This window comes from Rhamphochromis longiceps, linkage group LG6, assembly GCF_057381845.1.
Source record: "Rhamphochromis longiceps isolate RC_006_pf linkage group LG6, R_longiceps_female_GT1.1, whole genome shotgun sequence".
Classification (NCBI taxonomy): Eukaryota; Metazoa; Chordata; class Actinopteri; order Cichliformes; family Cichlidae; genus Rhamphochromis; species Rhamphochromis longiceps.
The window spans coordinates 7,547,038-7,602,952 of NC_140562.1; the positions used below are offsets into that span (position 1 = coordinate 7,547,038).

The 55,915-nt window shown below is 40.7% G+C and overlaps 1 protein-coding gene and 1 long non-coding RNA gene across 2 annotated transcripts in view; one reads left to right on the forward strand and one right to left on the reverse strand.

Moving 5' to 3' along the window:
- Nucleotides 1-732: 732 nt before the first annotated feature.
- On the reverse strand, nucleotides 733-28,875 carry gtpbp2b (GTP binding protein 2b). The gene is made up of 12 exons (XM_085409125.1): nucleotides 28,481-28,875; nucleotides 26,671-26,697; nucleotides 22,197-22,381; nucleotides 20,368-20,479; nucleotides 19,952-20,149; nucleotides 18,635-18,809; nucleotides 14,494-14,713; nucleotides 11,374-11,509; nucleotides 5,278-5,336; nucleotides 4,852-5,023; nucleotides 2,486-2,650; nucleotides 733-2,407 (listed from the first exon to the last, which is right to left on the reverse strand). The coding sequence occupies exons 1-12, from the start codon at nucleotides 28,667-28,669 to the stop codon at nucleotides 2,219-2,221; spliced, it is 1,827 nt and encodes a 608-aa protein (XP_085265251.1). The 5' UTR covers nucleotides 28,670-28,875; the 3' UTR covers nucleotides 733-2,218.
- Nucleotides 28,876-45,566: 16,691 nt separating this feature from the next.
- The window catches only part of LOC146667431 (uncharacterized), an 11,637-nt gene continuing 1,288 nt past the window's right edge, over nucleotides 45,567-55,915 (forward strand). Inside the window, exons 1-3 of the long non-coding RNA XR_014912066.1 lie at nucleotides 45,567-45,899; nucleotides 46,611-46,681; nucleotides 54,722-55,915. The exon at nucleotides 54,722-55,915 is cut by the window's right edge and continues 1,288 nt beyond it. This is a non-coding gene — a long non-coding RNA (uncharacterized LOC146667431). The remainder of the gene's footprint in view (nucleotides 45,900-46,610; nucleotides 46,682-54,721) is intronic.

Consider the following 55,915-nt stretch of genomic DNA (forward strand, 5'->3'; position numbering starts at 1 on the left):
TGAAATGCTACACAGGATCAAGGAAAGTACATTCAATATTTAGCTTTACAATTGCACAGAACCCCAGAAAAATGAAGTTTACCTGCATAAACACTCCACCACATGTGTGTTATACTTGAAATGTGCGATTGTTTTTTAATCACTCAAAGGGCATGCAGGTTAGGTGTAGCTGCAAAAGCTGCCTGGCTTCTAAAATGTACAAACTTCTAATACAGCCAACAAATATGAATGGAGAGTTGGAACAAACTGGAAACCTAGTAGCAAATATTTCTGCCATTCGTAAATGCAGATACTGAATGTACAGGATTTGATGGTTAAGAATTTAATACCAGTTTCTTCTACAAATTTTTTTCACCTTCTTGAGGGAAAAGGAACCTGTCACACTCCTGGAACACAGTGACTTATGATGCATTTAACTAACAGCTTAACTCCGGACGAAAATATATATTTCATCCAACATTCAGAAAGTAAATCATCCTCAAAAAATAACTGTAATGAAATCACCTGGTCGTCCTGCAGAAATAAGTATTAGCATGAAGTATGTTTTTACAGTTCTGAACACAAACTAGTACAATGTGATCTCAAATCAAAAGACCAAACATTTTTTTGAATCATCAAAACATCTTAGGCTACGTTCACACTGCAGGCGAAAATGCATCAAATCCGACTTTTCTGACCCTATGCGACCCATATCCGATCACAGAAACTGAGGTTTTGGACTTGATTAGCATATGGGGAGACAATTCAAACAAGCTAAACGACTCCGTGGCCATATATACCTCTGCATGGAGCCACTGGTCCAAACGAGGCCATTGTTAAAGCACGGGCTCTCTTTTTTTCTCAGTGTCGTTCTTTTCCTAATAATTTTTCAAAATTATGTCGGTTATGACTGTGCAGAAATTGATAGACTGCTGAAACAACACCTACTAGCTCTGTAGCAGCCATTTTTACTTCTATAAGCAGAGCGTGTTGTGTGTGACGTCTTCTTTTGCGTCTTCTTTTGTGCATGCCGTGAACACTAGAGCGCATTTGCTGTTGCATTTTATTTGTAGTGTGAACAACCAGACAAAAAAAAGAGTCGAATTTGATCAAAAAATTGGAATTTAGCATTAAGACCTGCAGTGTGAATGTAGCCTTAGTCAACCATTCAGTACATATAGATCAGTCATTGCAATAATTAGTCCAGCAGTCCGCAACCCCCAATCTGTGGCAAAACTTCAAATTAATCTTCAGGCTTAAGTCCACTATGGTCATCCAGCTTAAGTTAAGACACAAATGTTTGTTGGAAAACAGCCTGAGTCATTTCGTACCGCGAGAGTTGAGGCTCGGGTGTGAAATTGATGGTTTTCAGGGTTTTCTATCATTAACTCAGTTAACTGGGTCTTTTCCCTTGTTGTAGTTGTGTGTCTTATTTGGAAATATTTACGCATTATCATAGCGACCAGTGAGCATTAAGGGTCAGAAAGGAGGATGTTACTCTCAATGTTGTTGGCGCATTTCGGGAGGATGTTGCTAATGAAGTTACACACTTCTGGTGATAATTTGAAATCACAAATTAATAGTTTGCCCACCAATGTTGTCAGATAATGGCGCCTGACTCATCCAATGCTTTGTGAAAAATACCCCAGTCAATGGCTAGACCGCGAAAAAACCACGGCAAGGGTCTAAAATGTTTGGCATCATAAGCAGACTCCTTAGAAAGGAATCCACCTAAGACTAATGAAAATAAAGTATGTGCTAAATATAATCTTCCCTCACCAAATTTCTTGATGAGTTTAAGCGTGCAAACATGTCTCTGAGACAGTACGAAGAGCGAGGTCAATCCGTCGTGCACATCAAGAGAAACAGAATTACACCTTCACTCCACATCAGCAATGAGTAAGCACTATTCATGCTTTTAAAATACTCCTGCTATCTTCCAATGACAGCGGCAATGATAAAAAGGAACCTTTTAATCAATCTGTGGCAAAACTTCAAATTAATCTTCAGGCTTAAGTCCACTTAATGGTCATCCAGCTTTAACTCAAGATATGAATGTTTGCTGGAAAACAGCCTTTCTGACATCACCGCAGGAACGGATGAGGACAGAAACATAGATCCAAAACAGGTGGGACTCCAACATGATGTGCATGGCTAAATTTGATCAGAGACCTATGTTCCCCAAGCAGTCATCATTCTCACTGCCTCAACATCTGTCTGTTTGATGAAGGAGCAATTTTTAATAATCCTGCAGGTTCTGGTCGTGGTTCTGGTTGTGATTCTGAGAAGGGGGCAGCAGGCAGGTGACATGGCCGATGCCTTTGGTGACGCCCTCCCTGAAGAGAAGCTTAGCGCCCAGGCGCAAGTACTCGGGGTGTTTGATAAAGCGGAAACGAACAACAGCTCTCTCGCCAGTACGCAGCTCATCCTGCAGCAGAAATCCAAGGTTACATGATGTGGTTACATAGAAGCTTGAAAAATAATCATGTATTATGTAATTTCAAACCTTTCCATGAAGGCACTCCACAGTGGCAGTCTGCCTGACATTACCAACGTGTATGGTGACCTGTGACCCCCGACGGAAAGTCTTGGCATGGAAGAGCAGGACAATGGCAGCTTCAAACTGACAGCAGATGGTTGGGTTCATCTTGGGACTGACCATCACCATGCCCTGTAACACCAATAACACACTGATGTAACCACAGGTTGTTATCAGCAGTTGTAGAATATTTGCAGGTCTTACAGGTATCAAAAAGCAGTCCTTTATCCATTAGTGCGCAACTTGTTACGAATAAATTGAAATTTTCCTACAACTTGGTTGTGCACACTCTCAGACATTTCCAGGTGGTAGAATCCAAAACTAGCTTCTATCATCCATAAGTTCAAGCTCACAAGAGAAATGTTTCATTTTTGGATAAATAATATGCCCACCTTCTAATACACAGGTTGGTATTTGAAGAGCAACGCTGGGTTCACATCCATCAACATATACAAGTTGTCAAAAACAAATGTATCAGCAATTTAGCATAAAAACATTCGATGGAAAGACAATACACTTTCCTCACATCAAACTATGCAAGTTAAGTGCAATATTGTCTCCTGTTGTATTCAGTTTGAATATTGATGATCTTTCTGTCAAGTTAAATGAATGTAAGACTGGGTGTATGGTGGGTAACCTCCATGATGATTTGGTCATTTTGTCTCCCTACAGTCCTGGTTTGCAGTAGTTACTTAGTTTGTGCTAGTTATAGTGCCCAGTATGATATTGCTTTTAACCCTTAAAAGCATGTTATTGTGATTGTTACAACTAAGGAGGATGACAAGGTAAATTTTCCATCTTTTCATTTAGCAACCAAGTACTGGATGTGGGGAACAACGTATAAAACTTGGGTCATATCTTAACAAGTGATCTTTGTAATGATGATGATGATGTGAAAAGACAGTGCTGTGAAGGTGTACGAGCAAGCTAATATCTTGGCACATACATCTGGCACTTTTTAAGCCTATTGTACTTTAAAAAAAAAATACGGGTCATTTATGGTGTAATTATAGTAAAGCCATAACCAAAGCCAAACTGCAAGTGGCTTTTCAGGATGCATTTAGAATTTTCCTTAGACCAATTTGGACACCTGCAAGTCAAATGTTTTTCATGAGCAACATCCCACCTTTTCATGCCTTACTCAGGAACTATATGTGCCAATTTATGTGTCATTTGAACGAGTCAAGAAATTCAATAGTCTTGTGAGTTTTGTCTTTGTTGTTTTTCTTTTAATTATATGGACAAATTTTCTCTGAAAAAAAAAAATACAATACAAAGCTACATCATCTCTCTGAACTTGTGTTCTCACCACTTGTGGTGTCTGCAGTTTCACCAATGACCTTAAAAATGTGCAGAGACCAAAAATTTCTGTTTGGATTACCAGGAAGTAATCTGAGGGCTCAAATTACGGTCAGAAAGATTTTTTTGTTTTGTAACGTTGTAACCCAAAAAATCTGAACATGTTATGTTTGTGCATCCATAGATAAGAATTTCAGTGTGCGTAAAAAAGATTTGTGTTTGTAAAAAATAATTACAAGTTAAAGCTGAAAGGAAGAAATTTCTGGTCAAAATTTGCACTTTTAAGTTGAAACTCACACACAAGCGAGGGAACTTGAGCACAGAGTTACAACTACGCAGTCTGATTTACAAGTACAAAATATTTATGGCCACAGTTAGAGCCCATAGTAATCTGATAACAGCAGCTGTACTGACAGCAGTCCAGAGGTGCATGAGGAGATGACCTACAAAGGTACACTGTGCAAATTTAAACTGAGTGAAGTTGTTGAGTTTTAGAGTCACAGAAGAAGTCACTATATCAAGGAAAGATAAATTGATTGAGACACTTTGTATGTAGGGTTTGCAGAGTTTTTACTTCCTAGACAATTCTTGCATGTACGTTAGAACATTTTGGGTTGTCGTCTGTCCTTGCCAATTATAGAGATCCTTTCCTCAACACATTGGGGGACAATTCAAAACAACCGTTGCTTCAAGTTACCTCTTTATATTGTAAGGTAAAGATCCTGAACTAATAACAGAATACTCTGTATTTTTAGCATGAGTCTGGTCTGTGTTTCGCAGAGAAATTAAACACCATTAATAAATTTGAAAAACTGCGACCATGAAGGTCGACTGCGATCCTTCCCTCTGTGTTTTCCAAATTCTCAAAGGAACTGCAAAGTAACTTCCAGTATAAATAAAAGAGAGCAAACAAAATATGCAATATACACACACAGAGATGTATGAATTTGTGCAAGTTACATTTAAAAAAAAAAACCTGAATCCCCCTTTAAATCATCTCCTACATCCTTTCATGTCTTTAGGTGGCCTCTAACCTTGCGCAATAGTGAACGGTCAAAGTTTCCCAAAGCCAGCGTTGCAGCCTGTCCAGCCCTCAGCACTCTGCAGGCAGAGCGGTTCCTCTGGATACTGCCCACCTTCAGACGCAGAAAACGGCCCTCATCAGTTGGACCCACCACCAGCCTCTCACCCTCCCTACACATTCCACTGAAACACAGACCGTCACACAAACACAAACTGTTCTTAGTGTAATGCACGGCACTTTCCATGATTACAAAGACCTGCTCTGTGTCCAACCAAGGACCCGTAAAATGAAAAGCTGCGATATATTATCAAAGATTCTATTCTTATAAAAGTCATGTGTTATATATATCTCTATGAATATTTGGGGTTCCCACTGTTTCAAGAATAAAATGTAAAATAATATTGACAACATATTAAAGCAGACAGTGCTATCTCACCTGTACAGAGTTCCTCCAACCACAGTCCCAACGTCAGGAACTGAGTAGATCTCATCAACCTTCAAACACAGAAACGATTAAATGTCAGTCTGCGCTTTCCACACTCCAGCATGCAAGTCACACACACGTCTCTACCACATTCTATTAGGGGCTGGTGTGTGTGTGTGGTGTGTTTTTGTTTTCTTTTTCCTTTTTCGGCGCAGGGTAGGCAGGGCGGTGATTCGCAGGATCACCAGCACACCTGTGGCAAATCAGGCCGGAGCTTTTATAGGGAGCTGACATCTGGTGTAAGAGTATTGCCTCTTCCACAAGTAGTAACGTGCGAGTTCGCTCTCTAGATTGGCATCTACGACCTGCCGAGTGTTTTAAGATCTTATTTTCCTTCCACCAGCCTGCCTCGCTCCCCGACTGCCTGTCTGTGCCTCTGAAGACTGTTTAATCGGTCTGAACTGGGAATCACCTTGCCTACCAATTCAATTACATTCAAATTCTTAATTACTTATTCCCCAAAGGGGAAATTTGTTTAGCAGCAAGACAACAATAAGAGTAAACAAAACAATAATGTTAATAATAATAATAACAATAATAATAATGATAAAAAGCCATTAAGTTATTTGACATTAAGGAGATGGGTTGCACCGCGAGCAGCCCACACACTCCACCTGCCTCAGCCTTTGTTCCAGTTAAACTTCTTTCCGAGTCTGTAACTCAGTTTGTGCCAAGTAAGCTCACCAACTCTCCTCCTAACTTATTTTCATCCTTGCCTTTTGTGTTCAGTCTCTAATTCTGTTCTCCTCCCATAGACCGGTCGAGTGCCCTGCCAGTTTTCCTGCACACCCCCGAACTGTGTTTGTGTTTTCTCTCTCTGTCACTGTGAATAAAACACAGTCACTGTAAACACAACACTGTCACTGTGAAACCCCTGGTGTCTGTGTGTTCTGGGCCCACCACAGTTACTACCTAACACATTCTTTACCCTGTGCCAGGGGTCAGCAACCTTTAAGACCCAAAGAGCCATTTGGACCTGGTTTCCACGCAAAAGAAAACACTGGGAGCCGCAAATACTTTTTGACATCTGAAATGAAGATAACACTGTATATATTGTTTTTTACCTTTATGCTTTGTGTGAACAACTAAGGTGTGTTGCTTATGAAATCCATGAAGTGCTACAGAGAAAATTACATTTTATTTATGTAATTAACACATTTTGAACTCTTAAAGAAATATAACAAAAGGAAAGACACCCAGCTGAACGAAAATGATCCAAGTAGTGAACAAAAACTGCTGTGAGCCGCCACCCTTATATCGCCTTTGGGCTTTTGGAGCCTTGACCTGATTTTTAAAAAAGCACTATGCTGCTAAAAGAGGAAAAATAGATATTTGCAAAATTCTGCCTAAATATGTATTTTTCCTGGTTAATGTGTGTGGCGGGGCGTGGTCTGCAGCGCCGCTGCAGGAGAGGCCGACGCACCTGAGCGGCACCCACGATCACGCCTCACCGCCTTAACGTCTGCGCTATCTATGCTGTTGTGTTGTTGTTGGTATATGTCGGGCTGTGAGCTGAAAAGCTACAGCCGGCTGTATGCGTCAGCAACCGTGTGTGAAAAGTGGTCAATAAAGAGATGCTGAAAAGCATGTTCATGCAAACATCGCCGGGTCTGCTGTGATATGTTTACAATGGGACTTCTGCTCCTGAACCTCTGCGCACAGCGTCTGCAAATCGGGGCTGTACGAAGTCACTTTCATCTTTACGCAGGACTGTAAGCTGTCCTCTGTGAGGCGTGAGCGGTGTTTGTTTTTAACATAGTTCACGGTGGAGCTGCTGACATAATGTGGATCTATAATTGGCCTACCTGGGGTTGAAAGTCTCGATAAATGCGCGGCGTTTCGGCGGGTACACCGGCTTCCGTGAGTGTGACGCTTATTTTGAGCGATGAAAAAATAATAGAATATAATTGTATTTTTATATTTCAATATCACAATAATCTTCCAATTAAAAAAGAACTAACATAAATAAATTACACTTCAGCTAAATACTTCTAATTTGTTTGCCCAAACCACACGGAGCCGCACTACAAGGACTAAAGAGGTTGCCGACCCCTGGCCTCTACTTACACTGTGGTAAACAGATGCTGCACAATGAAGAGTAGTAGTAAGACTGCGAGTGCAGCTGCAGTAATGTAATAATTCATCTGCTTGCTTTCCTGAGTGTTTGGCTGCTAGCCTGTTCGTTACTCCACTGCCACTTTCCCATGCTGTGAAACTCAGTACTGTCATCATTACACTAATCCAATCATCTTCTTGCCCGCCTTCTTTAAAGCCAATCAGCCACTCTGTGTGGTTTAAATCTCAGTGCTCTGTCATTCCCTCTTTCAGGTTCTCATTCGTGTAACCCGATCAGAGCTCCATCTTCCTCACCACAACCATCTAGACTGGGAGAGGTCTTATCCTAACTCTTGTCACGCCTGAGAATCTTTTCTGCCATGATGGTCCATCAGAGTCTAATCGCCAAATACATTAGTTTATCTGTCACAGTAAATCATGTTCATATCATCCAAATGATCTCTAGTTATTGAACTGATGTTGTGGGGAGACATATCTGTTTTGGTACTGTGGGAACTCAACTTCTTTATATACACACGTATATAAGGAAATAAATATTTCAAATGTCAAAATATCTGTAAGGGAAATAATTACATTTAAGTTCAAACTTGGTTTGGTGTACGGTTATAGGAGGTTAAGTTGTGAGAGGTATCTCAATTCCCCTCATATGGTCCCCAGGCAGCTAAACTGTGGCGTGAAGGCAATAAAGTAAAATTAAAGTTAAAGAAAAGTTAGAGTTAGGTTAAGGTTAGGTTAAAATTAATAAAGTTTCGGGTACTAGGGCTGTTTGATATAACAATATAAAAATGTCTATCGTTTCCTATTATGCTATCGTTTGTTTCGTGGTGTCGCAAAATAAACTGTTTATGGCAATATTTTCATGATTTTGATGGTCATTGTAGTGGCTATATCAATTTCATAAAGTTCTCTCTTTCTCTTATGTTTAATATAACCACACCACAGATGGACAAGCAACTGTTTTTACGCGTTGTCGTTAGCAACAACGAGGTTAAAACCATGGCGTAGCTCCACCATCCGCTTGTTTGTTTTGCACATAAACCTTTCACAATAAAGTTCAAGATCCTGTTGAGACTTTTCAAAATAAACTGAATCCCGTTAAAGAGTGTGCAGAGTGTTTACAGATGAGAAGCAAAAAAGAGCCGCCAGGTGCTAAAAAATAAACCTTAGACTCAAACGTTAGAACAGGCTTTTCCCCGCAGCACGCCGTGTAATAAATAAACTTAAACCTAAAAATACCAGAATAGGGAGGATGGTGTCATCCTCCCTATTCTGGTATTTTAAAGAGTACTTAGCGGAAATATTAAGCAACCTAACCTTTTTCAAGAATAATTAAATAGATTCAACATCTTTCTTCAACAAATTTGCAGACTGCACAGATGGAACCTTCCTAGGGTATATTAGACTTAATAGTTACTATATACAGTAATGGACTTCTATACATTTTACATCACATTAAAACTTTGGGTGTATGATTCAGATAGTTATTTATTAAAAGCTAGACATTTTAAATGAGAATAAGACAGAAAAGCATTTCATTGTGCCCTCCTTTTCCTGTTAATGCCCTACCTGCCCCCCTGGGAAAACTTTGCTAGACCCACCCCTGCACAGTTACCAGCCATCAGCTACGCAGAAAAGGATCCTGGTGTAATATTAAATAAATTCTAAGAACAGCTTATCAAGCTTAAACCTGCTGCTGTTGTTTAGCCTCTTTCTTGCGCAAAGTGGGCGATAAAGAAACAAGAGAGACGGAGTCGTGACAGAAAAGCCGATCAGCCGATTATTGATCAGTTTCATGATTGAAGTAGTGACAGGAGAGGGAGGGGGAGAGAGAGGCAGTCGCTCCATATATCGGTTGTTAAGCTTAACGTGGGAATGCTTTACAAACATTCAGAGATGAACTTATGAACTTGCTTTACTTCTCTCTGGGATCACTTTCTCGGAGATGAAATGCCGGTTTGGTAGTGAGGCTCCAAATACTCAACCAGACCACTGAGAGGTCTCGCACGCCACAGCCGCTCTATCACGTGATGCATACTGCTCGACGTGCTAAGGCTATGAGCCGAGTTACGCCATGTCACAAGTTTTGTGAGGTGCTTTTGTGATATTTAATGGATCGGATTAAATTTTTTATTTCTCTCCGATATCCGATCCAGTAATTTAGGCCAGTATTGGACCGATACCGATACGTAATATCGGATCGGTCCATCTCTAGTGTCATGCATCGGTTAAAACCAATGACTATTGGGTTTAACCGATGCATGTTCAATAATGAAGTACTGGGTAGAGTTATACTGAGGATAAAGTAAATCTCAAGGAAATTAATTTAAGTCAGGGCTATGTCACCAGAAGTGATGGAAAAATGTTGCTATATATCACTGACCCTACTAAATCATTGCCAAAAATTATGACAGTTCTAACTGAATTTGGGAAAATTTCTGGATACAAAATCAACTTAACAAAAAGCATATTGTTTCCGATTAGTTCTTTAGAAAAATTTGATAGCGCTACATTGATCTCGTTTCCTTTTACAATCTCAAATATCTTCAAATATCTTGGAATAACTGTAACCCGTGAATTCTCTGGCCTTTTCAAACATAATTTTATTAATTTATACCATCAAACTGAACAGAACTTGGAAAGACTGTCTAAACTGCCCATCTCGCTTGCTGGCCGAGTAAATATCATTAGGACGAGCACTTTACCCAAATTTTTATTTTTGTTTCGATGTATCCCAATATTGATCACAAAAACTTTTTTTAAGAAAATAGACCAGTTAATCTCTCAGTTTATCTGGAACAAGAAGACACCCAGAATAAAAAAGATATTTCTCCAAAGATCCAAGATTACAGGAGGGATGGGGTTGCCTTGTTTTCAGTTTTATTATTGGGCCTGTAATATACGTTGTATGTCATTCTGGGGCGGGGAACATAGACCTGATTGGGAACGGATGGAAAGTATGACTTTTTTCTCTAATACTCTTAAATCTTTGGTTCATTCAAACTCAGATCTGGGTAAGCATAAATGTAAAAATCCAGTAGTGTCTGACTCACTAAAAATTTGGTCTCAAATTAGAAAGCATTTTCATTGGCGTCAATGTTCAATCTTTACACCATTAATTCATAATCAAGCATACACATTGCTCTCAGGATTAACATTCCAGCTATGGACTTCCAAAGGGATACACACAATCAAGGATCTGTTTATTGATAATCTTTTTCCTTCGTTTCAACAACTTCAGCAAAAACTTTCCATAGAAAACAGAGATTTTTTCAAGTATTTACAAATACGTCATTTTATTAAAGAAACGTTTCCATCCTTTCCCAATGAACCACAAAAGCTAGTTTCAGATGATCTGTTCCTAATGAACCGGCTAAAGAAAGGAGCCATTTTTAGGATCTACAACCAACTTTTGCAAATAGACAGTACAACTACATTGGACCACTTGAGAAATGCTTGGAGTGAAGAACTGGCTACTAACATCACTAAAGATCAATGGACTAAGGCACAAGAACTGGTTCACTCCACTTCTGTCTGCTGCAGGCACGGACTACTACAATTTAAGGTCCTGCATAGGCTCCATCTGTCTAAATTGAAGGTTTCAAGGATGTTTCCAGGGGCTGACTCAAGATGTGATCGATGTGGCCAGAATTCTGCCTCATTGTCACATATGTTTTGGACATGTCCTAATATCGCTACCTATTGGTCTAAAATATTTAAAACTTTGTCTGATATTTTTAAAAAACAGCTCCCCCCAGACCCAGTAATGGCACTATTTGGTGTAGCTACAGTTAAATACTTGTTTGCTTTGGGGTTTTTTTTTTTCCCCTCTCCCCCTCCTCTGAATATACTTATTTAGGTATATAAATGTGTATGTATAGACATAGATATATGATTGTTTATAAAAAAATAAAAAATGAAAAAAAAAAGAAGTGATGGAAAAAAAAGCACATGTGTGTACGTGGGTTTGGATACCTGAAACTCAGTGAGCTGCTGCATCAGCTCTTCCTGCTCCTTGCTGTTGCTCAGTGGAGGAAGGATGTTCAAAAAAACCTTCAGGAGGTCCAGATTCTCACCAGACACACTGGAAAGGGTGAAGATGGGTGTAATGCTGCAAATGTGCATCCAGCCAAACACACACACACACACACACACACACACACACACACACACACACACACACACACACACAGTGAAGTGAAAATTCAATTAAGTACATCATTAAGTGTAATATTTTTCCACTGTGGACATACAGATAAGTGAATTCACGATCATGAATAGATTGTGAATTCACCAACACAAAACCGTTCTTAATAGAAATACAAGTTGATAATGGGATAATACAGATACTACACACAATGTTACACCTCAGACACATAAAAGTTGTTGTGGAAATCTCTGACCAGTATCAATGGAGAACAAAGTAACTACAAGCTCCTGCTCCTGCAACAGAACACAAAGTGCTGTAATCAAATACTGAGCCACAACAAAAGACATAAAAGTATTTCATGTATGAATGACTTTTACTTTTAAGATTTACAATACAGTTTAGTGCAACTACTACATAGTCATTATTTTCCTGTGTAAATCGTTGGTTGTTATAATAAAAAACGTCAGTTGAACATATCATATAGCAGACACACACAGTGATATTTGAGAAATTACAGCCTCTAAACGCTTCCTGTAGGTTCCAATGAAAGTCTGGATTGTGGTTGAAGTTATTTTCGACCATTCCTCTTTATAAAACATCTCTAGTTCATTCAGGTTTAATAGCTTCCAAACATAGACAGCTCTCTTTAACTCACACCACAGATTTTCAATAATATTCAGGTCTGGGGACTGAGATGGCCGTTCCAGAACGTTGTACTGGTTCCTCTGCATGAATGCCTTAGTGGATTTTGAGCAGTGTTTCAGGTCGTTGAAAGATCCCGGCGCAGCTTCAGCTTTGTCACTGATTCCTGGACATTGGTCTCCAGAATCTGCTGATACTGACTGGAATCCATGTGTCCCTCAACTTTGACAAGATTCCCAGTCCCTGCACTGGCCACACAGCCCCACAGCATGATGGAACCACCACCATATTTTACTGTAGGTAGCAGGTGTTTTTCTTGGAATGCTGTGTTCGTTTTCCTCCATGCATAACGCCCCTTGTTATGCCCAAATAACTCAATTTTAGTTTCATCAGTCCACAGCACCTTATTCCAGAATGAAGCTGGCTTGTCCAAATGTGCTTTAGCAAACCTCAAGCGGCTCTGTTTGTGCTGTGGGCGGAGAAAAGGCTTCCTCTGCATCACTCTCGCATACAGCATCTCCTTGCGTAAAGTGCGTCGAATGGTTGAACGATGCACGGTGACTCCATCTGCTGCAAGATAATGTTGTAGGTCTTTGGTGCTGGTCTGTGGGTTGACTCTGACTGTTCACCATTCATCACTTCTGTCTATCCGAGATTTTTCTTGGTCACTTTCTTGCCACTTTGAGCCTTAACTTGAACAGAGCCTGTGGTCTTCCATTTTCTCAATATGTTCCTAACTGTGGAAACAGACAGCTTAAATCTCTGAGACAGCTTTCTTTATCCTTCCCCTAAACCAGTGGTTCCCAAACTTTTTTTGCTAGGCCCCCCTTTGTTTTACAAGAAAACTGTTCGCGCCTCCCCCTTCTCGCGCACGCACATGCACGAACACATCCTTCAACCACACACACCCATACTTTGCAGTTTCTTTCACACCTCAAACATTTAGTAAACAATTAAGCAAATACAAGTAATCTGCAATAAATGACAGGTAGTGATAAAATAAACTAAATAAATAAATTTATCGAGTGGAAAAAAGTTGGCGTTCATCCTCCAGCTTCACTGTGCTAATGTTATGCTAACATAGCTGTGTCGCTAGCAATCATGTAGCACAACATTATATACCAGGTAGTCCAACTTTAGTAACCCTGCAAACGCCACTGCTGTTTAGTTTCCTGTCTTCATTTATGTTGGAAGTGGTAGCAGAGCTGTACGTTTTAATTAGTTTCAAAAATCTCTCAGTCAGAACATGGTATGTCATGTTTAGGTGGAAACTAGCGAGCTAACTTCCTGTTAACTTCTAACTCCGTTAAATTTAATAAATTCTGTTTTCGTGGATGCCTGGATGTTAAACTTAATTGTTACACCTGCTAAAGCAGCAACGCTGATGATTTTCAGGGTTCGTACGGGTGCTGGAAATCCGTACGAACGGATAAGAGGAGAAATGATTCTCCTTTCTCTCAGTGTTCGTTTGACTTTGGGACCTGAAGCAGACGGAGTTTTGGACCCGGATTACTCCGCGAAGCTCCTTACTACGGCAGCCGTAATGCTCTGACAATCCATCAAAACATTTTTTAACAGATTTCTGCACGCCAAAATCGGTTCGAGGTCAGTAAGCACAACCAGAATTCATACATGAGACACACTCAATTTTTGAGAAAATTAAAGGATTTTCAGTGTGCCTTATAGTGTGGAAAATATGTTATACAGAAGAAAAGAATATATCGCGATATATATCGTTACCGCACGTGCTTCAAATTATATCGCGATATGGATTTTAGGCCATATCGCCCAGCCCTAACTGTGTGTGTCTCCTATATGATATATTTAACTGACATTTATTATTGTAACAACCAACGATTTATACAGGAAAATAATGACTATTAACAAGGTTGGCCAAACTTTTGCATCCCACTGTAGGTAGACCATGCAAGGTCACTATTACAGTGCAATATTAATATTAGTGTTCATTAGTTTATTTTCCTCCGTATTACCTGTTGGTGTCAGTCTTTGCTTTGGATGTGCATGAACAACAACATTGTGGTGATTACCCAAAATGCAATGCGATTTATGAATTCGACTTTAAACAAGTTTTCCGAAAATGTTATCATCCATTATAGAACAGCTATTTTGTGCTTTGTGTATCGTAGCAGTATTTCCATGACCTTCACTTATCATTTCTGCAGCACTATATACTGCTTTATCTATATATTAGTGAATTTTGTTTATACTGCTGTATACACTGTACAATTAAGCTATTCCCCGCCATACACAGTAGCTGATAAGTATTGAGTATTTTTACTCACCATGTGGACTGGGTGAACTGCTGTGCTGCACTCACAGCATCGTCAGGGTTCAACACCACCATGGGCACCTTGTTGCAGCCTGGCTGCTTCAGAACTCGCTCTAGTTGTCTGACTGTTCGCTCCACAGTGCCTCGGGAACACAGGTCCACTTTACTGACTACAATGAAGATAGGAACTTTCAGCGCCATGGCCAAGCCCAGGTGTTCCCTAGTTGTACCAGCTGGATGAAGGAAACAAATAAAATACTCAATTACCCAGAACACTTGTCTTGTGATGTTTCGCATCTTATGTGCATAGGAAATCTAAACGTTACAAGGCAGTTGGATCCAAGTGAGAACAATTCTATTTAATTTTTAAATATTCAAATTATTTGTGCCTAGAAAGTAGTCAGAGGCCTGGACTCTGTACTATGAAGTGAGTTAAACATACCTAGAGTATCTGTCAGTTATCTGGATTCACTTACCCAAACACTGGTAACCAGGATTAGAAGTGGAGAGGGAAAAAATTACTGTATAGTCGATTATAGGGCTGCTCGATTATGGCAAAAATGATAATCACGATTATTTTCACTGAAATTGAGATCACGATTATTTGACGATATTTATTTAACCCTTTAAGACCTACTATAGAACCAAGTCCACCAGAGCTTATATTATTTTTTTACATGCTGTAGTGCCATTTGTGGGAGCATTTCAAGTTGCTATACATCAATACAACTGTTATAGCCCATATTTTAATAATATGTATGTATTAAGTCCATAGTAATTACATAAATTGCAAAAAAGTGCAATAAACTACAAAAAAAATTGAAAATCGCTTTTGTTTTGTTTACATATATTTCTACTTGGAGAAATTTAAGAGGTTTATCCCTCAAAACTTTAAATACAATAAAGTTGCAAAAAATAGTTTACAACAACAGGAAATTTATTTTGAGTGTCTTCATAGTTTTATTTTGGAGATACAGCAATTTTTATATACTGCAGGAAAAACAAAAAACAATCCTATGATGCAAATTTGCAAAGAAAACAGCATGTGCATCATTTCACTGTGGGAAGTGTTACGAACAGCTGATAGGAACGGCAAAACGTGTTTCTGGAATATTATGTTTTTGTTCCTGCAAGCGCTTTTTATGCAATTTTTGCAAAGCTATATGTGGAACGAAACCGTGACCGAGGACAAGCTGATGGCATCAGATGTAAGTACAACTCCTCCGGTTTCATATGCAAAACAAATTATTGCGCTAGCTTACACGGTTCAGGTTCTACAGGGATTTAACAATAGTTACGCAAAACGGAGCATGCAGCTCTGACCGGCTTTAAAGGGTTAACAATGACTTTAAAAAAATAATATAAAATAGTGTGCAACACCACTGAAGTTTTTTTTTTTAAACTCTCTTTTCAACCAACGGCAGTCACTCTCCAAATAACTTCTGCTTAGCTTTCCGAGCTTCCCTCGGGTCCTCTTAATCAGCGGTCTCCAACCTTTTTTGCGCCACGGACCGGTTTATGCCCGACAATATTTTCACGGACCGGCCTTTAAGGTGTCGCGGATAAATGAGGGAGGGGCTAATAATCGGCTCAGTCATTTTTAATGATCGTTGAAAGCCCAGATCGTAATCGTGATTAAAATTCGATTAATTGAGCAGCCCTAGTCGATTATTGTTAAAATCACTCTGTGTCTTAAATGTTATAGGTTAGTAAGACCAGAAAAGAGGTGCTTTATCACTAAAGTGTAGCCTATTTGACACATGAAGGAAAGCTTGTAAAAATGCTGGGTGTGTTAACAGACTTGTCAATGCCTCTATCATTAAGTCACGGAAGAATCTGATGAGGTGTAGATGAGTATTCTGTTTGACTAATGTTTAAATTTGCATAAGACAGTTTTAGTTTTTATTCTTTCAGCTGCAGCTGCAGATGGTCGCATAATGGTCTGAAAGCAAGTAAAGAATAATTATAAAAACAAAATTCAAAGCCCTTTTTCCATTAGTACCTACTCAGAGCAAGTCGGCACGGTTTGCCAGTTTTTATAGGGTTTTCCATTAGTTCCTGTTACCAGGTACTTTTTAGTATCTGCTCGCCCGGGGTTCCAAGTGATCCCGACAGGTAGAATACAAGTGTGTTTGGACAGACAACACATCTCATTTGTTTCTTGTATCTTTTATACCACGTCATGACACCTCTTTTATCCAACTAACTCCTAGATAATGTCTTCATCAAATGAAACCCTACACAATCAAAGAGAAACCTGCTCTGTTCATAACGTACAGTGGGGCAAAAAAGTATTTAGTCAGCCACCGATTGTGCAAGTTCCCCCACTTAAAATGATGACAGAGGTCAGTAATTTGCACCAGAGGTACACTTCAACTGTGAGAGACAGAATGTGAAAAAAAAAATCCATGAATTCACATGGTAGGATTTGTAAAGAATTTATTTGTAAATCAGGGTGGAAAATAAGTATTTGGTCACCTCAAACAAGGAAAATCTCTGGCTCTCACAGACCTGTAACGTCTTCTGTAAGAAGCTTTTCTGTCCCCCACTCGTTACCTGTATGAATGGCACCTGTTTGAACTCATCATCTGTATAAAAGACAGCTGTCCACAGCCTCAAACAGTCAGACTCCAAACTCCGCCATGGCCAAGACCAAAGAGCTTTCGAAGGACACCAGGAAAAGTATTGTAGACCTGCACCAGACTGGGAAGAGTGAATCTACAACAGGCAAGCAGCTTGGTGTGAAAAAATCAACTGTGGGAGCAATCATCAGAAAATGGAAGCCATACAAGACCACTGATAATCTCCCTCGATCTGGGGCTCCACGCAAGATCTCATCCCGTGGGGTCAAAATGATCATGAGAACGGTGAGCAAAGATCCCAGAACCACACGGGGGGACCTGGTGAATGACCTGCAGAGAGCTGGGACCAAAGTAACAAAGGTCACCATCAGTAACACACTACAACGGCAGGGAATCAAATCCCGCAGTGCCAGACGTGTTCCGCTGCTGAAGCCAGTGCATGTCCAGGCCCGTCTGAAGTTTGCCAGAGAGCACATGGATGATACAGCAGAGGATTGGGAGAATGTCATGTGGTCAGATGAAACCAAAGTAGAACTTTTTGGTATAAACTCAACTCGTCGTGTTTGGAGGAAGAAGAATACTGAGTTGCATCCCAAGAACACCATACCTACTGTGAAGCATGGGGGTGGAAACATCATGCTATGGGGCTGTTTTTCTGCCAAGGGGACAGGACGACTGATCCGTGTTAAGGACAGAATGAATGGGGCCATGTATCGTGAGATTTTGAGCCAAAACCTCCTTCCATCAGTGAGAACTTTGAAGATGAAACGAGGCTGGGTCTTCCAACATGACAATGATCCAAAACACACCGCCCGGGCAACAAAGGAGTGGCTCCGTAAGAAGCATTTGAAAGTCCTGGAGTGGCCTAGCCAGTCTCCAGACCTCAACCCCATAGAAAATCTGTGGCGGGAGTTGAAAGTCCGTGTTGCTCGGCGACAGCCCCAAAACATCACTGCTCTCGAGAAGATCTGCATGGAGGAATGGGCCAAAATACCAGCTACTGTGTGTGCAAACCTGGTAAAGACCTATAGTAAACGTTTGACCTCTGTTATTGCCAACAAAGGTTATGTTACAAAGTATTGAGTTGTATTTTTGTTATTGACCAAATACTTATTTTCCACCCTGATTTACGAATAAATTCTTTACAAATCCTACCATGTGGATTCATGGATTTTTTTTTTTCACATTCTGTCTCTCACAGTTGAAGTGTACCTCTGGTGCAAATTACTGACCTCTGTCATCATTTTAGGTGGGGGAACTTGCACAATCGGTGGCTGACTAAATACTTTTTTGCCCCACTGTATCAGTTTGCGTTAAGGCACTGGAAGAGCAAAAGAACCCTGCTACAATCACGTCCAACTAGAAACAATATTCCTACAAAATTTACACATAGAATTTTTATCTTTTGGACATAGTGATGCAGTTGTTAAGTCTCTAAAAAGGTTCTTGGTATTCCTGGGCCATTTTTTCTGGAGTTTGCATGTTCTCAATTGACTGGATATGTAAATCTGTGGCTTACCCACAGGTTTTAGATATTAAAAAAACACAAAAAACAAAATACAGGCTACTTACCAATACCAGTGTTAGCGCTCACCACCAGCATGGCAAAGTCAGGGCAATAACTTGTGAGGCCGAAGATGGTGGTCTTTAAATACTTGTGGTGTCCTGCAAGGTCGATGAAGGTGATCATCTTGGAAGAACTTTCGCAGATCTCCTCAGCTGTCCTGGACTCACTGTAGTTCACAACCTTTTACAGGTAACATACAAGACAGGCTGCACCAAAGGACAGAATTGAAATAAAACACGTCTTTTGTTTTGTTTTTACAGTTTGATTGTTTATTGTCAGGGATTGTTTACAAATATAAATATGCTAATACCCTGAGTTGTGGTGTGCAGCAATGGCAACAACAACCACAAAGTGTTTTTTCTCTACCTGACTGATTTTTAAGAGTCAGGTAGAGAATCAATTAGGCAGCACATTAAAAATATACTTGCCAAATTTCAAATGCTGTAGTTCTTCACTGTGTCTGACACACTGCATTTAACACTATGGTGAGAGGCCAATCTACAAAGCAGAAATATGACCCATGAAATAAATTAGTCAATATCTGATATATAGTTGTAATGAAAAGTTTCCATACACTCGTCATGGGCATGATGGTAATTTTGGGCTTCTAAAGGTGAAATTGTTATACACCATAAATCTTTATTATTATTTTTTTTTCAGGATTTCATTAGAGATTGTGAAGGCAAAATATATTTTAGAACCTACTAATAAACAAAAGATAACAGAATACAGTCCTTAACATATCTAAATAATTTAGCAATGGTAAAAGAAGAGCATTATGCAAAATTTCAAACTGAACTTTAAATAAAGTTACAAAGCTGTTTCAAAAAACAGAGCAAACAAAAGTTAAATGTCCCACATTGACCAGATGCTTCTGGCAGCAATTAAAAAGATCCTGGCCTACTTCTGGCTGAATATTAGACCACTCTCTAGAATTTTAGAGTATTTGAAGTGATTTTCTTGAAATCAATTTGGCTTTTAAGCATAGTCCACAAATTTATATTTTTGTGTTGAGGGTGTGGCAAAGACCATTCCTTGAAGCTTAATGTTGGCCTGCTTTATCCATTCCAAAAGCATGCTCCAAAAATGTGACAAGAAATTTATATCAAGTTAAAAGACACTAGAACCCTCTACACCACTTGTTAAAAGATTTAAATTTGTTGTTTATAAAGTCATTAAAGATGTATACTGTACAATCATTCCACCCTGGAAAAAGCCCAGTTCAAAGAAATCACTAAAAGCCTCAAGGTAGCATGAATTCATGTCCATAGTGAATGTAAACTTCTGAATATTGCTAATATCCTAAGTGGCAAAGGGATTACCTCTCCTTTGCTGTTGAAGCCCAAGATCTCAAAGCTGATACTGGAGGTGCGTCCGGTCTGGATCTCATGCAAATGTCTGAAAAGGTTGAGCCGTGCACGGCCTCGTCCATTGTCCAACTCGCCTTGTGTCAGGACACCCAGCAAGGTTGACTTCCCAGAGTCCACATTGCCTAGCACTGCCACCCGCAGATCCAGGAACTGTTGCAGACCAAAACAGCAAGACAGAAAATGGGATCATATTTTCATAACCATTAAACAGCACTGTTTAAAAAAAGAACCCTTGGTGCTCTCTATAGTTAAAGCCTAAATGGGCAATGCTGTGATCCTTTTTAGAGTATTGCTGTGACACCACTGTTGTTTTGCCAGATTCAACTGGACTCTTTTTCCTCTACCATGTGTAACAGACAGACTCTTACCTGCTGATCATCAGGAACTTTTCGAACAAGGACTTCTGCAATTTTGCGCGTGTTTCTGTCTGAGTCGTAGTCAACCTCCCTCTCTCGGAGGAGAGTGATGTCAGCCCCGACTCTGAAATGAAAGAAAAAGACTTAAGTTTTATCATTCAATTTTCATTTAGTTCACACTGATCCCAATCAATTTACTGAGCAAAGCAGTAATAATTTTTCTTAGACGGCTTCTCCCAGTTTCAATTTATTTCAAACAGTGACTGGAAACCTGCCTAATGATTGTAGATTTATGTACCTAAGAAAATGTAATTAGGCATTCTGTGTCATGTGTGGAAAGTTAACTACAAAAATTAAAATTGCTTTACATTACTATCAAAAAACAATTAAATAAACAAACAAACATTAGAACATTCAAGATTAGCAAGACTGCTAATGGTGAGTACAGCATAGAGTTGGGTATTTAGTACTTTAAGTAAGATTGCGATGGGATATGTCGCATTACATATTTAATAATCAATACTGATATACTGAACCTTCTCTAATTCCAGAGCTTAGTGTGTGTTAGAAAGTGCTGAGTTTTGGACAATGCCTGCCCAGGGGGTTGCTGGACATTCTGAACAGGGCCCGACTGCAGTAATCCAGCCAGGTGGTGACAAAGCCTTAATGGATGAAGTTATCTGAGTCAGTGAGTGATGGCCAAAGTTGAGAGAGATTGTGGCAGATTGGATATAAGCCTGGACTTAAAGTGCAGAGTCCAAAACAACACCCTGGTTGTGAACTTCTGGGGAAAGTGAGAGGAGGCGTCTGTCTGTGACAATGAGTGGAACACCAGTTTTCCACAGTAGGGCTTTGGGGGCCAGAACCAAGAGATCAGTTTTATTACTATTGATGCTGAAGTAGGTTAGATGACATCCATGTTCTGAAGCAATGCAGACATTTGACAAGCAATTGCGGGGGGAACTGGGTGGAGGGTTTGGTGCTGAGATAACATTGTGTGTAACAACACAGGCAGAGACCATCTGACAAACTGTGTTGGGTTGGAGAGGTAGGACTGAAAGCAGGAGATTACAGTACCAGTGAGGACAAGATATCTGGATATATGTGAAAGCTGGATGGTGTGAGAACAAGTGCCAAAAGCTGCAGAAAGATCTGGGAACTTGAGGATACTGATGTGGCCAAAATCATCTGTCATGATGTCATTAGCTATTTTGATAAGAGTAGTCTCAGTCCTGTGGTGTGTTCTGAAGCCAGACTGTACGGATTCATGGAGCTCATGGTTTGACATATATTGATGGAGTTGGGTGGCTCCTTCCAAACTTTTATGTCATGTCAAGTCATGTCACCAGATGAAGCACTGTTGCTGATAAATAAATTTGTTAATCTAGTCCTGATGTTTTTGTTAACAGTTCAGTTATTCAGGAGGGGCTCAGATAGGCCGATACTACTTCACATTGAAAGGAGCCAGCTGAGACTGTCGCCTCCTGGATAGTTTTCAGGCTAGGCATGTCCAGCATAGACCCAGGACCTACTGGAGAGATTACATCCAACAGATGGCCTGGGAATGGTTCGATGTTTCCCCAGAAAATCAGGGTCAGTAATCTACATGTTACACTGATCCATATTATGAATGAAGCTTGCTAACCAAGCTTGCTAAGCTTAACAGATACTTAGCATGCCACCCTGTCCTCCAAACATAGTAATTTCTGGCTGCAAAAGAACCAGCATGACACTAACATTGTGGAGTCCAAAACTAATGAGTGACACCAGAGTGAAGACACTTATATATATTCTTTGGTGACGTCTTAATGTCAGCAAATAAATTGTACAAGATGACCTACTTCTCTGCCATCTTCTTTAAAGTGTTGAGTGAGGCCTTCATGTCAGCCTCAGTCAGGCCGACTAGCAGACCATTGTCTTCTACTCCTATCTGGTAGACAGCTTCGCCACGGCCCTCCTGCAGTCGCCACTTCAGCTGTGTGGCCAGATGCTCAAAGCGGTACTGTGTGGGGTTGACCAGCTTCAACTACAGTATAGAAAATACATAATGATACAGGTAGTAAATGGCCACAGTTTAACTAGAGCACTGCTTGCATAGGAGTTCTGAGGTAAAATAAAAAAAGTCAGCTACACTAAATCCAAGATTTTCAAAACTGAAGGATTTAATTCTTTAATTCTGATTCAGAAAGTCCTGATTATATTCAATTTAATTTTGACTCTGTCAGAAACATATACTTATGGTCATTTATCTTGGATACGTACCGTCGAAAGCACCCTCGAAACCTTGTAAATTACAAATATTTAATTCCAAACTATGTGACACTTTTTCTGCAATAGAGAAATAGTGTAAATCTAGGTATATAAATAAAGCTAACACTTCTGAGACCTCATCAGCATCACAGCAGATGCCATTGTGTCAAAGTAACTGATGATTAAACACAGAAAAATATGAAGGAGATTTTCCTGGCCATGTCTTTTTATAGCAGATACCCCCCCAAAGAAAACCATGAATCAACATATAGACATTACTTGTACAAACATTGATACTACTGAAAGTGAAAACCTACATAAGGGTTGTTGTTAATGTCTCTGACCAAACACTCAGAAACAGACTACAGGGTGGGCCATTTATATGGATACACCATAATAACATGGGAATGGTTGGTGATATTAAAGTCCTGTTCAAGTTACGTTGAAACCAAGCACACCATTGTTTTTCTTGTGACATTACCAATAAGTTTGATGTGTCACATGGCCCTCTTCCTATTGAAATAAACAAAAGTTGTATCCAAGATGGCCGACTTCTAAATGGCCACCATGGTCACCACCCATCTTGAGGAGTTTGCCCCCTCACATATACTAATAACAGGACTTTAATATCACCCTCCCTCTAGTGGTATGTGGGAAGTCTGCCCCACAAATTTTTAAGATTAAATAATATACCATGTTCTGACTGAGGGATTTCTGAAAAATTAAAACGTACAGCTGTGCTATCACTTCCGACATAAATGAAGTCAGAAAACTAAACAGCAATGACGTTTGTAAGGTACTAAAGCTGGGCTAGCGTGCATATAATGATGTGCTATGTGATGGTTAGCATAATATAAACACAGTGAAGTTGGAGGATGAACGCTAATCTTTTTCCATTCAATAAAAGTTAATGTGAGGGTTCCCCATGGTTAGGGACCAATACAACTGCATGGCAGGATGCTGTAAACAATCCATCCACAATATGAGGTTAGTTTTACTGCTGCATGGGCTGGGCTGTAGTTATGTCATAAGGTTTTAAAAACTGAGCTTTAAAATGAACAGTGGTAATAAAAACGGAGAAAGGCCGACAGTGATCACAGCCTTTTTTAGGGGCTTGTTCATATTAAAGAGAACAAGATCCAAAGCAATAAAACATGTTAAAAACACAACAGCCTTAATAAACGCAGACCAATTTGGACCTGGAAGTAGGGTTCATACTAGGGTTGGGCGATTGGACGAATATATCTACTATCGACAATAGGCTGAGCCCATCAGCGATCGTTTTTATAAGAGCGATTTATTTATTTGTTTGCCCATGAGTAAGTTTGCTAATAATGATGGAGCTAACACTGTTTTAACTCTTTCATCTGCGAGCAAATGCACCCTCCTCAGAGTGTGCCCAAATGCTTGTTGATGGAGCTGCAGAAGCTGGTGATAGCCTAGCATACTCAGCCAGATGGTGGACACGTACCTGCTCATGCAAGTTATGCGCGCATAACACGTCTGTACAAGCAGCACACTGCTTTGATTACATCCTTAGGTTTACCTCTTTCATCCAGTTAAAAGCCAAAGAAATCCCAAATTGGCGAGTTTATACTTAATTTTTTTTTAGTGCTGTCAGCTTTAATGTGCCGTCATCATGACTAACGCGATTAACAATTAACCCATCTGGAGCGCAAACTGAGTCAAAATCCCTGAAATGTCTCTGTCAACACACTTCAGGCAGTTCGTTCAAAGGTTTTTCATTCTGCTGTCCAGATTGGTTGAGCGTGTTAAAAATTTTAATCACGTTAATCGTGACAGCCCTAATTTTTTGGGGGGAAATTAGTTTGTCCATGTCAGTCCGTGCATGACTACATTGCTCTGCCCATCAAAAAGTCTGCGCATGCGCGGATATTTTGCCCATCGTCGATTATTGGACTGACGAGGTGGTACTCATTGTGAAAATTTTGAGAACCACTGCTCTAGTGGGCCCTGCCCAGCACAGTGGAATCCAACTGGCATTTGCCATAGAAAATGCCATAGAATACCAGAATTAGCAGATCCACCACTGGCAGACTGCAGTTTTCACAGATGAGAGCAGAGTTACCCTGAATACATGTGACGGTCTAATTCAGCACAGCTATCCAGCCCATAAACAGATGACAGAGATAAAAAATCTGATGTTTTTAAGTGGGCAGTAATCAATTTTAGGAACTGTAAGGAGCTTAGGAAGAAGGATGCCTTTATGCCATTAGGCTAAAATCAGACAAAATTCGGGTTCCTTCCTGCTGGTTCACCAAGTTTATTTCAAAACTTTGAAGATATTTTAGGAACCTAAAGAAAATACCTATAATAAGAATATACAGCATTTAACAACAACCTCACCACTGGGTGACAGTTTTGATGACCACATTTTTAGTGTAGTTATCAATACCTTCCTAGTATGTTAAGCATTTTATTAGCCCACTGCTGAATTAATTATTCATAAAATGGTTAAAAATATGGAATCACCCAATATTTGTCCATTTATGTGCACGAACTAACTAATCAATCTAAGATATGCAACATAATTTTCCTAGTCTTTTCCACAATTATTTAATCCTTTCTCAGATAGCTGTTTTTAGTAGCACCAATTGACTCTTATTTTTTTTATTTTTTTTTATTTGTAGCCAAACATGCTCTCTGTCACACAGTTGCTGCTGGTGGTAATAAGTTGGACTTTCTCTTGAGTTATCACATTCACAAGATTTTCTAAAAACTTGACATCTGACCTTGAGGTCAAGGCTACTGAGATTCAAACTCATTCGAGACTTTTAGCAGACATCAAACTGAAGCTAAATCCCTTCGTTCATGAGTTATTGCGTTCACAACCTTTTGTGTTCACGCCATCTGCTTGCTCATCGCCCAGCAAGTGATGGCAAGACCTTTTATGGCTGAGGGTTAAAAAACTTTAACAGCTTACAAATGAAAAGAAGTTCATCACATCATAATAGCTGACCCACATCCACCCATCCACATTAAGGGGACGGCCGTGGAGCGTGTGAGCAGCTTCAAGTTCCTGGCAGTCCACATCTCCGAGGATCTCATCTGGACGACCAACTACTCCAAGCTGGTCAAGAAGGCTCACCAGGGCCTCTTCTTCTTGAGGACTCTGAGGAAGAACCACCTGTCCTCAGACATCCTGGTGAACTTCTATCGCTGCACCATCGAGAGCATCCTGACCAACTGTATAACAGTCTGGTACAGGAATTGCTCTGCCTCGGACCGGAAGGCGTTGCAGAGGGTCGTGAAAACTGCCCAGCGCATCGCCGGAGCACCACTTCCTGCCATAAAAGACATCTACAGCAAGCGGTGTCTGAAGAGGGCTGGGAAAATCATCAAAGACCCCAGTCACCCATCACATGGACTCTTCACCCTCCTGCCCTCTGGGAGGCGCTACAGGAGCCTCCGGACTAAGACCACCAGGTACCGGAACAGCTTCTTCCCCACAGCTGTCAGACTCCTGAACTCTGCCTCCTGACATCTGACCCACGTTAACACACGGACTGGACATACACACACCCACAACCACCTACATACACACACAATGGACAACTGTACCCTCAAACACACAATAATAACATGGACTGAACCACCACTCACAACCACTAGCACTTTATATAGCGTCTTAACTGCACTACTGCATAGTTCTGTGTAAATAATCATACGATAATTTTTAATTCTACAAGTGTTTACAACTTGCATAGTTCCCATTTCTGTATAGCTGTATATCTCATATTTCTGTATAGTTTTTTTTTTCATATTTATATCCTGTTCATAGCCTGTACATACTTATAGTTATAGCATATTCATAACATACTTCATACCGTGTACATATTACATACCGTAATAGACCCATTTCTGTAATATACTCACATATCTATATCATTGCTAATATATATTGTAATATATCTATATCACTAAAACACTTCTGGATGGATGCAAACTGCATTTCGTTGCCCTGTACCTGTGACATGTGCAATGACAATAAAGTTTAATTCTATTCTATTCTATAATTTGGATAAGAAACAGAAGGTTAGTTACCTTATATTCAATGTTCCCTTCTTCAGCCTGGAAATGTAGAGAAATGTAGGGATAAGGTTAGTTAACACATTAATGATATGAACAAAACTGTTCTAACTATAACATAGATCATGTAGTCAAAGGTATGTTGCCACCCTGGCAACAGTTTTTCAATTTTCAAATCCAGAAGAAAGTGTTCAACTCCCCAGAATGTTGGTAACAGAGACACTCAGCCGTCATTCATCACTGCCAGGATGAACTAAAACACTAGAAGTCGCCACCCAGAGAGGTCACTGTGGGTGTGTTTCTCAACAGCAGGTATATAGCATATAGCAGCAGAATTGTGTCTCAACTACTTGTTTACCTACAACATGCTGTTGTCAGTTTCATAGTATAGGTCTTAGCATATGTATTGACTTAATGTGTTTTCATGTTTGAAAGGTTTTCTTTGTATTTGTTTGTCATCTTATACAGTCAGAAAAACACATACATATATCTCTGAATCTGCAATTTGTCATATTTATATGCTGTATTCTACTTATTGGAGGGCAGATTACTCTTTATATACTCCTTACATCTTGGATCTTTCTCTGTATTAGACATACAGACAAAAACTAAGAAACAAAATGATTTAACTACATCGATCTGCTTTTTTCAAGATTTAGTGGACAACCTCAAATTCTGCTTTTTCAACTTTTCAGGGCCTGACATTTTTTGGGCCATTTTCTTAGTTTCTCTTCGCACACTTTTCATTAATCTAGTAATGTATGTATTCTGGATGTATTCATATATGTGTGTGTGTATTCTCATTAAAATCTTGCTAATGTATTTATTTAAGTGAAGCATCAACTCTAAACAAACACTATTACTACAGTCAGGTTTCCAGATGTGCTGTTACATATCACTGTGTTAAGAAAACATACTTTTAGCTAAACATACTTATGTGGCCCCTCCTACTGCATGCCCTTTTCTGCCAACCGGATTTAATAATAATAATGGATTGCATTTATATAGCGCTTTTCGAGACCCCCAAAGCGCTTTACAACTCCACTAATCATTCACACACTGGTGGAGGCAAGCTACAGTGGAGCCACAGCTGCCCTGGGGCAGATTGACAGAAGGGAGGCTGCCATATTGCGCCATCGGCCCCTCTGGCCATCACCAGTGGTGAAGTGTCTTGCCCAAGGACACAACAACCAAGACTGTCCAAGCCGGGGCTTGAACCAACAACCTTCCAATTACAAGACGAACTGCCAACTCTTGAGCCACTGATTTAGTGAAATCCTCCTGCAATTTCAGTTTCCTGCGATAAATTACATTGTGATTAATCACAATCTAATGGATTGCTCAGGCCACTTCCTTTATTAAGTGGATTAGTATCTCAATTACTAGTCAATTGCCTTTGCACTGCGTACTTCATTTTAATATGTTTTCTCAACGGTTTGCTATTCCATATATCTCCCACCATTCTTAACTTTGCTCCAGTCGAGCTAAAACGTATTTGACTATTATAAAAATGTAGAAAAAAACACAGATTATTTTGCTGAATTAGTATTGCTGAATTCTTCACTTCACTTTATGAGAATGCGTCAAAATCTCTGGCCTGTGCGTGTGGAATGAGTTTCCTTCAAACCAGACAGCGGTAAAATATTGTTGTGTAAAATCAAGGTCATATAAGAGTATTTTCCGCCATGTTATAGGTAGCTGTATGGTGTAAACAAAGTGTAGCCGCAAATAACCTGCGCTCGACTATGGTTTGCTACAGTATCACTAGCTAGCTTAGCGGGCTGGAGGTCCCATAATCATGCCCAGGCTATAGAAGGGTAGCTACCTCCGGTGGTAAATACGGCGGTGGCGTTTTGTTCCTGTTGTTCTTTTTGTTCCTCCTTCTCTTTCCTCTTTTGCCTCTTCTCGTTCGCGACTTCTTCGACGTTATCCTATCATTATTACCCGAACCTGATCCCTGTCTGTCTCTGTTGTGTCCGACTGACACTGCACCACCTTCGGACAAATCCACCATCGCTAATCTTGGAGTGTCAGCTCCTAGCTTAGCTTGAAAGCGTAGTTTTCCGTGTAAGAGCAACTCACGGCAGTCAAGTAAAATGTAACACTGCTCGGCGTTGTAACATCACAGCGTATAAAACACACGGCCTGTGTGTGTGAAAACCTACAGTGAAGGATGCTCTCTCCTCAGCATCCCCACAACAGTTGGCTAATCTACTCACGTTTCCGGCTGCAACTTTCAAAATATTTCAGTGGGCGTAAACGGAAACGAACCTAAACTTCAAAATAAATTCATTGTTTGTTTAATGTTATAGTGTAACTTGTGTACTTTTTTTTAATTTATTGTATATTTTGAAAGCTTATCAGATAGTTGCTGGGGTAAAACAGTCCATAGCACTGGACAGAATTTTTTCCTTAAGTCCGTTACTCTAATAAAGGTAAAAGAGATGATATATGAGCAGAATTCCAAAAGAGAAGCATGAAGGAAAATAAATATCATGGTCCTGGGTCGGTGACCCAGTGTTTTTGGTTGTTGTACTTTTTCTTTTGATATTGTTATGTATTATGCTGTTGTGTTTTGGTTTCCCAGGGTTTCGTTTGTGCTCTCTCTGTTTGGTGTCATCCCTGCCTGTACCGCGCCGCATAAATTTCCTTGCGCTTTTACACCAGTCTTTACGGTAGCACCTTTTCGCTTTATGTGCCGATTGAAAGCCTATACCCGCGCACACGTGCTCGCGCGCGAACAGTCGCGCGCGCATGCGCGCGCACAAATTACAATGTAACGTCCCGATACAGTCAATACAATTATGGAAATGTCAGAAATTCATTAAAAATCATCCTGAGTAGTTGATGTACAACTTTCAACACATCCCCCCTCTGGGACACCTACTGTACCTGTGTGCCAAGTTTCATCCAGATTTACTGTAGAATTCCTCAGAAATTAAAGGAAACTTATATTCAATTCAATACAGTCAATACAATAGAATTATGTCAATTTTCAGAAATTCATTAAAAATCATCCTGAGTAGTTGATGTACAACTTTCAACACATCCCCCCTCTGGGACACCTACTGTACCTGTGTGCCAGGTTTCAGCCAGATTTACTGTAGAATTCCTCAGAAATTGCAGGGTACTTGTATCCAATGCAGTCGGCCAATACAGTAGAATTATGTCAATTTTCAAAAATTCATTAAAAATCATCCTGAGTAGTTGATGTACAACTTTCAACACATCCCCCCTCTGGGACACCTACTGTACCTGTGTGCCAAGTTTCATCCAAATTTACTGTAGAATTCCTCAGAAATTAATGGAAACATTTATTCAATCTAATACAGCCAATACACTACAATTGTGTCAATTTTCAAAAATTCATTAAAAATCATCCTGAGTAGTTGATGTCCAACTTTCAACACATCCCCCCTCTGGGACACCTACTGTACCTGTGTGCCAAGTTTCATCCAGATTTACTGTAGAATTCCTCAGAAATTAAAGGGTACTTGTATTCAATGCAGTCGGCCAATACACTACAATTATGTCAATTTTCAAAAATTCATTAAAAATCATCCTGAGTAGTTGATGTACAACTTTCAACACATCCCTCCTCTGGGACACCTACTGTACCTGTGTGCCAAGTTTCATCCAAATTTACTGTAGAATTCCTCAGAAATTAATGGAAACATTTATTCAATCTAATACAGCCAATACACTACAATTGTGTCAATTTTCAAAAATTCATTAAAAATCATCCTGAGTAGTTGATGTACAACTTTCAACACATCCCCCCTCTGGGACACCTACTGTACCTGTGTGCCAGGTTTCAGCCCGATTTACTGTAGAATTCCTCAGAAATTAAAGGGTACTTGTATTCAATGCAGTCGGCCAATAAACTACAATTATGTCAATTTTCAAAAATTCATGAAAAATCATCCTGAGTAGTTGATGTCCAACTTTCAACACATCCCCCCTCTGGGACACCTACTGTACCTGTGTGCCAGGTTTCAGCCCGATTTACTGTAGAATTCCTCAGAAATTAAAGGGTACTTGTATTCAATGCAGTCGGCCAATAAACTACAATTATGTCAATTTTCAAAAATTCATTAAAAATCATCCTGAGTAGTTGATGTACAACTTTCAACACATCCCCCCTCTAGGACACCTACTGTACCTGTGTGCCAGGTTTCAGCCAGATTTACTGTAGAATTCCTCAGAAATTAAAGGGTACTTGTATCCAATGCAGTCAGCCAATACAATTATGTCAATTTTCAAAAATTCATGAAAAATCATCCTGAGTAGTTGATGTACAACTTTCAACACATCCCTCCTCTAGGACACCTACTGTACCTGTGTGCCAGGTTTCACCAAGATTTACTGTAGAATTCCTCAGAAATTAATGGGTACTTGTATCCAATGCAGTCGGCCAATACAGTAGAATTATGTCAATTTTCAAAAATTCATTAAAAATCATCCTGAGTAGTTGAGGTCCAACTTTCAACACATCCCTCCTCCGGGAAACCTGCTGTACGTCTGGGCCAAGTTTCAGCCAGATTTACTGTAATATTCTTCAGAAATTGCAGGGAACTTATGTTCAGTGCAAGAAAGGCTGAAAGACGACCACCACTGAACAAGACACACAAGCTGAAACGTCAAGACTGGGCCAAGAAATATCTCAAGACTGATTTTTCTAAGGTTTTATGGACTGATGAAATGAGAGTGAGTCTTGATGGGCCAGATGGATGGGCCCGTGGCTGGATTGGTAAAGGGCAGATAGCTCCAGTCTGACTCAGACGCCAGCAAGGTGGAGGTGGAGTACTGGTTTGGGCTGGTATCATTAAAGATGAGCTTGTGGGGCCTTTTCGGGTTGAGGATGGAGTCAAGCTCAACTCCCAGTCCTACTGCCAGTTTCTCGAAGACACCTTCTTCAAGCAGTGGTACAGGAAGAAGTCTGCATCCTTCAAGAAAAACATGATTTTCATGCAGGACAATGCTCCATCACACGCGTCCAAGTACTCCACAGCGTGGCTGGCAAGAAAGGGTATAAAAGAAGAAAAACTAATGACATGGCCTCCTTGTTCACCTGATCTGAACCCCATTGAGAACCTGTGGTCCATCATCAAATGTGAGATTTACAAGGAGGGAAAACAGTACACCTCTCTAAACAGTGTCTGGGAGGCTGTGGTTGCTGCTGCACGCAATGTTGATGGTGAACAGATCAAAACACTGACAGAATCCATGGATGGCAGGCTTTTGAGTGTCCTTGCAAAGAAAGGTGGCTATATTGGTCGCTGATTTGTTGTTGTTTTGTTTTTGAATGTCGGCAAGGATTCCGCACGGCACTCCCCTCCATTCACCTCGCGAATCTCCGCTCTCTTCCAAACAAAGTCGACGAATTACTGCTCTTAAACCGGACTAACAAGGACTTTGCACGCTCTGCTGCCCTCTGCTTCACTGAAACCTGGCTCAGTGAGCGAGTCCCAGACGCTGTCTTAAATCTGCCGGGCTTCCAACTTCACCGGGCGGACCGCGAAACAGAGCTCTCAGGGAAAACAAAGGGTGGTGGAGTCTGCTTCTACATTAATGAAGGTTGGTGTACTGATGTCACAGTGTTACAGAAACACTGCAGCCCACACTTGGAAAGTTTTCTCATCAACTGTAAACCTTTTTATTCACCGCGGGAGTTTTCTTCCTTCATGCTGGTCGGAGTTTACATCCCTCCACAGGCCAACGCGAACAACGCACTGTGCGAGCTGGCTGACCAGATTACTACCCTGGAGAGGAAATTCCCGGATTCCTTTACAATTATTCTTGGGGATTTTAACAGAGCAAACCTAAACTACGAACTCCCTAAATACAGACAGCATATAGACTGCCCCACCAGGGACAACATCATACTGGATCACTGCTACACCACTCTAAAAGATGCCTATCGCTCTGTGCCCCGGGCAGCTTTGGGACATTCTGATCACTGCATGGTCCATCTTATTCCAGTTTATAGGCAAAAACTCAAACGTGCCAAGCCTGTAGTCAAAACTGTGAAGAAGTGGACTAACGCAGCAAAGCAGGAACTGCAGGACTGTTTTGACTCCACTGATTGGACTGTTTTTGAAGCTGCATCTGAGAACCTAGATGAGCTCACGGACACTGTGACATCATACATCAGTTTCTGTGAAGACGCGTGTAAGCGCCAGACGTCTGCTTTATATTTTATTTACGATTGAGTTCATGTTTGTTTTATTATTCATAGATTCATTATGTAAGTGCAATAGTAGCATGAAACCCTGTGTGAGAGGGAAGGGGAGGAGCATGGACAGAGAGGTTAGGAGTCTCACGGTTTTCTGACCGTGTGCACAGCTAGTTCTGGATAACTGCTATTTTTTGGAACTTTCATGTTTTTTAGGAAGGAGTTCATTGTTACATCTTCCGTTTGTAATAAATAAACAGTCTTCAAATCATAATGCAACTGGAAGCATTTCTTTTGGAAACCAGGAACACGCGTCAGCCATAGACTCTTCTTTTTTGAACTTGGTTTATTGGAAATTACCCTACATTTAGTCAGAAAACCTTCTTGCTCCTTTTTTGGGAAAAGGAATACTGAAAAGGATCATGTTTAGCAACGCCGTGCACTGTGGATTGAAGGCAATAGCCTACTTGGAGGAAGAATCACGGTAAGCAGTGAAAACAAGCTTTGCTACTGTGGAAATTTGTCATAATGCATGAGAGTGATGAAGAACCAGTGTGTGGAAAAAGAGAATCAAAAATGACAGAAAAGGCTGTCGAGGAAAAGCTGCACAGGTTGACCCAGTCTAGAAAGGCTAAGCTAGGCCACCTAACTAGCCAAGCTAATCAGCTCGAACGGCTAATGGAAGATGATGCTAACGTGAATGCTGTTAAGCAGAAATTGCGTTTAGACTACCAAGATTCATTTGGAGAACTGCGTAAGATAAATGATAGTTTGAGAGTATTAATGCATGAGGAAGAATTTGAAAAGGACCAAAGTTCTTGGTATGAACCTAATGCTAGTCGTATTCGTGGATTTATGCAACATGTGGAAACATGGGTTAAAGCAGCTGAGGAGCGCACAGAACAAGCTAGACAGTGTGATGCAGACATCCAGCCTTCCGACAGTGTTTCTGTGATGTCCGCTGCATTAAGCAGTAAAAGCAGGAGGCGCAGGTCAGCCGTTGGGAGCCAAGTGTCCACTGCTTCCTCAGTACGCCTCAAAGCTGAAATGGAGAGAGCCACATTGCTCGCACAAGCAACTGCTCTCAAACAAAAACAAGAGCTTGAACGACAGGAAACTGAGTTGAAAGCAAAAAGAGAGCAGCTAGATCTGCAAACTGCTATTGCCGCCTCTGATGCTAAAATAAAGGTATTAGAGAATTTTGAAAATGAGCGCTCGTCACATGTGAGTCCTGCATACCCAACGACTATTGATTCTGGATTCATACCATTACCTGTAAGTCAAACTCCAGTCACCAACACAGAAAATGGATATGGGGAATTCATGCCTTTACAAAATCACCCTATTGGTACGCAGCAGTCTAGAGTGGATTTTGCAGCAGATGAGCAAGCAGTTGAAACACTCTGTACTGTTATGACACGTCAGAATAATATAACGGAGCTGATGGTGAAACAACAAAAAATGATGACATTGCCACCTTTAGACATCCCTACCTTCAGTGGTGATCCTCTAGATTACAATACATTTGTAAGCGCCTTTGAGCACGGAGTAGAGTCTCGCACTGAAAGTCCTAAGGATCGCCTCTACTTCTTAGAGCAGTTCACTAATGGACAGCCGAAAGAGCTAATAAAGAGCTGCCTTCATATGAAGCCAGATGTAGGCTATCACAAGGCTAAACAGCTCCTCAAAGAGCATTTCGGAAATGACTACAAAGTTGCTGTAGCCTACATGAACAAGGTCTCAAACTGGTCACCTATCAAGCCAGAAGATGCAGAAGCTTTAAATGCGTTTTCACTCTTTCTGACAGCTTGCTGTAACACCATGGCTGAAGTGAGTTACATGGAGGAACTTGATAACGTCGCAAGCCTGAAAGCCATTGTAGCAAAACTTCCATACAAGTTACGTGAAAGGTGGAGATCTGTTGTGTGTGGTATGCAAGAGCGAGGCGACAGACGAGTCAAGTTCAATGATTTGGTGGAGTTTATTAATAAACAAGCCAAAATTGCACTTCACCCTGTTTTTGGTGACATAAAGGATAGCACCACTGCTAAACCATTCACCATTAAACAAAACAGTAACAAGGATCAGAAAAGGGTTGTAATGAAGAAGTCATTCACCACCAGTGCCATACCACTGGACATTCAGGAGAAAGACACAAAGCCAATGGAAAACACAAATTATGTGAAACCCACTCCACAGGCATGTCTGTTCTGTAACGGTGGGCACATCATAGACCTGTGTGGTAAGTTTAAGGGCAAGCCACACAACGAAAAGTTGGAATTTTTGAAAGGCAAAGGACTGTGTTTTAGCTGTTTGAAGCAAGGTCACATGAGCAAACTTTGTAAGAGAAAGGTGAGCTGTGAGGTATGTTCTCTTGCTCATCATACATTGTTGCATATCAAGAAAAGGGACACAGACGCTGACACAGAGAAGAAAACTAAGAACAGTGAAAGTCAAACAATCTTAAGTGCCTTTGTCTGTGCAGAGTCTGAGGATTGTGGGCCAGCTGGGGCCGGGGAAGATGACTGCACACTTGCAATAGTTCCTGTACAGGTCAAAGCCAAAAAGGGAAGTGTAGTAGTGCAGACTTACGCCTTCTTGGACCCAGGAAGCTCTGCCACATTCTGTACAGAGACATTAATGGACAAATTGAAGATCACTGGAAGGAAAACTGACATACTACTGAAAACTATGAATGAAGAGAAACCTGTCTGTACTCATGTAGTGTCAGGCTTGGAGGTCAGTAGTTTATCTGGTGACGACTTTATTGATCTGCCAGATGTCTTCACACAAAGGACAATACCTGTAGGAAAGGAAAACATACCCCTACAGAAAGATCTCGAAAAGTGGCCTTACCTTAAAGAAGTAAAACTGCCTCGAATTGAGACTGACATTGGATTGCTTATCGGAGCAAATGTACCTAAAGCAATGGAGCCATGGGAGGTTGTAAGCAGTGTAGGTAATGGACCGTATGCTGTAAGAACCAAGCTAGGTTGGACTGTGAATGGACCTTTGAGAGAAACTGGCTGTCATGCAGACAAGAGAAACCCAGCCAAGGCTAATGCAAACCGCATATCAGTGAGCCGTTTAGAGAAGCTGTGGCTTCAACAGTTCATGGTGGATTTTCCAGAGGGAGGAAAACATGATGAAGTGGAAATGTCAAGAGAGGACCATCAGTTTATGGACATGGCCATGGAATCTGCAAAACTGATGGATGGCCACTATACAATATGTCTACCTCTGAAGAACAGATTGGTCAACATGCCAAATAATCGCTCAGTCGCTGAACAACGAGCACGTAACTTGAGGCTTAAATTTCTCAGGAATGACTGCTTCCGACAAGAGTACACAGACTTCATGGAAGACCTTCTTAAAAAGGGCTATGCAGTACAACTGTCAAATGATGAACTGGCGCACAAAGAAGGAAAAGTGTGGTATATACCCCATCACGCCGTGTACCACCCTGTGAAGCAGAAATTAAGAGTTGTGTTCGACTGTGCAGCATCCTATCAGGGCACATCCCTGAATGATCAACTTCTTCAGGGTCCAGATTTGACCAGCAGTCTCATTGGTGTTGTCATACGATTTAGACAGGAACCTGTTGCAATTATGGCAGACGTTGAAGCAATGTTTCACCAGGTGAAGGTGCCTGACGGTGACTCTGACTTACTTAGGTTCCTCTGGTGGACAGGTGGCGACTGCAATCAAGCTTTGACTGAGCACAAGATGACTGTGCATTTGTTTGGGGCCACATCCTCACCCAGTTGTGCCAATTTCGCTTTGAGGAAGTGTGCTGAAGACCAGAGTAGGCAGTTCAGAGCTGAAGTTGTTCAAACAGTATTGCAGAACTTTTACGTTGATGACTGTCTCAAGTCTGTCGCTACGGAGGAGGCAGCTATATCAATGTGTCAAGATCTAATGAAAATCTGTGCCAACGGAGGCTTCCGTCTCAACAAATGGGTGAGCAACCGAAGGAAGGTGCTTGACTCCATCCCAAAGTCTGAACTGGCAGCAGAAATGAAAAGCCTGGACCTGGATCATGGCAAACTTCCACTTGAGAGGGCCCTTGGTCTCAATTGGTGTGTTGAGTCAGACACATTCAGATTTAAGATCAACATCAAAGATCGCCCATTCACAAGAAGAGGACTTCTTTCTGTCATTGGATCAGTGTATGACCCATTAGGCATTTTGGCGCCAGCAGTCTTGCCAGCAAAGATTATCCTGCAGGAATTGTGCAGATTGAAGATCGGGTGGGATGACGACTTACCTGAGCACATAAAGAGGCGGTGGACTGACTGGTTAACCAGCCTTCCTGCTTTGGAACACTTCTCAGTTGCAAGATGTTTCAAGCCCAAAGATTTTGGAAATGATGTATTTGCACAACTACATCACTTTGCAGATGCAAGTGAGGATGCATATGGCTCAGTCAGCTACCTACTCATGCGTAACACGAGCAATGAGACACAATGTGCATTTATGATGGGCAAGTCCAGAGTGGCGCCTCTCAGGCCTCCTACCATACCCCGTCTGGAATTGACTGCTGCTACAGTAGCCATTAGGATGGATAGTGTCCTGAGAAGAGAGCTACAACTGAACCTTGCAGAATCAGTTTTTTGGACAGACAGTACGGTGGTGCTCCAGTATCTCCGGAATGAGACCACGCGTTTTCGTACGTTTGTGGCAAACAGAGTTGCAGCTATTCTGAAAGGCTCTGATGTGGAACAGTGGAAACACATCAGCACAGACAAGAATCCTGCTGACTGCGCCTCAAGAGGGCAAAGAGTAGATGAATTTATGAAGAACAGAACGTGGGTGTCTGGGCCAGATTTTCTTCGCAGTCCAGTAGAGTTTTGGCCTAACACTGCACTGAATTGTTCGGAAATCACTTCTGGTGATCCTGAGATCAAGAGAGCCACAGTAAACAAAATAGAGGTGGAAGAAAATGTTGCTCCATTCAAGAGACTGATAAATTACTTCTCATCATGGACAAAGTTGAAAAGAGTGGTGGCGTGGTTCCTGAAACTTAAAGCCTTACTTTGGAGTCTCTGTCAAAAACGTAAAGAGCTATGCGTAACCAGTGTGGAGAATAGCCTTGACAATGATCGACAGCTGAGGCAAAGTCAGATTGACAGTTTCAGGACAAGCTTTAAGCCTACACAAATTTCAGTGGAAGACCTGAATCAAGCAGAGCTCGATATAATCAGATTTTGCCAAAAGGAGAAATTCTCGGAAGAGGTTTCAGCTCTTCACAAGGGACAAAGTGTGAAGCGCAACAGCCATTTATACAAACTGAACCCTGTACTACAGGAAGATCTGTTGAGAGTTGGTGGAAGATTGAGCTGGGCAGCTATGCCGGAAATCGCTAAGCAGCCTATTATCCTGTCTAGAGACTTTCACATTTCTGACTTAGTCCTCCAACAGATACATGAAGAAACTGGGCATGGAGGGCGCAATCACATGCTCTCTGAATTGCGACAGAAGTTTTGGATCCCAAGTGCCAACACAGCCATTAGAAAGATCATCGCAAAGTGTGTGACATGTCGTCGCTTGCATGGGAGAGTTGGGAAACAACTGATGGCTGATCTTCCACAAGAGCGAGTGTTGCCAGATGATCCACCCTTCACCCGGGTTGGTGTAGACTACTTCGGCCCATTCGAAGTAAGACGTGGAAGAACCATCTTAAAAAGATATGGTGTTATATTCACTTGTTTAGCGGTTCGTGCAGTACACATAGAGCTGGCCTCATCATTAGACACAGATTCATGCATAAATGCAATCCGGCGCTTCATAGCACGGAGAGGACAAGTGAGGGCGATTCGCTCAGATAATGGGACAAATTTTGTTGCTGCCAATCGTGAGCTGAAGGAAGCAATCGCTGACTGGAACACTTCACCGTTTCAGCATCTATTTCAACAGCATGGAATTAAGTGGACATTTAACCCTCCCACTGCTTCACATCATGGCGGAGCATGGGAGAGGTTGATAAGATCAATACGAAAAGTGCTGAATTCTACTGTGAGAGAACAAGTTCTGGAAGAAGAATGCCTTCATACAGTCTTATGTGAGGCAGAGTCGATCATCAACAGCCGACCAATCACCAGGGCATCAAGCGACCCAAATGATTTGGAGGCTCTGACACCTAATCATCTTTTGTTGTTGAAAACAAAATCTTCATTGCCTCCAGGATTGTTTGACCAGAATGACCTTTACTCACGACGTAGATGGAAACAGGTGCAATATATGTCCAATCTATTTTGGAAGAGATGGACTAAAGAATACCTACCTCAACTTCAGGAACGTCAGCGGTGGGCCACAGCATCAAGAAACTTTGCAGAAGGAGATGTTGTTCTTCTTGTGGACGACTGTGCACCACGAAATTCATGGATTATGGGAAAGATCATCAAAACAGTTCCAGACAAGAAGGGTCTCGTTCGCCGAGTACGGATAAAGACAAAGACTAATGTTTTGGACAGACCCATCACCAAGATTTGTCTGCTTGTGGAATCTGAATGGGCTAGTGGTAAAGACTAAGCCCCTACGATGAGCCATGTGCTAGCAACCTCTGGCTCTTTCCTTCTTTCTCTCTTTCCTTCTTTTCTTTCTTATTCTTTTTCACCTGTTCTTTTGGAAATGGACAGAAACCAGCCTTAATATACTTTGCAAAGCTGATTGGCAAAGTATTGGACAATTCATTTGTCTATAAATAATATTTTGTCATGTTGTAAGCGCCAGACGTCTGCTTTATATTTTATTTACGATTGAGTTCATGTTTGTTTTATTATTCATAGATTCATTATGTAAGTGCAATAGTAGCATGAAACCCTGTGTGAGAGGGAAGGGGAGGAGCATGGACAGAGAGGTTAGGAGTCTCACGGTTTTCTGACCGTGTGCACAGCTAGTTCTGGATAACTGCTATTTTTTGGAACTTTCATGTTTTTTAGGAAGGAGTTCATTGTTACATCTTCCGTTTGTAATAAATAAACAGTCTTCAAATCATAATGCAACTGGAAGCATTTCTTTTGGAAACCAGGAACACGCGTCAGCCATAGACTCTTCTTTTTTGAACTTGGTTTATTGGAAATTACCCTACAACGCGTGTGTGCCAACAAAGACCTTTTGCACATACAACAACAATAAACCATGGTTCACTCCTAAACTCCAACATCTTCGCAAGGCCAAGGAGGACGCCTACAGAAGTGGTGACAGGGTCCTGTACAAGCAAGCCAGGAACACACTGACCAAGGAGATCAAAGCAGCTAAAAGGATCTACTCCCAGAAGCTGGAAGAACGGCTCTCAGCCAACGACCCTGCGTCAATGTGGAGGGGCCTGCAGGAAATCACCAGCTACAGACGCCCCCCACCCACTATTGAAGCAAACAAAGACCTGGCCAACGAGTTAAACACTTTCTATTGCAGGCTTGAGACGGACAGACTCCCACGCCCCACCCTCCCCTCCCCAGGGACATTGCTTCAGACATTGACCCCCAACACACCTTCCACCTCTCCCCCCTTCACCCTGCCCCTCCCCAATCAAGACTCAACGACCACCCCCACCCTCCCCAATCCAGACTCAACGACCACCACCACCCTCTCCAACCCAGACTCAACGACCTCCACCACACCTCTCACCCCCCTTTCCTCCTCCCTGAAACTAAGAATACACACTCAGGATGTGAGCCGACTATTCCAGAAACAGAAGCCCAGGAAAGCCCCCGGACCAGATGGCGTCTCACCCTCCTGCCTCAAAACCTGTGCTGAACAGCTGGCTCCCATCTTTACTCGCATCTTCAACAGATCCCTGGAGCTGTGTGAAGTTCCCTCCTGCTTCAAACGCTCCACCATCATCCCTGTTCCCAAGAAACCCACCATCACAGGACTGAATGACTACAGACCTGTCGCCTTGACGTCTGTGGTCATGAAATCCTTCGAACGACTAGTGTTAGCCCATCTGAAAGACATTACAGGCCACCAGCTGGACCCTCTGCAGTTTGCCTACCGGGCAAACAGGTCAGTGGATGATGCAGTGAACATGGGGCTGCATTACATCCTGCAACACCTTGACCGCCCGGGAACTTATGCCAGGGTCCTGTTTGTGGACTTTAGTTCGGCTTTTAACACCATTGTGCCTGAACTTCTTTCCTCCAAACTCTCCCAGCTCAGCGTGTCACCAGCTACCTGTCAGTGGATCACCAGCTTCCTGACAGACAGAAAGCAACAAGTGAGGCTGGGGGAGATCACCTCTGAAACCCGGTCCCTCAGTATTGGTGCCCTCAAGGATGTGTCCTCTCACCACTACTGTTCTCCCTCTACACTAACGACTGCACCTCCAATAACTCTGCTGTCAAACTCCTAAAGTTTGCAGATGACACCACTGTCATTGGCCTCATTCAAGATGGTGATGAGTCTGCATACCGGCAGGAAGTTGAGCGGCTGGTACTCTGGTGCAGTCAGCACAATCTGGAGCTGAACACTCTTAAGACTGTAGAGATGACAGTGGACTTCAGGAGACATCCCTCAACTCTGCTCCCCCTCACCATATCAGACAGCCCTGTGTCGACTGTGAAGATCTTCAAGTTCCTGGGTACAACCATCTCCCAGGACCTGAAGTGGGAGACCAACATCAACTCCATCCTCAAAAAGACCCAGCAGAGGATGTACTTCCTGAGACAACTGGGGAAGTACAGTCTTCCACAGGAGCTGCTGATCCAGTTCTACACTGCGGTCATTGAGTCTGTCCTGTGCTCCTCCATCACAGTCTGGTATGGAGCAGCCACTAAACAGGACAGGAGCAGACTGCAGCAGACTGTACGGGCAGCAGAAAGGATCATCGGCACCCCCCTGCCCTCCATCCAGGATCTGTACCTCTCAAGAACCAGGAAACGGGCAGGGAAAATCATCGCAGACCCCTCACACCCTGCACACAGACTTTTTGATCTGCTGCCCTCTGGCAGACGGTACAGAAGCCTGCAGACCAGGACCACCCGACACAGGAACAGTTTCTTTCTCCTCGCCATCTCCCTTCTTAACAGTTGACCTGTCACACTGCTCCCACTGCCAGACTGCAACTGCACCTTATGTACATTTTGTAGTATTCATTCCACCTCATTCATTTCTGTATTTTATGTATATAAGGTTAGATTCGTTATTTATAGTTGGTTTACATAGCTTTGTGTATGTATGTGTAATGTGTATATATAGACACTTGTGTGTGTGTGTGTGAGATTTACATTGCTGTGCTTGAGAGCCACCATCTACCGGAACCAAATTCCCTGTATGTGTCTGCACATATACAGTACTTGGCCAATAAACACGATTCTGATTCTGATTCTGATTCTGATTCTGAGATGTATATTTGTGAATGTGGAGATGTTATATTGGTTTCACTGGTAAAAATAAATAATTGAAATGGGTATATATTTGTTTTTTGTGAAGTTGCCTAATAATTATGCACAGTAATAGTCACCTGCACACACAGATATCCCCCTAAAATAACTAAAACAAAAAAAATAAAAATAAAAACTACTTCCAAAAACATTCAGCTTTGATATTAATGAGTCTTTTGGGTTCATTGAGAACATGGTTGTTGTTCAATAATAAAATTATTCCTCAAAAATACAACTTGCCTAATAATTCTGCACTCCCTGTAGGTCTGTTGACAGAGCTCTGTACAGGTCTGCTCGAGCTGACCTGAAAAGGGGTCCCACCTGTCCAGCAACAACACATGGCATGGAATAATAGACATCATAAACCACAGAGGCAGAACTGTGAAAACAGAAAACCTGAGTGTGCAGCTAGCAGAGGACATAAACAGCTTCTTTGCCCGCTTTGAAACACCACAACAGCAGCATTCATCTGCCTCAGCCCTGCTCCCATCCTCATCCTCACCTGGTTCCTGCACCGCTCCATTCACTGTAACGGAGCACGATGTCAGATGAGTGTTCCTAGCAGTGAACCCCAGGAAGGCGTCCAGACGGAATACGTGGTAAAGTGCTAAGACCATGTGCCCACCAGCTCACCCTCATCTCCACCAGAATCTTCAACCTCTCACTGGATGAAGCAGCCATCCCATCCTGTCTAAAATCAGCCACAATCATCCCAGTGCCAAAGAAGTCTCCCATCACCAGCCTGAACTATTATTGCCCTGTGGCCCTCACACCGGTAATCATGAAATGCTTTGAGAGACTAGTCCTTCAGCACCACCAAGGATTACCTCCCCCCAGAATTCGACCCCCACCAGTTTGCATACCGTGCAAACAGATTCACAGAAGATGCCATCACCCTCCACTCGGTGCTGAGTCACCTAGAACAGTGGCAGAGCTACGCCAGAATGCTCTTTGTGGACTACAGCTCACCCTTCCACCACTCGCCCATTGAGAGCCTACTAACTTACTGCATCACAGTATGGTACAGCAGCTGCACTAAGGCGGATAGAGCCACCCTCCCAGCATGTTTGCAATGAGTAGGAGATGCTCTGTATCTCACTGTACAACTGTATAGTGACAAAGGTATTGGGTTCTTTTCTAAAAATTGCTATAAACAGAGGAACCCAAACTGATGAAAAGTGGCGAATATTTTTTTTCAAATGACTATTTTTAGTGGATTTTTGATATAGAAGCAGAATGACAGAATGTTAAAAGAAGTTACTTTTAGTCATTCTAAGCTGGGCATTGCGTTCTCTGGCTGTTCAAAGCCATGGAACTTTAGACTTTCCAAGCAAATAATGATGGCCATACTGATGTTCTTTTCAGTACATTTTACTTTATGTTCATTTTCATTTTTATGATGTTTCTATTTTTACATAATTCCTCCCACATAGCAAAATTGGTATGGCCTGGATCTGTCCCACACAATGTGCTTACACATGGCCTGCGTACCGCAAAGAATGACGGCCCTATGGTGGCCCAGATCTGGTTTACCAGAGGTGGCCCACACATGAGCCAGCACAAGGCCAGTTGCAGACACACTGCTGGCCCTGTGCTGGCCCAGAACAGTTTCAGCTCTGGCCCCAGATGTCAGCCTAATGTGTACCTTAGCCATGTAAGCCATGTAATAACAACATGTGCTGGAACATAATAGTGCAAAAGTGACATGACGAAACTCTGTTCAGACAGTGAATGGACTGATTCTCATACAGCACTTTTTTACTCACCCATATTACTCAAAGTGCTCTATACAACATGTCACATTCACCCAATCAGGCCAAATGTGGCATGCCATCACATAAACAGTGCCATCTTACCATGCCAGAAGTCAGCCAGCAGTGCCGGCTTGACACCAGATCCAGGCAAGACCCGTCTGCTATGTGGGATGACTTGTTCTTTTGGCATTTTAGTTGTGGATTATGTTTGGACTGTGTCTCTTGCCCTTTCAGTATTGTTTCCTTGTGCTTCTAAGTGTCCCTTTGTTTCTTTTTAGGTTATGTAGTATGGGTTAGAGATATTTTGTATGTTGTTTTTGTTTAATAAATCCGCCTTTTGGATTATTCCCTGATGTGCCTGAGTTCTGTTATTTAGTGTCACTTTGAAAGGACACACATCCAGCATTGACATATAATTGTTCTTTCAATTTTTGATAAAGATTACAGTGAATTGAGATGTAACTTGGCCCAGAGGTACGGTAGGACGCCCAGAGTAAGAAAGTGTTGAAAGTTGGACCTCAACTATTATGGATGATTTTTAATGAATTTTTGAAATTTCCATAATTGTAGTGTATTGACTGTATTGAATTGAATAAATGTTTCCATTAATTTCTGAGGAATTCTACAGTAAATCTGGATGAAACTTGGCACACAGGTACAGTAGGTGTCCCAGAGGGGGGATGTGTTGAAAGTTGTACATCAACTACTCAGGATGATTTTTAATGAATTTTTGAAAATTGACATAATTCTATTGTATTGACTGTATTGAATTGAATATAAATTTCCTTTAATTTCTGAGGAATTCTACAGTAAATCTGGATGAAAATTGGCACACAGGTACAGTAGGTGTCCCAGAGGAGGGATGTGTTGAAAGTTGGACCTCAACTATTCAGGATGACTTTTAATGAATTTTTGAAATAAACATAATTGTAGTGCATTGACTGTATTGCACTGAATATGAGTTTACTGTGATTTCTGAGTAATATTACAGTAAATCTGGGTAAAAACTGGCCCAGAGGTAAAGTAGGTGTCCGAGAAGAGGATTGTGTTGAAAGCTTGGCATCAACTTTTAAGAATGATTTTTAATGAATTTTTGAATATGCAACCAGACTGTCACGATGGCTGTATTGGGCTGTTCCATTGTAATTTGTGTGCGCGCGTGCGTGTGACTGTTCACGCGCGTGCATGTGTGCGCGAGTCTAGGCTTTCAATCAGGATATAAAGCGAAAAGGCGCTACCGTAAAGACTGGTGTAAAAATTTATGCGGCGGATAGGAGGCGGCTGGCTTGACCGCGGCTCACAAATGACGGCTCACTTTACCAGTCTGCCCAGGGGCGGAGCGTGGGGGTGGCTTACTGGGCTTAAGCCCGGGTTGTTTTGTCAGAAGCCCGGGGTCTTTTGGAGTGTAATTTTTTCATAGTTAGATGTCTGGCTGACAACTGTATAAAACAAAAAGTACACACAATATTCGAAGCACATAGTGCACACTGTGGGAATTTACGACTGTGCGTGAATCCCCCCCTGATATTGGTATGATCCGAGCTCAGGCACTAAGTGACTGAGCGAGGGGGCGGGGCAGCTGCTGCCTGTGTGCGCTGTTGGAGAAACGGAGCCAGCCATACTAAGGAGAGCTTAAGTTTGACCAGTTACCAATGAAAATCATTCATACCGTACAAATAATGTAAATATGACGGTGCATCACGAAAGATTGATATCAAACTGATCACTTGACCAATATTACGTTACTCGCTCTTCAAGTGAATCAACAAATGGCGAAATGAAAAGCCGAACAAATGCTATTTTTTTAGAGTCTTAGCTTACGTGTGTTTATTTCATATTTTCAGTTCTTACCCTCCCCGACTAAATCGGTTTCAGTTATGTACTGAAATATAAGAATGGACATTAGAGGCTTCTTTCAAAGAAAAAACTCAGGTAAATGTTATTTTATATATTATGCTTTGTATGTTGTTCAGTATATTTCTATGCAAAACAAGAGGGATTTCAGTACACAGCAGGATATTCACATTTGTAACCAGATATTTACATACACTTTAGGGAGAAAACATAAAACATTTTTACTGTACAACATCAATTTAGAGTAAACTTTTGTTTTAGATAAATATTGAAATATATTTTGAATTAGTTAAATGTCAGAATAAAGAGAGACAGAGCTGTCTATTTTTTATCACTTTGATCAAATTTAGGAGTACATATACATTAAGTTTATTGTTAATTAGTAAGAAACTCCAGACGATTCCATTCTGAGCTGAAGAAGCTTCTGATAGGTTAGTAGAGTCCATGTGAGTAAACTGGTGGCACAGCTGTGGATGCATATAAGGCAAAACACAGAGCCTGTTTTTTTGAAATGGGAAAATCAAGAGATGTCAACCAAAACACCAGGAAAAGAACTGTGGAGCTCCATAAGTGTGGCTCAATTTGAATACAATTTGGTGCCATTTGCAATTAAGAAATACAGATAGTTTCTCTCTTTACTCTTAAAGTTAACAAATATGTTTTTTATATTTATCAATCTAAAAAAATAAACATTTAGTCCGATTTGATGTTACAATTAAAAAGTGTTTGTGTTTTGATCTGAACAGTACATAAATATGTGGTTTCAACTGTATATTTGATGATTGTCAGCACAAAGAGAGAGAGAGAGGAACAGAGAGGGAGATGGAGAATGAGGACAGAACAGAGATGAACAAGAGCAGGTGAGACACACATGTTAGTCAAATGGTTGTTTACCAAAAGTATCACCGTATCATAGGTCCTCATGTATCTTGTACCTAGTGTTTCTTTTTAGGTTTGCTATTTTTCAAATTCTATATTTATTAAGTTATGCAGGCTTGTTCGCACAACAAGGATAAATAATTATATAAACTTTTCTCAATCTAAATATTGTACTTTGGTGGAATTAAAAAATAAGTGTAGTGCAGGTCTATGATGATTTTTAGTGCTACTATCATCTAGTTCTGATTCTGGTTCTGTCTTGGTTAAGTCCTCAGTAGTCCTGATTTTGAACTGTTGTAGTCCTGTTTTAATTCCGGATCAGTTCTGGGTCTGGTTGAATTGGGGTTTAGTCCCTGTGTCTTGATACAGCCCCGACTTTGTTCTGCCTTGCTGCTTAATTAAAAAACTAGTTTAAGATGTCCTGCACATGTGATATATATTTTTCCCTATATGAAGTCATTCTTTTTTGAACAAAACTCAAAACAGAGCCTATTAATCTTTCAGTCATTTCTAACCCCCCCCCCAAAATAAATAAATAAATAAATAAATAAAAATACCACATGCATACTACCCTTTAGGGCTAAGCCCCGGGTGTTTCAAATGTCTGGCTCCGCCTCTGAGTCTGCCTGTGTATCTTCCTCCGTCTCCCTGTGCATTCTCCCCGCGCTGTCCTCCCTGCAAGGTACCCTCACTGACGTTCAGGTTTTGTTGTTTAAGTTTTAGTTTCCCCAGTTTAGAGTGTTTTCAGTTCTGTTTCTCGCCACCCCTTCCTTTGTTTGGTACATCACTGTCGCAATAAAGCTCGCTCACTTCAGAAGCCACCATTGTTAATTCTCTGCGAGCAGTGAAGAACCAAAACTAGGACTTGCAAGTTTTGCCGTGCCCCAGTGGCCAGAGCGAAGTTGTGCTGCAGATCCCAGCATGAAAGCTGAGGGACCAGTCAGCCGGCAGAAAGGCCAGTTGATGCCTCGACAGGCTGGCGTTGCTTATGCATAAGAGAAAAGCAACAATACAGCATGCTTCACTGCTCCAAGACATCCGCGGTCCTTTCACACGGTAAGTATGTCTGTTATAGCCGTCGCTTCATAAATGGCTGTCAGCGCTAATTATTCAAACCCTGTCTAAAAGGCGACTCATTTGTTGTCCAAAAACATTTCCTCTAAATTTGCAAAGTTACTGATTTAAAAATATATATTTTCGATTTTTAGCTGGATGTCACACATATGCAACACACGATAGACTCTTGAGTATATTTAAATAGCAAAATTCACAATGGTATAACCATGTTAAACAAAAGATGCCCAAGTGTGCACCAATGCAGTTTAAATGCAAGCCTTTAAACTGTATGCTGATAAGTGCATGAAGTATACCTTTACCTCTATAGCTGAAAAGACTGTATTCATAATTTGTGGATCTGCTGATTTGTTTTTATGATTAATGAAAGACCAAGACAGACTTTTAATTCATTTGAAAGCCTGATGCTTAACATTGTCCACCCCAGTTGTAAAACTCAGAAACCAGTCTTACTTGTTATCATCTATCGTCCACCTGGGCCTTACACAGAGTTTCTGTCTGATTTCTCAGACTTTATATCTAATTTAGTTCTGAGCTCAGATAAAATAATTATTGTGGGTGATTTTAACATTCATGTAGATGCTAAAAATGACAGCCTCAACATGGCATTTAATCTGTTATTAGACTCAATTGGTTTCTCTCAAACTGTAAAAGAACCCACCCACCACTTTAATCACACTCTAGATCTTGTTTTAACATATGGCATAGAAACTGAACATTTAACAGTGTTTCCTGAAAACCCTCTCCTGTCTGATCATTTCCTGATAACATTTACATTTACAATAATTGATTACACAGCAGTGGAGAGTAGACTTTATCAAAGTAGATGTCTTTCTGAAAGCGCTGTAACTAAGTTTAAGAATATAATCCACCCACTGTTATCATCTTCAATGCCCTGTACCAACATAGAGCAGAGCAGCTATCTGAACGCTACCCCAACAGAGGTCGATTATCTTGTTAATAATTTCACCTCCTCACTACGTACGACTCTGGATACTGTAGCTCCTGTGAAAACTAAGGTCTCTAATCAGAAGTACCTGACTCTGTGGTATAATTCTCAAACACGTACCCTAAAGCAGATGACTCGTAATCTGGAGAGGAAATGGCATGTCACAAATTTAGAGGATCATCATTTAGCCTGGAGAAATAGTTTGCTGCTTTATAAGAAAGCCCTCTGCAAAGCCAGAACATCTTACTATTCATCACTGATTGAAGAAAATAAGAACAACCCCAGGTTTCTCTTCAGCACTGTAGCCAGGCTGACAAAAAGTCAGAGCTCTTTTGAGCCAACCATCCCTTTAACGTTAACTAGTAATGACTTCATGAACTTCTTCACAAATAAAATTTTTATCATTAGAGGAAAAATTACCAATAATCATCCCACAGATGTAATATTATCTACAGCTACTCTTAGTACCATTGATGTTAAGTTAGACTCTTTTTCTCTAATTGATCTTTCTGTGTTAACTTCAATAATTACTTCCTCCAAACCATCAACGTGTCTTTTAGACCCCATTCCTACAAAACTGCTCAAAGAAGTCCTGCCATTAATTAATTCTTCAATCTTAAATATGATCAACCTATCTCTAATAATTGGCTATGTACCACAGGCCTTCAAGCTGGCTGTAGTTAAACCTTTACTCAAAAAGCCATCTCTAGACCCAGCAGTCTTAGCTAATTATAGGCCAATCTCCAACCTTCCTTTCATATCAAAAATCCTTGAAAGAGTAGTTGTCAAACAGCTAACTGATCATCTGCAGAGGAATGGCTTATTTGAAGAGTTTCAGTCAGGTTTCAGAGCTCATCACAGCACAGAAACAGCTTTAGTGAAGGTTACAAATGATCTTCTTATGGCCTCTGACAGTGGACTCATCTCTGTGCTTGTCCTGCTAGACCTCAGTGCAGCGTTCGATACTGTCGACCATAATATCCTATTAGAATGATTAGAGCATGCTGTAGGTATTACAGGTACTGTGCTGCAGTGGTTTGTATCATATCTATCTAATAGACTCCAATTTGTTCATGTAAATGGAGAGTCCTCTTCACACACTGAGGTTAATTATGGAGTTCCACAGGGTTCAGTGCTAGGACCAATTCTGTTTACATTATACGTGCTTCCCTTAGGCAGCATCATTAGAAGACATAGCATACATTTACACTGCTATGCTGATGACACCCAGCTCTATCTGTCGATGAAGCCAGATAACACACACCAATTAGTTAAACTGCAGGAATGTCTTAAAGACATAAAGACCTGGATGGCCGCTAACTTTCTGCTTCTTAATTCAGATAAAACTGAGGTTATTGTACTCGGCCCTGAAAATCTTAGAAATATGGTATCTAACCAGATTCTTACTCTGGATGGCATTACCTTGGCCTCCAGTAAAGCTGTGAGGAACCTTGGAGTCATTTTTGACCAGGACATGTCCTTCAACGCACATATTAAACAAATATGTAAGACTGCTTTCTTCCATTTGCGCAACATCTCTAAAATTAGAAATATCCTGTCTCAGAGTGACGCTGAAAAACTAGTTCATGCATTTATTACTTCCAGGCTGGACGGCTGTAATTCATTATTATCAGGAAGTACAAAAAACTCACTGAAAAGCCTTCAGCTAATCCAAAATGCTGCAGCAAGAGTCCTGACAGGGACTAGAAAGAGAGAGCATATTTCTCCTGTTTTGGCTTCCCTTCATTGGCTTCCTGTTAAATCCAGAATTGAATTCAAAATCCTGCTCCTCACATACAAGGTCTTAAATAATCAGGCCCCATCTTATCTTAATGACCTTGTAGTACCATATCACCCAATTAGAGCACTTCGCTCTCGCTCTGCAGTCCTACTTGTTGTTCCTAGAGTATTTAAAAGTAGAATGGGAGGGAGAGCCTTCAGTTTTCAGGCCCCTCTTCTGTGGAACCAGCTTCCAGTTTGGATTCAGGAGACAGACACTATCTCTACTTTTAAGATTAGGCTTCAAACTTTCCTTTTTGCTAAAGCATATAGTTAGGGCTGGACCAGGTGACCCTGAATCCTCCCTTAGTTATGCTGCAATAGACGTAGGCTGCCGGGGATTCCCATGATGCGTTGAGTTTTTCCTTTCCAGTCACCTTTCTCACTCACTATGTGTTAAAGACCTCTCTGCATTGAATCATATCTGTTATTAATCTCTGTCTCTCTTCCACGGCGTGTCTTTTATCCTGTCTTCCTTCTCTCACCCCAACCGGTCGCAGCAGATGGCCCCGCCCCTCCCTGAGCCTGGTTCTGCCGGAGGTTTCTTCCTGTTAAAAGGGAGTTTTTCCTTCCCACTGTCGCCAAAGTGCTTGCTCATAGGGGGTCATATGATTGTTGGTTTTTTCTCTGTATCTGTTATTATAGGATCCACTGTACAATATAAAGCACCTTGAGGCGACTTTTGTTGTGATTTGGCGCTATATAAATAAAATTGAATTGAATTGAATTATTATACCTAGAACAAGAGAGTCTGATAGGTGTCTATGTTAAGAATCCTTAACAGCGGTTCGTGTGTTGAAACAACACTGTTCTCCCAGAAATTTGTCAGTTTCTTTTTCATTTTGAGTATAATTTTAAAATCTTAGTTCAAACTGCTTGAAAATGTATTTGCACAAGAAGTTTATTCTATCTCCTATAGTCTACTAGCAGAAAACTGTCTCTTAATGAATCAAACCTTTCTTTGTGAAGATGCATAAAGAGCCTTTATTTTACCTAGAATAAGCGATTCTGACAGGTGTCTACCCTAGGAATCCTTAACAGAGATTAATGTGTTAAAATGACAGTGTTCTCACTTTTAAAATCAAATCGAATCGATATTGAAATATTGATTCTTCTGATCCAGATATTTATGTTCTAAAACAGATTTTTATATTAAAATATTAATATTGCAGTCATTTGGGCTAAATTTTTGGTTGTAGTTAACAGGAACACAGTGGAAAATAAATATATTATTTGGATCGTCTAAATGATTGGTAGGAACTACTTCTTCCTCTGTCATTGTGATATGTGAAATATGCATGTGTAAATGCATCAAGGCTTATGTGCGTTCAATCCCTCAGTTGACAATAATGGCTGATCATAAGCATACGCATAAGCGGAGCTTTTTCAGCTCCATAAACAGCCAAGACTTGGTTTGTGACACGTGGCAAGACCACAAACCTTGTCATATACTATCAAAAGCAAATTATAACACCGAATATGATGAGATTATGATGAGGCGAACTGAAGAGAAGGAGAGGGACAGGTGCTGTAAAGGGCAAGTCTGACATTGCACTATCCAGGTACAGAGGAAGAAAATGTGGAGCTGTTGGCGACGTGTAGCACTGTTGATAAATTTTGGAAAATGATTAATGTCTAGGCTTAGGTTTTTGTGTCGAGTTTTAGTAATGTTAATTCACTTCATCCTTAAAACTACTGAATTCCCATTTGTTCAAATGTACACTGATTAACATGGTTATGAAATAAGTAATGAAATAAATACATGCTATAATACAAAGATGTATGAGTTTAGATTGGAGTGTGTCCCAGAGATCACCTCACATCAATCCAATTGGCTCAGATTTAGTCAGGTAAGGTTTAAAGTGGATTATATAGGCTAGGTGTCGTTAAAAAATACAACGTACATGGGGTAAAACAAGGTTTAGGTAAGGATAGTAAGATGATAACATGTATTTATAAAATGTTTCCCAGCTTTATTATTATTTTCAGTCAGTCACATGTGTTGTGAGTGATTGTTAATTAAATATTTTTAAATATAACCATTGACTTTTCAGATTTTTTATTTCTTGTATGATAATTTTTCATAATTAAAAAATAAGAAAAGGTAGTATGATGTCTTTTATTCAAGGTATAATTTGAAATACACTTTTTTATTTTGATTTTCAAAGCACATTAAGTTACTTGGTATCAGATTAGAAGGAAATGAGACATCACTCTTAGTTCAAACTACTTGAAAACCTATTTGCCCACAATGTTTCTTCTATCTCCTTTTCAATACAATTCAATTTGATTATATTTATGCAGCACCACATCACAACAACGGCTGCCTCAAGGTGCTTTATAATGTAAGGTAAAGACCCTACAATAACACAAAGAAACAGAGAAAATCTTAACGATCTAATGACCCTCTATGAGCAAATACTTTGGCGACCTCCTGCAGAACCCGGCTGAAGGAGGGGTGGCTGTCTGATGTGGCTGCTTGGGGAGAGGAGAAAAACAGGACAAAAGACATGCTGTGGAAGAGAGACAGAAATTCATAATAACTAATAATGGCACACATAGTGAGGTGAAAAAGAGGACTGAAGAAAAAACACTTAATGCATCCCCAGCATGGGGAATCCGCCAGTACACGTATTCCAGAGTAACTGAGTGAGGATTCAGGGTCACCTGATCCAGCCCTAACTATATGGTTAATCAAAAAGGAAAGTTTTAAGCCTAATCTTAAAAGTATAGAGGGTGTTCTATATCCTAACTGGAAAGCTGGTTCAACAGAAGAGGGCCCTTAAAGCTGAAGGCTCTGCCTCCCATTCTACTTTCTCCCATTCAATTTCTACTTTTATATACTCAAGGAACTACTAGTAAGCCTGCAGTCAGAGAGGGAAGTGCTCTAATGGGGTGATATTGCACTATAAGGCTATTATGACAAGATAAGGCCTGATTATTCACCAGCTTCTATGTGAGGAGCAGGATTTTAAGTTCATTTCTGTATTTTTTCCTGCTCTGTCTTTTTAGCCTGTCAGTAGTCTTGCTCCAGAATTTGGATCAACTAAAGGCTTTTCAATACATTTTAAGGACATAATAACACATTCCAGAATTCCAGCCCAGAAGTAATAAATGCATGAACTATTTTTTCAGCTTCATTTCAAATTTGAGAGATATTGCACAAATGGAAGAAAGCAGTCCTAGATATGTTGCATTGAAGCACATATCCTTTTTTAAAAAACCCATTTACTGAATTTTTTTTCAAAGTAAGCACATCACTACACCACACATCAGTAAGACCATTTCTCAGAGCTCATACCTTCTACCGTATGATATTTTATTTCTCAATGGATCTGTTGTTACAATAGGGACTGTAAACTTATTACCCAAGCAGAGAACCTCACAAACTTTAATTTTCTGATGTTGTGAGAGGATTTTATTATGTCAGGAAAAGTAATTCAATTCAATTCCATTTTATTCCATATAGTACCAAATCACAGCAAGTTGCCTCAAGGTGCTTGTGTAAGGTTCCAAAACTTTTTCTATGGAAATATGAAAAAGAGTTGTCCTCCCAAATTTACCTAAAACCTATAGGATGTAGTCTGCAAATGTTCCTCTAATAGTCAGGTAACAACTTAATGTTACTTGAGTGCGTGTCTTGCAACGACAGCACAAGTAATAAAGCAACTGTATTATTTGCTTTACTATTATTTGCAATGTTGTGATTATAGATATGACTAGTATATGTATTTTGCTCCTGTTTCTCAGTCTAGAAACTGAGAAATTTGTAAATCACCTATATATGAATGTGCTGATGTTCACATTTTCTTGGTTTGTAGGGCTCCGTACTTTGTGGAAATGAGCTAATTGAAAAGTTTTAATCTGACATAAGAATGTGAAGCAAGAGTTGATGCCCATCAAAAAGTTTAGACAGCAGGGTATGAACACAATGTCAGCTGTATTTGGTCTACTAAGAGTTATTCTCTGGACAGGAATAATGTAGAATAATTTAGAAGCTACCACCATTAGCGTCTAATGAGCCAAAACAGATGCATATTTGAAGAAACAGGTGAAGTTGGTAGTCCAGGTCTGGGTCTAATAATGATTAGTCCGGAGGTTTCAGTCTGTGTGGTTTATCCTCTAGCTTCATTCTGTTTTGTGGTTCTCTGATATTAGTTCGTTGCTGGGGCAAAGATCCAACACACAAGTCTTCTTTTTCTTTCTCTTCCGTATCCAGGAAGTACATCCTATCCTTTAAGGACTGAGGTGAAGTGGGGCATTCGGCTGCAGGTTCTGGAAAAAGAAAGGATACCTCATCAAAGTTTGTCATAGCTAGTATTCTTTTTTTCACAAATACAATCAGCAAGATGAACAGAAATTACTGACAAAAAAGTAAGAAAAAGTACATGCACAATCAGTAATGAAAACATGAACCCCATTAACATCAAATAAAGAATAATGAAATGACTGTGTTGGAAAAATGGAAAAATGGAGCCGCTGGAGACACCCTAGGGCAGGGGTGTCAAACTCAATTGCACAGGGGGCCAAAACTCAAGGCACACTTTAGGTCGCGGGCCAAACAAGATAAACATTTATTGAACATACTAAAAAAATGTTTTTTACATATAAATATGAATAAAAACAGACAGGAATATTATTCCAGAAAAAAATAAACTTTAAATATTTTGCTCTTCATAAAAATATATCCTGTCAAAATTATGCAAGTTAGAAATATGAACATGCTGCCAAAAAACCCCAGAAAAAATGAATGAAAATTGTGCTTTTAAGTAAACGCTAAAATAACAACAAATCAAAACAATCAAAACAATGAGATTTTGTTGCTATTATGCCATATAAACTTTAAACTTTAAATAAATAAAGTTGATGATGATATATTAAAAAAACAAAATAAACTTAAAATATTTTGCTCTTCATAAAAATGTCTCCTGTCAAAATGATACAAATTCAAACTATAAAATATGAACATGATGCAAAAAACAAATTGTAAATATAAATAAAATTTCTGCTTTTCAGCAAAAGTTAAAAAACCCCCCCCAACAAATCATAACATTCAATTTTCTTTGCTCTTATGCCATTTTGTCAGAGCTAGATCAGAAGCTAGCATCTTTTAAGATGACAAGCTCGTTCAAGTTTGGTGTGAGGTCTTGTGTTGTAGAGATTCTCAGGATGGACTGCAGGTGTTCATCAGTGAGACGACTCCTGTGTGCTGTTTTGTTAACCTTCAACACTGAAAACAGCTTCTCACAGAGATATGTGCTACCAAACATACATAAGGTTTGAGCCGCATGTAGACGGAGCTGGGGCATTGCTTCAGGAATGGAACAGTAAACTGTGCGGGCCCTTCAGTGTCGTACTTTGTCTTGAGTGTGTCCCATTACACTGCAGCTCCATCAGCTCCATCTGAATCTGC

Bases quoted from the DNA above. Each gene is read 5' to 3' on its own strand.
- gtpbp2b (XM_085409125.1), bottom strand. From the start codon at position 28,669: ATGGTGGATTTGTCCGAAGGTGGTGCAGTGTCAGTCGGACACAACAGA. The intron at 11,510-14,493 runs GTGAGTAAAAAT...GCACATTTGCAG, and splicing joins CAGTTCACCCAGTCCACATG to CATTACACCCATCTTCACCC. The intron at 5,337-11,373 runs GTATCCAAACCC...CTGTGTTTGAAG, and splicing joins AGCAGCTCACTGAGTTTCAG to GTTGATGAGATCTACTCAGT.